Here is a 72089-nt window from a genome sequence, read left to right as displayed (position 1 = left end):
TTCCAGCTTGAAAAATCTGGCTTGACATTGAAATATGTCACTGTTCAACTGAAAATTTCTGTCACAAAGGCCCATTTAAAACAAAATCCCTTCTTGTTTGCACGGAACCAGATCTAAAGAAGATTGAAATGCTTGCCCAAGCCAATAGAACCAACGGGTGTAATTAAGGCATCATTGTGGGCTTATTGGCAAGGGCAAGGGTACTGGTGTTGGCTTGCATGTCCTCCCAATGGATTTAGAGAATTCAGAGACAATGTTCACGGTAACACCCTCCCCCCCGCCCCCACCCAGTGCTTTAAGGTATCTGATGAAGTACTGTCAAGTCCCAGAAGCAACAAAGAGAACAGTGATAAGCTTTCCTGCTTCCTCTTCCAACTTCCGCTGCCTTTCTGGCTCCTGCTGATACTGTTTCTGGTCGAGTGGAGATAAACTGGGATGATGAAATAAAATTAAAAGATCTGAAATAAAAACACTCAGCAGGTCAGGCGGCATCTGTGAGTAGAGACACCGAGTACATGATTCAGGTCCAAGACCCTTATAGGATGTGGGAAAGAGAGAAGACATTTAAGGTGCAGAAATGGTGGAGGAGACGGATAAGATCTGTTTAATGAGGAGAGATTAGTGTAGTAGATTATTATTCCCTGACTGTATTATCTGTTTCTACTGGCAAGTTGAGAACATCTCCAGAAAGTCAGGCTGTAGTATATATGTGGAACTGTAACCACTCGATCCATATCTTTGAAAAAAAAAGTCAAATTTTACCTCAGCACAAATCCTAACTAGAATTACAGGTGCACACTCAGCCTAGCAGAATGCGTAGAGCTCAGTAGTGACTTAATCCCTTACAAAATTCAGTGAAAGATTCTTCTCAAATGCTCAGTGGAAGGACTGGAACAAGCAACCTTCTTAGCTTGCAGTGCATGGATCGCATGGAGCTTCAGACAACGTAATCTCCCCAGGCTGACCTCCAATCAGCATTAGACGAGGATTAATATCACCCGTTTCCTCCTCTGGGATTTGAGAACTCTGTGATTCAATTGCATAACCGGCGTGATTCCTTTTATAACGTTGCAATCACAAAATGCAATCACATTTCTGATTAATCCAAGCGTTGAGACAAATGAAGCTGTGCAAGGTCTGGCCCATCTTCTTCAGTCAATGAAAGCGTTCTCCTTCTTGTGAATTCTGCTATTCTGTTCTCCCCATTTATAATTCCCCTGAAACAGCTTTTGTTTCATTCCTTTTCCCCTCTAATAGTTGACTTAGCCTTTCCCTATCATCACCTTTGTCATTGATCACCGGCATCCCTCTGCAATATTTTGTTGCTCTCAATTCTCCCTACCTCTGCAATTGTACAAAGACTGCTCCTCTCTTTACATTCCAGTTTTAGTTCATGGTTTCTCCACTGAACTGCTGAGTACAAAGTAATGAAGTGGCCTTTCAGCCCACCACATGCAAGCCTATATTTTTGCTGATTAATTCTACTAGCAACTTCAGGTCCATTTCCCTCTGTGCCATGCCTACAGAAGTATCTGTCCACATACCCTCCTGAACATACAGTGGTGATTGTATCCAGTTCCACCACCTCCACTGATAGCGAGTTTCAGATATAAAACCACTGTCAAAACAAAATTATACTCCTCGGATCCCCCTTAAAATTTCTACCCCTCTTCTCGTATGTTTGATTCTGACCATCCACCCTATCTGTGCTCCTCACAATCTATATAGAGTGGGTTCCAGTTAATTGGGACATCAGTTAGGCGAGGCAGCCACTTGTTAGGGACAACTAAAGAACAAAACTAATTGAGAAAATAGCTGAGATTCCCTTCATTCATTAGATTATGAAGACACGCAGTCCTCTTTTATTGTCATTTAGTAATGCATGCATTAAAAAATGATACAATTTTTCCTCCGGTGTGATATTACAAAACACAGGACAGACCAAGACTGAAAAAAAACTAACAAAACCACATAATTATAACATATAGTTACAACAGTGCAACAATACCATAACTTGATGAAGAAGTCCATGAGCACAGTAAAAGTTCAAAGCCTCTCAAATCTCCCACATCTCACGCAGATGGGAAAAGGAAGAAAAACTCTCCCTGCCGTACCCGACCACAGTCCGACTCTGAGTCATCTGAAAACTTCGAGCTCTGATCAGCTCTCCGACACCGAGTACTGAGCGCCATCTCTATCCGAACGATTCAACCTCCATCTCGGTCGCCAACAGCAGGCAAAGCCGGGGATTTTGAGGCCTTCCCTCCGAAAGATTCCCGACCGCGCAGTAATGACAGAAGCAAACGAGTGTTTCAGAAATTTTTCCAGATGTTCCTCTGTGCTTACACGTCCATCTCCATCAAATCAGAATTGTCCATGGCCCCTATTTAACAGATACAATATCATTTTTCACCGGAGCGCAGCGCACGCAAAGCGCGCTGTTTATTGTGCTGTTTAACCAGGGCAGGAGGCTATTGTCGAACAGTTTATAAGTAGAAATAAGAGAAAATCTGCAAATGCTAGAAATCTGAGCAACACACACAAAATGCTGGAAGAACTCATCAGGGAGGCAGCATCTACGGAAAAGAGTACAGTCAACGTTTCAGGCTGAAACCCTTCGGCAGGACGGGTTATAAGTAGCATCAGTTGCAAGCACTTGTGTGGACACTACGCCGTGTTCAGAGCTAACGGTTTTCAAATCGAGTCAGTTGTATGTGTTTGTGTTCAAAAACAGTGATTTTTGCCATTTCATAGTTGGTGAGAATTAAGCAGCAAGACAGCTTGGAGCTGAGGTTTCAAGCATTCAGGCTTGGAAATGCCAGAAATGTCCAGGAGTGAAAATGAAATGTCTCATGACTTCAGCAAATTCGGGACTACAAAGAATTGGAGGTATCAACAAACATCTTGAATGTTAGAACAAAAATGAAGATTTAGAGGGTGCAATTGTCAATAACATTGTTTGAAGGCAGTCCATTACCTGCACAAGGTGTCAGTGCTAATCTAGTTCTTTGCATACACTGGATGAATTCCTCTGCCGATAACTATTAGGAACTAATTAATACTCATTTTTATAGTATTATACTAGTATTGGTAGTATTCTAATCTGTTCTGTATTACATTTAAATACATATTTTTTAAATCAGTTTGTCTTTCTTTGTATCTTCTTTAATATTTCCATAAAACTTCAACTAATTGGGACAGCCACTTAATTGGGCCAAAAATGTCCTGGTGCTGATGTGTCCCAGTTAATCAGAATCTACCACTGTGCTTCTGTCAGGTCTCCTTTCCAGCCTCTTTTGCTCCAGCGAAACATTTCCAATCTCCCCAGTCTCTGCCCATTGCTAAAGAGCTCCAGTACAGGCAACAACTTAGTGAATTTTTCTGCACGCTTTGCTGCACAATCACATTCTTCCCACATTGTGACGACCAGAACTCCAGCATTTTGTGTTTCTGTTTCAGGTTTATAAGATCTGCCTTTTCTGAGATCGAGTTGGGATGTTTAAGAGTTGGAATTTTTAGACTACAAAAACATGCAGAATGCTGTGAGGAAGATATGGGTATGCAGGCAATAGAGCGAGGATTCAAAGTGAAGACCGCCCACATTGCAAAATGTTTAGTAACAGCCAGCCACCTTCACTTTTCAACAGTTCACTCTGAGTAAATATTCACAGAAGAACTGAATCACTTCGCTTTTGAAGTATAAGTAGATTCAGTGGAGGAATTTTATAAAATAAATATTACAGAAGTTATGAACTAATGAGAGACAACTGAGAGTGCTAATGCTGGAATCTGAATCTACAGTCTGCTGGAGCAACTCATCTGGTTGAAAAGCATCAGTGGGGGGGAACTGTTGCTGTTTTGGGCTGAAAACCTTCTGCGACTTTCTGTTATTCCAACACACACCCCCACCATCACCCATTTTCATCCCCCTCGGCTTCCGAGTTCCATCCATGGGCTACCTAGGGATTTCACCCACAGGTTCCTCCTTCTCCCCTATCCGGTTGTGGTCCCCATTCTCACCTCCTGTACTTCTCAGATTGCATCACTAAGAGCCCTTTGTGTTCCTGCTTTCCTCCATCGAGCAGCTGTCTCATATCTTCCCACTCCTCTCTCCCACCCGACTCCGTCTGCCTTATTTTGACTGCTTCCACCTATCATCCACCCTTGTCTCACAGCTCCCTCCTTCACCCTCCCCTATCTGCCCATCATCATGGGCCCCTCCTCAGTGCACCAATCACCTCTGGACTCTGACCACTCCATTGTGAAAAGAAGACCTTCTACGTGAAGATTATCCCGGCATCTTTCCCCCACCAACAAAAACCTTAAATAGCACTCATGGAAAAAAGTTAGGTCAGGTTTCTGAAGTAAAACCCGAGCACCAGACTTCTCAGTGGAATCCAATAAGAAATTGTCTCTGCGCTCTGAGTACAATTTAATCAAAAAGCTTTATTAGAAGAGAATCACGAGACATTAATTCTCATGGGGAGGATAGAAGTGATCTCAGAAATAATAAAAATAATCCCATTATACCAAAATATTAATTTCAGTATGAAGCTTGGAGTTTATCCGTATTCAAGACAATAAAGTTCATTTCCAAAACAATAAACAAAAGCTCTAGAAATCAAAAACAAAATATATATATATTGAGGATACTGAGCAGGTCAGGCAGTATCTGTGGAGAAGGACTCAGAGTTAATGTTTCAAGTTAAGGTTCAGATAAAAAGGCACAAAGTTGAAGAAAGATCTCTCTCCACAGATGGTTCCTGTTACTTGCAGCACACTTTTTTAAATTTTATATTAAGTTGTTACTAAGTAATCAGAGCATGCAGAGTTTTATTGATGTCACTCTGGTCGTGTTTCGAGTCCCTCTCCGCTTTGAACACAGGTTTTCATGGGTCAGTAGATCAGGATAATGTAGATTAATTCCTGCTTATTAGGCAGTCTTCGTGATCCCTTTATTATAAAATAGCTGCCTTATGACTAAGTTATTTGAAGCATGGCTCCTACAATACTGAACTTATCAAAATCACAGATCACCATCCTCAAGGACAACTTCTATCCCAATGTAATACAACTATTCAATTGTCCCCCCAGTACAATAAGATGGGCTTCTGACCTCACAGTCAACCTTGTTATGACTTTACACCAATGTCTTCCTGTAGAGCATTTTCTCTGTAAAGGAAGCACTTTATAAGTCTTTAAGACCATAAAACGTCGGAGCAGAATTAGGCCATTTGGCCCATCGAGTCTGCTCTGACATTTTATCATGGCTGATCTAATTTTCCTCTCAACCCCAATCTCCTGCCTTCTCCCCATATCCCTTCATACCCTGACTGATCAAGAATCTATCAACCTCTGCCTTAAATACACACCTGCCTGTAGCAACAAATTCCACAAGTTCACCGCTCTCTGGCAAAAGAAATTCCTCATCATCTCTGTTCTAACAGGACGCCCCTCTATTCTGAGGCTGTGACCTTCGGTTTTAGACTCTCTCACCATAGGAATGGCCTCTCCATATCAACTCCATTCGATAGCTTTCAATGAGGTCACCCCTCATTCTTCTGAATTCTAGTGAATACAGGCCCACAGCCATCAAATACTTTCCATATGACAAGCCTTTCAATCCTGAAATCACTTTTATGCACCTCGTTTAAACCCTCTCCAGTTTCAGCACACACTTTCTAAGATAAGGGGCCTGAAACTGCTCACAATACTTCAAGTGAGGCTTCACCAGTGCTTTATAAAGTCTCAACATTACATCCTTGTTTTCATACTCTAGTCCTACTGAAATGAATGCTAACATTGCATTTGCCTTCCTCACCACAGACTCAACCTGTAAATTAACTGCAAGGGAATCCTGCATAGGGATTCCTAAAAGCTAAGTACCTTAGTTTTTTTTAATGTTTTCTCTCCATTTAGAAAATACCTTTCATTTGTTCTACCAAAGTGCATGACCATATTCCATCTGCCATTTCTTTGCCCATTCTCCAAATCTGTCTAAGTCCTTCTGTAGCCTCTCTACCTCCTCAAAACTACCTGCCCCTCCACCTATCTTCATATCGTCTGCACAAACTTTGCAACAAAATCATCAATTCCATCATCCAAATCATTGACATATAATGTAAAAAGAATTGGTCCCAACATAGACCCCTGTGGAACACCAACTAGTCACTTAGCAACCAGCCAGAAAATGCCCCTTTTATTCCTTTTCTTTGCCTCCTGCCAATCAGACACTGCTTTATCCATGCTAGAATCTTTACTGTAACACCATGGGCTTGTTGCTTGTTAAGGAGCCTCGTGAGTGGCACCTTGTCAAAGGCCTTCTGAAAATCCAAATACACAATATCAACTGACCCTCCACTGTCAACGCTGCTCGTTATTTCTTCAAAGAATTCCAACAGATTTGTCAGGCAATGTTTTCCCTTGAGGAAACCATGCTGATTATAGCCTATTTTATCATGCGCCTCCAAGTACCCTGAGACCTCATCCTTAATAACCGACTCCAACATCTTCCCAACCACTGATGTCAGACTAACTGGCCTTTCGTTTCCTTCCTTCTGCCATCTCTCCCCCTCTTGAAGAGTGGAGTGACATTTGCAATTTTCCACTCTTCTGGAACCATTCCAGAATCTAGTGACTTGAAAAATCATTACTGATGTCTCTACGATCTCTTCAGCCACCTCTTTCAGAACTCTGGGGTGTACACCACCTGGTCCAGGTGACTTATCTACATTCAGACCTTTCCAGTTTCCCAAGAATCTTCTCTTTAGTTATGGTAATTTCACACACTTCATGACCCCTGACACCTGGAACTTCTTCCATACTGCTAGTGTCCTTCTCAGTGAGGAATGGTGCAAAATACTTATCAAATTTGTCCACCATTTCATTATCCCCGCATTACAACCTCTGAAATCTTATCAAAATGGCAGGCAGGTAAGCAGAGGGTTGGACTGGCTCTGCTGGGGAAAAAAATGAAATAAAATCCTTAGAGGTGATATAAGATTGGAAGATATAGAATCCTTCTGGGTAGAGTTAAGAAATTACCAGGGTAAAATGTCCCTTATAGGAGCTACATACAGGTCCCTGAATAGTAGACAAGATGTGGGATATAAATTTCAATGGGAAATAGAAAAAAACATGTAATAAGAGCAATTTTATGATAGTCATGGTGGATTTCAATATGCAGATAAATTGGGAAAATCAGGTTTGTACTGAATCCTGAGAGGGAATTTGTAGAATGCCTATGAGACAGCTTCTTAGAGCAGCTTGTGGCTGAGCCCATTAGGGGAAAGGCAATCCTGGATTGGGTGTTGTGTGATGAATCAGATTTAATTAAGGGTCTGAATGTAAAGGAACCCTTAGGAGATAGCGATCATAATATGATAAAAATCACCCTGCAATTTGAGAGGGAGAGGTAGAAGTCAGACGTATCAGTATTACGACGGAGAAAAGGGAATTGCAATGGCATAAGAGAGGAGAAGACGAAGTTGATTGGAAGGACACACTAGCAGGGATGACGGCAGAACACTGGTTGGAGTTTCTGAGGGGAATTCAGAAGGTGCAGGCTAGAAACATGTCAAAGACGAAGAAGTATTCTAAAGAGAGGATGAGGCAACTACAATTGACAGGGGAAGTCAAAGACAGCATAAAAGGAAAAGAGAGGAAATATAATACAGCAAAAATTAGTGGGGTTAGAGGATTGGGAAGGTTTTAAAAAGCAACAGAAGGCAACTAAAAAAACAAAAGGAGAGGAACAATGAAATATGAAGGTAAGGTTGCCAATAATATCAAAGAGGATACCAAAAGTTTTTTCAGATATATAAAGAGTACAAGAGAGGTAAGAGTGGATTTTGGCATGGTGGAAATGATGCTGGGGAGGTAGTAATGAGAGTCAAAGTCAAATTTGCGGACGAACATAGTAAGTATTTTGTGTCAGTCTTCATGGTTGATGACACTAGCAGATGCCAGAAGTTCGAATGTCAGGGGGCAGAAATGAGTGCAGTTGCTATTACTAGGGAGAAGGTACTTGGGAAGCTGAAAGATCTGAAGGTCGGTAAGTCACTTGGACCAGATGGAGTACACTCCAGAATTCTGAAAGAGGTGGCTGAGGAGATTGTGGACAAGTTAGCAATGATCTTTCAAGAATCACTAGATTCTGGAATGGTTCCAGAGGACTGGAAAATTGCAAATGTCACTGTATTCTTTAATAAGGGAGAGAGACAAAAGAAAGGACATTTTTGGCCAGTTAGATTGACTTCAGTGGTTGGGAAGATGTTAGAGTCCATTATTAAGGATGAGGGTTTAGGGTACTTAGAGGTGATAATAAAGTAGGCCAATATTATTATGATTTCCTTAAGGGTAAGTCTTGTCTGACAAATCTGTTGGAATTCCTCGAGGGTATAACTGGCAGAATAGACAAAGAACAGTCAGTGGATATTGTTTACTTGGATTTTCAGAATGCTTTTATAAGGTACTGCACGTGAAGCTGCTTAACAAAGTACAAGCCCATGGTATTACAGGAAAGATTCTAGCTTGGATCGGTTTGGCTAATTGGCAGGAGAAAAAGAGTGGGAATAAAGGGGACCTGTCTGGTTGGCTGGAAGTATGTCTCAAGTCAAGTCAAGTCACTTTTATTGTCATTTCAACCATAACTGCTGGTACAGAACATGGTAAAAATGAGACAACGTTTTCCAGGACCGTGTTGCTACATGAAACCATACAAAAACTACACTGAACTACATAAGAAAAAACACAAAAACTACACTAGGCTGCAGACCTATCCTGTCTGTGAGGCTGGTGTTCTGTACTGGGTGTCAGATGTGGGATGTCTGGGAGACTCCCAGCCTCCTGGACGGCCACATCTGCGCCAGGTGCGTCGAGCTGCAGCTCCTCAGGGACTGTGTTAGGGAACTGGAGATACAGCTCGATGAGCTTCGTCTGGTCAGGGAAAGTGAGGAGGTGATAGAGAGGAGCTACAGGCAAGTAGTCACACCGGGGTCTGGGGAGACAGATAAGTGGCTAACGATTAGGAGAGGGAAGGGCAGGAGTCAGATACTAGAGAGTGCCCCAATGGCTGTCCCCCTTAACAATAAATACTCCTGTTTACGTACTGTTGGGGGGGGGGGGAAGACCTACCCGGGGAAAACAACAGTGGCCGCGCCTCTGGTACAGAGTCTGGCCCTGGGGCTCAGAAGGGTAGGGAAAGGAAGAGGATGGCAGCAGTGATAGGGGACTCTATAGTTAGGGGGTCAGACAGGCAATTCTGCAGACACAGGATAGAAACACGGATGTTAGTTTGCCCACCAGGTGCCAGGGTCCGGGATGTTTCTGATTGTGTCCATGATATCCTGAAGAGGGAAGGTGAACAGCCAGAGGTCGTGGTACATATTGGTACCAACGACATAGGTAGGAAAAGGGAGGAGGTCCTGAAAACAGACTACAGGGAGTTAAAAAAGAAGCTTAGAAGCAGGGCCTCAAAGGTAGTAATCTCGGGATTGCTGCCTATGCCACGCGACAGTGAGTATAGGGATAGAGTGAGGTGGAGGATAAATACATGGCTGAGGGATTGGAGCAGGGGGCAGGGATACAGATTTCTGGATCATTGAGACCTCTTCTGGGGCAGGTGTGACCTGTACAAAAAGGACGGGTTGCACTTGAATCCGAAGGGGACCAATATCCTGGCAGAGAGATTTGCTGAGGCTATTGGGGAGAGTTTAAACTGGAATTGCTGGGGAGTGGGAACCAAACTGAAGAGATAGAGGAAGGGGCAGTAAGCTCACAAATAGAGAAAGCCTGTAGGCAATATGAGAGGGAGGATAGGCAGGTGATATAAAAAGGATGCTCTCAGACTGATGGTTTGAGATGTGTCTGCTTTAATGCAAGAAGCATCATGAACAAAGCAGATGAGCTTAAATGGTAGATCAGTACTTGGAGCTATGATGTTGTGGCCATTACAGAGACTTGGATGGCTCAATGGGCAGGAATGGCTACTTAGAGTGCCAGGCTTTAGGCGTTTCAGAAGGGACAGGGAGGGATGCAAAAGAGGTGGGGCCGTGACACTGTTGATCAGAGATAGTGTCACGGCTGCAAAAAAGGAGGAAGTCATGGAGGGATTGTCCACTGAGTCTCTGAGGGTGGAAGTTAAAAACAGGAAGGGGTCAAGAACTCTACCATGTGTTTTTTATAGACCACCCAATAGTAACAAGAATATCGAGGAGCAGATAGGGAGACAGATTCTGGAAAGATGCATCTCCCTAGAGCAAGAGGCTTAGATGGGGTGGGGTTTGTTAGGTGTGTTCAGGAAGGTTTCCTGACACAGTACAGGGTATGTAGATAAGCCGACAAGAGGAGAGACTATACTTGATTTGGTATTGGGAAATGAACCTGGTCAGGTGTCAGATCTCTCGGTGGGAGAACATTTTGGAGATAGTGATCATAATTCTATCTCCTTTACCATAGCATTGCAGAGAGATAGGAACAGACATGTTAGGAAAGTGTTTAATTGAAGTAGAGGGAAATATGAGGCTATCAGGCAAGAACCTGGGAGCATAAATTGGGAACAGATGTTCTCAGGGAAACGTAGAGCAGAAATGTGGCAAATGTTCAGGGGATATTTGTGAGGAGTCTGCACAGGTATGTTCCAATGAGACAGGGAAAGGATGGTAGGGTACAGCAACTGAGGTGTACAAAGGCAGTTGAAAATCTAGTTAAGAAGAAAAGAAAAGCTTACAAAAGGTTTAAAAAAACAAGGTAATGATACAGATCTAGAAAATTATAAGGCTAGCAGGAGGGAGCTTAAGAATGCAATTAGGAGAGCTAGAATGGGCCATGAGAAGGCCTTGGTGAGCAGCATTAAGGAAAGCCCCAAGGCATTCTACAAGTATGTGAAGAGCAAGAGGATAAGACATGAGAGAATAGGACCAATCAAGTGTGACAGTGGAAACGTGTGTATGGAACAGGAGGAGGTAGCGGAGGTACTTAATGAATACTTTGCTTCAGTATTCACTACGAAAAAGGACCTTGGCAATTGTAGGAATGACTTACAGCAGACTGAAAATCTTGAGGATATAGATATTAAGATAGAGGATGTGCTGGAACTTTTGGAAAGCATCAATTTGGATAAGTCACCGGGACCGGACGAGATGTACCCCAGGCTACTGTGGGAGGCGAGGGAGGAGATTGCTGAGCCTCTGGCGATGATCTTTACATCATCAATGGGGACGTGAGAGGTTCCGGAGGATTGGAGGGTTGCAGATGTTGTTCCTTTATTCAAGAAAGGGAGTAGAGATAGTCCAGGAAATTATAGGCCAGTGAGTCTTAGTTCAGTGATTGGTAAGTTGATGGAGAAGATCCTGAGAGGCAGGATTTATGAATATTTGGAGAGGCATAATATGATTAGGAATAGTCAGCACGGCTTTGTCAAATGCAGGTCGTGCCTTACGAGCCTGATTGAATTTTTGAGGACGTGACTAAACATATTGATGAAGGTAGATCAGTAGATGTAGTGTATAATGATTTCAGCAAGGCATTTGACAAGGTACCCCATGCAAGGGTTATTGAGTAAGTAAGGAGACATGGGATCCAAGGGAGCATTGCTCTGTGGATCCAGAACTGGCTTGCACGCGGAAGACGGGTCATATTCTGCAGGGAGGTTGGTGACCAGTGGTGTGCCTCAGGGATCTATTCTGGAACCCCTCCTCTTCATGATTTTTATAAATGACCTGGATGAGGAAGTGGAGGGATGGGTTAGTAAATTTTCTGATGACACAAAGGTTGGGGGTGTTGTGGATAGTGTGGAGGGCTGTCAGAGGTTACAGCAGGACATCGATAGGATGAAAACAGGGCTGAAAAATGGCGGATGGAGTTCAACCCAGATAAGTGTGAGGTGGTTTATTTTGGTAGGTCAACTATGACGGCAGAATATAGTATTAATGGTAAGACTCTTGGAAGTGTGGAGGATCAGAGGGATCTTGGGGTCCGAGTCCATAGGACACTCAAAGCTGCTGTGCAGCTTGACTGTGTGGTTAAGAAGGCCTACCATGTATTGGCCTTCATCAACCACGGGATTGAGTTCATAAGCCGAAAGGAAATGTTACAGCTATATAGGACCCTGGTCAAACCCCACTTGGAGTACTGTGCTTAGTTCTGGTCACCTCACTACAGAAAGGATGTGGAAACCATAGAAAGGGTGCAAAGGTGATTTACAAGAATGTTGCCTGGATTGGGGAGCATGCCTTATGAGAATAGGTTGAGTCAACTTGGCCTTTTCTTCTTGGAGCGACGGAGGATGAGAGGTGACCTAATAGAGGTGTATAAGATGATGAGAGGCATTGATCGTATGGATAGTCAGAGGCTTTTTCCCAGGGTTGAAATGGCTAACACAAGAGGGCACAGATTTAAGGTGCTTAGAAGGAAGCACAGAGGAGATGTCAGGGGTAAGTATTTTTTACGCAGAGAGTGGTGAGTGTGTGGAATGGGCTGCCGGCAACGGTGGTGGAAGCAAATATGATAGGGTCTTTTAGGAGGCTCCTGGACAGGTACATGGAGCTCAGAAAAATAGAGGGCTGTGGGTAACCCTAGGTAATTTCTAAGATAAGTATACATGTTTGGCAGAGCATTGTGGGCCAAAGGGCCTGTATTGTGCTGTAGGTTTTCTGTGTTCTGTTCTTTAAGGGAAGCTAGAGCAAGGTATTGGCATTGATACTGAAGATTCTTTTGATGAACATAGCTATCATCACATCAGAAATTACTCAATGTGGCAATAATATAGGTGGCCAACTATTCAAAATCATGTGCATCTCTCTGCAAAGTCCAAGTGTCCAGTGCAGTATACCCAGTTGGTATCCATTTTATTTCAATATTCTCAGGAATGTGGAACAGTCCTCTGATCACTTGTCTCCATGTTATTCTAAGCATTCCCAAAATATCTGTGTGATCCTTGGAGGTGACACCTCTCCTGCATATCTGTTGGGGTCATCTCTTGTACCTGGTGCTCCTGGTGCAGTGAGATCCACTGCAGGTTGGGGGACCGCTTTGTCAAGCACTTTTCGTCTGTCCATCGTAAACAGTAGGATCTCCCAGTGCCCACCCATTTCAATTCAACTTTCCATTCCCACTCTGACGTGTCTGCCCATGGCCTTCTCTACTGTCAAGATGAGGACATACTCTGAGTGGAAGAACGAAACCTCATAATCCGCCTGAGTAGTCTCCAACCCACTGGCATGTACATTGATTTCTCCAACTTCCAGTAATCTACCCCCTTCCTCCTTCTCTCTTTTTCCATTCCCCATTCTGGCTACCCTCTCAGCCCTTCACTTCTCACCTGAACATCGCCTCCCTCTGATTCTCCTCCTCCTTCCCTTTCTTCAGTTGTCCATTGTCCTCTCCTACCTGACTCCTTCTTCTTCAGCCCTTTATCTCTTTTACATATCCCCTCCCAGCTTCTTACTTCAGCTCCCCCTCCACCATCACCTTCCCCCTCAAATGGTCTCACCTATTTCAGCCAGCTTGTACCTCCCCCTCCTCCCTTCCGTGCAGAGGGAATGTTAAACTGTATCCAATACACACTGGGCCACTCCTGGCTATGTTTCATGGAACAACATGAATGAAGTCTGAATCTCTATTCTCTCACCATGGAAAACTACAACACAGAAATATGCCCTTCGGCCCATCTAGTCCATGCCAAACCATTTAAACTGGCTAGACCCATCAACCTGCACCGGGACCACAGCCCTCTATACACCTCCCATCCATGTACCTACCAAACTTGCAATCTATGTACAGTTGGCCCTCCGTGCATCCGCGGATCCAATCAACCACGGATCGAAAATATTGGGAAAAAAATTCCAGGAAATCCCAAAAAGCAAAACTTGAATTTGCCACGCGCTGAGCACTACACTTAGGGAGAGGGAGAACGTCGACTCAGACCATGAGAGGCCCTGCGTCGAGCATTTTCATGCCTTACAAGGCGCAGATTGGAAGTCTGTGTGGGGCGCCACTCCTCGCACAGACACTAGAGCAATGTGTAGTTAAGAGCCTTGCTCAAGGACACAAACATGCTGCCACAGCTGAGGCTCAAACTGGCGACCTTCAGATCACTAGACGAACGCCTTAACCACTTGACCAAGAGCCTAACACGTTAAGCTTAATCCACGCTTAATTTCCTAAACAATATAGTATACAACAATTTACATAGCATTTACATTGTATTAGGTATTATAAGCAATCTAGAGATGATTTAAAGTATACGGGAGGATGTGTGTAGGTTATATGCAAATACTACGCCATTTTATATAAGGGATCTGAGCATCCGTGGATTTTGGTATCCGTGGGGGGTCCTGGAACCAATCTTCCATGGATACCGAGGGACGACTGTACATCCCATCCAAGCTTCTCTTAAACATTGAAATCAAAACCACATTCACCACTTGCGCTGGCAGCTCGTTCCACACTCTCACCACCCTCTCTGAGCGAAGAAGTTTGCTTTACTATTCCTCTTAAACATCTCACCATCCACCCTTAACCCTCTAGTCATAGTCTCACCCAACCTCAGCAGGAAAAGCCTGCTTGAATTTGTCCTGTCTATACCCCTCATAATTTTGTGTACCTGTATCAAATCTCCCCTCAATTTTCTACGTTCTAGGGAATAAAGTTCTAACCTATTCCATCTTTCCTTAAAACTCAGGCCCTCCTGTACCAGCAATATCCTTGTAAATTTTCTCTATACTTTCAGAAGAAGGTCATTCAGATCATCAAGCCTATTCCAGCTCACAGAAAAATCCAGTTTTACAGAACTAATTACGCTGGCAATTATTCACCTAATTAAGCTAATCCCTTCTACCCATACAAGGTCCATATATCTCTCCATTTCTGCGCATTCATTTTCCTGTCTAAGAGCCCCTGAAGTACCGCTATCATATTTGCCTCTACTATCCTGGCAACGCATTCCAGCTGCCCATCTTCCTCTGGGTAAAAAGAAAGTACTCCGCATATCCCTTTTGAACTTACCCCTCCTCTCACCATAAATGAATGCCCACGAGTATTAAACATTTTGACCCGGAACGGGAAAAAACATATTGGCTGTCTACCCTATCTCGCAAGACCATAGATCTGCACCTGGAAAGTCTTCACTCTCCAGGGTGCAGGCCTGGGCAAGATTGCATGGAAGACCGGTAGTTGCCCATGCTGCAAGTCTCCCCTCTCCACGACACCGATGTTGTCCAAGGGAAGGGCATTAGGACCCATACAGCTTGGCACCGGTGTCGTTGCAGAGTAATGTGTGATTAAGTGCCTTGCTCAAGGACACAACACGTTGCCTCGGCTGGGGCTCAAACTCACGACCTTCAGATCGCTAGTCGAATGCCTTAACCGCTTGGCCACGTGCCCACCTACCCTATCTATGCTTCTCGTAACTTTATAGATTTCTTCCAGCTCGCTCTTCAGCATTCATCACTCCAGTGTGAAGAGCTCAAGTTTATCCAACCTCTCCATGTCCTCTAATCCAGGGAGCATTCTGGTAAACCTTTTCAGCGCCCTCTGCAAAGCCTCCACATCCTTCCTATGACAGGCTGACCAGAACTGAATACAATACTCTAGATGCTGCCTATCCAGAGTTTTATAAAGCTGCAGCATAACCTCCCGACAATTCAACTCAAAGCCTCCACCAATAAAAGTAAGCATGCCCTATGCCTTTTCTAGTGGCTGCATATTAACTTCTGCAAATGCTTTGGGCTTGGAATCTAAAGTCCCTCTGTAACAATGTTTTCAAGGGTTCTGCTATTAACTGTGTACTTACCCCATACATTTGATTTCCCTGTAATCTATTCTCAAACTATAGGATGAGTAACGTACAATCACCAGTTAATGTAACAATGCTTGGCAAAAGCCCACACAGTCACAGGGAGAATGCCAGTATCACACACCTTGTACCTGAGGACTGAATGGAACTCTGTTCATTGAGAGCTGTGCCACACTGTTTAACTATGCCAGTATTGTTCTGGAAATGTTTGATGGGACACTATAGAAAAAAACTTTACTGCTAATCTAATATATGTTGTCCCTGTCACTGGAGTATTCAATAGAACAATGTAGAAGAAGCTTCTGTCTTATTGTAACCAATGCACTGGGAAAGTTCAGATCTGCATTGCATTTTTGAATGAAATGGCGCTTCCAATCAACGTCAATTAATTGTGCTCGCCAGACGGCTGTGGTGGTTCCTCCAATAATCCCTTCTGATGGCCAATGCTTTTACAGAGAATTGCTTGGTTTCTAAACACATTGAAGAATTTGGTATCCCAGCACTTCCTGGAAACCGTTCCTACAAACTGCCACTCGCCACTAATGAAAGGGGGACCAGGAAAGACATCAGAGATGTAAAGACATTCCATTGTATAACACAGGGATGGAGAAACTGAATGGTTTGAACCTCCTATATGGGAGGTGGAAGGAAGAACTTGTGACTGGTAACTCTGAGATTGGTATCCCCTGCTGGGAATTTTACATCACTGAAGCAAAGATAACTTGCTACAATATCCACTGAAGAACCCCACCAGTGATTTAGCCTTGCCATGTGACACTGTAAACCCCTCATATATCCTGCATTGTGACATATATCCTTGATGTTGAATTACCTCCTGGCCCTTTGTGGTGTCATCTGGACAGAGTTTTAAAATGCTGATTACCCACCATGGCTGTAGTTATTGTGGGAGGTCCCTGTAGTGTGTGCGACCTTCGGGAAGATCAGAACAATTTAATATCACAGTAAGTAAATACCTTTAATTCAAATCTATTCAAATTACTATAATCATTGTCCCTAAAATAGACCCACAATATTTCAGTTGCTGAATCTGGAATTAATGTAAATTACTTTTAGATTAAAAGATCCTTGAAATAATCAGTGTCTGAGGAAAGTGAAGTCAAATTATCACATTAAATTGGACCGCAGATTCATGGAACTATTGTGTGCAGTGTTGAAGATAGGATTAAACTGAGCTTCAAAGATTATGACCATGTGGAACTTAATGTGGGCTGTCAAAGGCAAACATCTTCAGCAATCAGTATGTGGGATAAGGCAAGAATAAGATCCAAACTATTCAAAGTATGTTTGTTATCAAAGTAGCTCCATTCAACCTTGAGATTTATCTTCCCTGCAGTCAGCCAAAAAACTAAGAAAAACCATGGAATCCATTCACAGAAAAACATCAAACCCATCCCCCACGTGCAATAAAAAAAAGAGCAAAAAAACACCAAATATAAAACACAAAGTTGAAAGTGCCCAGGCATTTTCAGTTCAGCTCAACGTTCATTATCTTACACTTATTGGGAAACTATTCATTTCAATGGGCATATGCTGGCTTCCAGGTGAGAATCCCATCAATCCCATTCCAGCTCCCCTCATTTCTTACTTTCCAGCAGAGCCTGATCTACTGGACATATCCTCAGCTGGCCATTGGAAGCACTTTACACTGACAGGGATTCATAATCTACACACCAATCCATTTGTTCCTTTGTCTTTTCCCCATCCGTCAAAACTTATTGTCTCTCACACATGGCCATCCACTCCCCTTTGTTCCTTTTCCCCATTACCTTAGGAGTAATATATACTCAGAGGCCACTTTATTCGGTACACCTGTACGCCTGCTCATTAGAAACATAGAAACATAGAAAATAGGTGCAGGAGTAGGCCATTCGGCCCTTTAAGCCTGCACCGCCATTCAGTATGATCATGGCTGATCATCCAACACAGAACCCTGTACCTGCCTTCTCTTCATACCCCCTGATCCCTTTAGCCACAAGGGCCATATCTAACTCCCTCTTAAATGTAGCCAATGAACTGGCCTCAACTGTTTCCAGTGGCAGAGAATTCCACAGATTCACCACTATCTGTGTGAAGAAGTTTATCCTCATTTCGGTCCTAAAAGGCTTCCCCTTTATCCTCACACTGTGATTCCTCGTTCTGGAGGTTAATGCAAGTATCTAATCAGCCAATCATGTGGCAGCAACTCAATGCATTAAAGCATGCAAACATGGTCAAGAGGTTTAGTTGTTGTTCAGACCAAACATCAGAATGGGGAGGAAATGTGATCTAAGTGACTTTGACCGTGGAATGATTGTTGGTGCTAGATGGGGTGGTTTGAGTATCTCAGAAAACTGATCATCTTCGGGGATTTTCACACACAACAGTCTCTGAAGTTTACAGAGAATGGTGCAAAAAAAAAAATCACATCCTGTGTGTGGCAGTTCCATGGGCAAAAGTGTCTTGTTAATAAGAGAGGTCTGAGGTGACTAGCCAGACTGGTTCAAGCTGACAGTAACTCAGATAGCCACGAGTTACAACAGTGATGTGCAGGAGAGCATCTCTGAATGCACAACACATCGAACCTTGAAGTGGATGGGTTACAGCAACAAAAGTTCATCAACATACATTCAGAGGCTACTTTATTCAGTAATGTGGCAACTGAGTGTACAGTAGCCAGCCAGCCTGCACGCCTTTGGGATGTGGGAGGAAGCCAGAGCACTCAGGTTTCTCCTGCGAACTGCACACAAGACCAATATCGAGCAAAATAAAGCACATTGCTGGGAAAGGTCTGTAAGTCAAACTGCAATAAGGTCCTAACCAAAATGTCGAAGACTGACACCCATGGGTGCTGCTTTAGCCCCAGAATTCTCCAGCAGTTTGTTGTTTAGTCCACATTCCACTATCTTCAGTATCTTGTATCTCCTGAGGTCAGTATTGCATCTGTATCACTGGAGTTCTGAGACAACAGCACCAATTGCTCCAGTACCTTGGCTTAGTCCTCGTTAAAGAATAACTTCATAAGCAGCAAGTGGAGGGCAACTAGTGATGGGACCACTAGAGCACAGATTGTCGGCCGTGTAATGGACAACAATTCATAGAGCTTCGCCAACATTGTCTCGTCAAAGATGCCCAGCTCGTGACTCTGCAAGAGACTGTAGATGCTGAAGTCCGTAGGACAGACAATCTGCTGGAGGAACTCAGCAGGTCGGGCAGCAGCTGGGGGAGGAAAGGAAATGAAAATTTCAAATGGTCCTAAAATTCCTTTCTCCCCGCTGATTCTGCATAGCACAGCGAGTTCTTCCAGCAGATTGCCTGTTGCTCAGATCTCTAAAGATTATAGAAAGATTACAAAGAGCAAAACTTTATCCATTCTGTCCCACACGGGCCAGGGACAGCGTGAGTTAGTGACCATGTTAAAGCTCTGTCTACACATTTACAGCAACCGTGCACTGGGAGTTTCGTCAACAGCTACACAAAGACTCATCATTGATTTGAAAATTTGACAGGGGTTTATCTCATGTGGAAGCTCATCACTAATCTGGCTGTGTCAGCTTGACTCTTATGTGTAGGAGGATTTTGATTCTGCATTCATCCAGTATAGGACCCATGGTGCAGTGAATCCTTTAATCGGGTCAGTTGAGCTGTGTGCTGCATTTAACACATGTTTGTATCACAATTGGAAATAAAACAAATACCCAGCAGGTCAGGAAGCATCCGCAGAGAGAGAAACAGATAGTATATCAAGTTCTAACACTGCTTCTCTCTACATGTATTCTGCCTGGCCCACTGGGCATTTGCAGGATCCACTGCTTTTATTTCTGGTTTTCACCTTCCACTGTACTTGATCTGGGTACGTTTGATAACTCTACTTGGAAAGAGCGTTAATGTTGTAACTAACTTATGCTGTCCCTGCTCTGTGCACTGTTATTGGGACAAAGAAGTTTTGTCCCATAGAATCATGACTTTGGAATTATGGATGCAACCATGCTGAAGAAGCATCATACTTCGTTACCCAGCATTTTTTTCTCCAATTAATTAATGCTCTCTTGACCCCACTACTCTGATTTTACTAAATCTCTATACCCAATGCTGATGGTATTCCTTTCTTTTATGAAGAGTAATCAGGATTCAGGGCACAGAGGGCGTCATATCACTGCCCCAACCAACGCAGAAATCCTTGACCAATCAGGTGGAACATAAGAAAAGAAATGAAACATTCTTCAATTACTTTGAGGAAGTTTCTCTTTCTGCTGCTTGACTGGCAGAGTTCTTTCAGCAATTCTATCCCTGCAAGAGAACTGAGACCACTTGCACAATACGAATGGGAAGAGAATTCTGGAGTTTCGTATCTTGAGGACAGAAGAAGAACGAGACTACATAACAGTAGCATACAGTGGCCGCATGATCGGGAAACTCCTCCAGAGGAAGGGCATTAACAGTTTTGTGACATTGATTCTGGCTCAGGCGATAATGGGAAGAGCTGGAGGTTAAGTTGAGGGCTCTGCCCGGGCCAAGTGTCTGCCCCTCGTCTGGAGGTACTTTCGTGGCCAGCTGCCCTTGGAGAAGGAGCACACGGTCACCACGAGAACAGTGAGATTTCCGGGAGTGCTGGGAACCCCAGGGAAGTGACTACTTTATAGTCAGTAATAATCAGATTTTAATTTGAATTTCTTCACTATCTCATAAATTCTTGATGTTTGTACTTTATGTATTTTTGTGAACAAACTTTTGTAGTTTGGGAAAATGGAAAGAGCTGGAGGAACAGTTAGCTGGGACAAACATACAAAAAGGGAAGGTTGAGGCGAAGTTAATGTTAATGCAAGAAAATGTCTCTAATTCAAATTGAATATAATCACAGTCATGAAAATAGCTCCATTATATTCCTGTTATATATACTTGAATTAAAATGAATTGCCTTTTTATTAAAAGACCCTTGAAGTAATCAGTGTCTCAGGATGGTGGGGAGATAGAAATCAAATCAGCACTCTGTTAAGTGCATCAGCAAATAGGTCACAGGATTCACACCATTAAACCAAGCCCAGATGGGAAATAGCATGTCTGACGGATAATCTAAGGGCAGAGAGCTGCCGATCATGGAAATCTGAAATAAAATCAGAAATACTCAGTTGGTCGGGCAGCGTTTGTGGAGAGAGGAAGACAAAGTTTCAGGTCGATGACCATCCACCAATTCTGCTGATGGTTAATCAACCTGGAACTGTACGTCTGGTTCTTTGACACAGATACTGCCTGATCTCCTGCAAGTGTTTGAAATTTCATTTCAGCAACACTTTGTTATTGCAAAGAAGTCACCAGAAGAGGAGCTTGGTCGTGTGACTGTGCAGTACGTTGGCTGGGAAGGGCATGGCGTAATTGTCGATCCAGGGTACTGCGTCGGCAAGGGACATAAAATGCTGGAGGAACTCAGCAGGTCAGGCAGCATCTGTGGAAAAGAATAGTCAGCATTTTGGGCTGAGAGCCTCCTTCAGGACTGAGAAGGAAGGAGGAAGATGTCAGAAGGAAAAGCTAGGTGAGGGGAAGGAGGCCAGCCAGAAGGTGATAGGTGAATGTGAAAGGCAAAGGACTGGAGAAAAAGGAATCTGATAGGAGAGGAAACCATAAGAGAAGGGGAACAAGGATAGGACCCAGTGGGATGAAACTGGAGAAAGAGAAGGAGAAGGGGACCCAGGGGGAAGCAACACTGTGCTGGCACATGGAAATGATATGTTCTGGTTACACAACATGGGATAGAGTTCAGTGGTATGAGCTGATGTGGGAGTGACCTTGGTCCATAAGTAAGGGAAAAGGAGCAATTTAATATTGAAATACTTCAACAAAATATTTTTAATTGGAAGTTGACTCATAATCACAAGAACAAACTGCTTTTCCATTGTAGATTCCAGAATAATTAATCACTTTATATTAAAGATTTATGAAGTGCAGAGAGAAATAGAATCATTATCATATTGGCTGGGACTGGAGAAGGTCTTTAGATTCACACAGCATGCTGGATTGAATGAGACCTGTAATTGGAGCCAGATGAAACAGCTTCAATGAATGCAGGATTTTTGCAGGTTACTGGGTAAGGGCTGGATCAGTTTCCTTTTCTCATCTCCCCCTGGTGGCTGTCATCTTCCCTTTCTCTCCTGGTCCACGCTCCTCTCCTATCAGATTCCTTCTTCTTAATCCCTTTGCCTTTTCCATCAATGGCTTCCCAGCTTCTCACTTCTTCCCCTCTCCCCCAACCACCCACCTTTCCCTAACCTGGCTTCTCCTATCCCCTGTCAACCTGAACTCCTTCCCCGCTCCCCCAAACACCCATTCCTCCTTATTCTAGCTTCTATCCCTCTTCCTTTCCAGTCCTGATGAAGGGTCTCAGCCCAAAGCATCAGCTGTTTATTCCCCTCCATAAATACTGCCTGACCAATTGGGTTTCTCCAGCATTTTGTGTGGGTTGCTCTTGATTTCTAACACCCTCAGAATCTCTTGTGTTTATATTCGGCTTCCATTAGCTCTGAAATTAGAATCCATCCCCAATGGATGTTTTTGTGTAATTCAAGTTCCCGTTGGTGTGCAGAGATTTTGGATTTTATTCTGTGTTATTACCATACTAGACCTGGGCTGTTGAACTTCACCGATAGGTTCACAATGTTTAACAATTCTTACCTCAGTGGCTGGTGCTTGGAGGGACTTTTACCCATTTTGAAGGTGCCGATGGGACAGTCAAAAGGGAGGTGTCACAATTAGTCCACAATGCATCAGTCTCGTGTGTGCATGTGGAAAGTGTAGATGGAGAATTATCTGGACCTGAAGGTGTGTTCTGTCTGCAGAGCAAATGTCTAATAGAACAGCGCAGGCAACCTTTAAAGATTCAAAATGTTCACTTTATTGTCAAAGTATGCTTGTACAATACATCTCTGGTATTTGTCTTCTCCAGATAGCCATGAAATACAGAAAAAAAAACTTGGGATTTGTTGAAAGAAAATACATCAATCACCCCCCCCCCACATGAAAAAGAAAAAGAAACAAAACTTGTAAACCATAAACCACCCCCACCCTCTCCCTCACACAAAAGCAAACAGATCGCCCACATGGGAAAAAGCAGCCGCAATACCAGACCCCAAACCACCAACCCTCTTCCTTGCAAAAAAAGAACATAACGACAGCATCCAGCCCTGACCCATTCTCTCACTCAAAAACTAACAGGATGCCCACACAGAAAAACACCAACAAGGACATCAGACCTCAAATCCCCAATCCCTCCCTCGCGCAACAAGTAACATGTCGCCCACTCGCCTATCGGCAACAAGAAAGAAATCACAGAAAACTGAAGGAGACCAATGTAAACTACAGTCCGATATTCACATAAATCTCAGAATTCTGAAAGCATTCCCTCATCAGCATCGAGGAGAGCAGCCGCACGAACTCAGTCCCTCTGAGAAGAGCCACCTCCATACCGAGTCTGAACTCTGCCAACCCAGCCACCAACCACAGTGAACCACGTGCCCTCCATAGAGAGTGACCGCTGATCTCCATAGAGAGTGACCGCTGATCTCCTCCACATTTGCCTCAATGCTCGATGCTTCAATCTTCCTCGACGCTTCAAAATGGAGTCAATCTCAGCACCGCGCCCTGTTCCTGGCGCTCTCCTCAAGACAGCTCCCACTCTCGATCTTCTCCAGGGACAGAAGAGCACTCGATCATCTTATCGAACTCCAAACTGCACGTCACAGGCTCCAACAGTTCCAGAAACACAGTCAAGACAAGAAGAACATGCAGAAGACGTAGAGAATGGGAAATAATTGAAGAGATTGGTATCTGAAAGATGTCATCCGAAGAATCGTTGCTCGTTGGCGCCATCTTGACCAGAACCTTTGACCTTCTCCCTGCAGACACAGTTTGAGTGGACCATTTAACTGATATACTTGACAATCCATCCACTTACTGATCATGAAATCTATTTTCTTAAAGAGAGTATTCTACAAGCAACTCTGCAGTTGCTGGACATCTTGAGAAACACTCAAAATGCTTGAAGAACTCAGTCTGTCAGGCGGAGTTATGGAGGGGAATCAACAGTTGATATTTTGGGCTGAGCAGGCATTCAGCCTGAGATGTGATTGTTTACTCCCCTTCACAGATGCTGCCTGACCAGCTGAATTCCCCTAGCATCTTCTGCCTATACTAGCTTCTGATCACGTCTGGGTTATAACTGTCTGAAAACCATTCTGGAAGGGGGATATAGACTACCTGGGTTACAGGTAAACATTACATGGTTGGAAGCTTGGAGGAAGAATTGGGAATCTATGTCAGGAATTTTCCACCTTGCAGCAAATTCAGAATCTGGAGTGATCGTACATCTTGGGATTTTGTGCTGTGGGACTCACACAGGAACAGAGACTGACCACGTGATAATGTAACTCCTCAAGTGGGTGGGATTTGAGCTGATCTGTGACATAGATTTTAGATATTGTGTGATTTGCTCTTGGCTCTTTTATGATGTCACCTGGACACAGATTTAAGCCCAAGTTATCTATAGTGTGATGAGAGAAATTACTGTGGAGGAGCTGACAGTGTGTGTAGCCTTGGTCCAAATAAATCAGAAATATTCAACGTTACAGTGGTAATAGACATAGAAAATAGGTACAGGAGTAGGCCATTCGGCCCTTCGAGCCTGCATCGCCATTTATTATGATCATGGCTGATCATCCAACTCAGAACCCCGCTCCAGCCTTCCCTCCATACCCCCTGACCCCCGTAGCCACAAGGGCCATATCTAACTCCCTCTTAAATATAGCCAATGAACTGACCTCAACTGTTTCCTGTGGCAGAGAATTCCACAGATTCACCACTCTCTGTGTGAAGAAGTTTTTCCTAATCTCAGTCCTAAAAGGCTTCCCCTTTATCCTCAAACTGTGACCCCTCGTTCATGCCATTAATAATCAATATATTCACTTGATCCATAATTATGATCACTAACTAGTGCCACTGTCAGTCATTACATTTTTGAGAAATATTAAATTATTTCATATCAAAAAGTTTTGCTCTAAAGAGGTGGAAACAGAGAGAGAGAAAAAAGTCATGTTATTGACTGAGACGGAAGGAAGGCCACTATCTGCAAAAAGAACACCTGTTAGGATCCATAAGCCCATAAGATATAGAAACAGAGTCAGGCCATTCAGCCCATCAAGTCTGCTCCGCCATTCAATCACTGCTGACGTTCTTTCTCAACCCCATTCTCCCACCTTCTTCCTGTAACCCTTAACCCCATTAAATCAAGAACCCTTCAACCTCTGCCTTAAATACATTTAATGGCTTGGCCTCCACAGCTCTCTGTGGAAAAGGGTTCTACAAATTCAGTGGTTCAGTGGGTCAATTTAATATCACAAGTGTATACAATATTTGTTGCCACGGGCGGCAGTGGAGGCCAAGTCATTGGGTGTATTTAAGGTAGAGATTGATAGGTATCTGAGTAGCCAGGGCATCAAAGGTTATGGTGAGAAGGCGGGGGAGTGGGACTAAACGGGAGAATGGATCAGCTCATGATAAAATGGTGGAGCAGACTCGATGGGCCGAACGGCCAACTTCTGCTTCTTTGTCTTATGGTCTATGGTCTATACAACCTGAAATTCTTACTCTTCACAGATATCCACAAAACAGAAAAAAAAAACAAAGAATGAATTACAGAAAATGTTAGAACCCCAAAGCCCCCCCTCCACTCCCATGCTCAAGCAGCAGCAAAAGCATCAACTCTCCCCCTCCCCCTCCCTTCCCCCTCCCCCAACTGGAAAAAGAATCAGCCCCCACGACCCATGCCACCAATAGCAAGGCACCCAGACACCATGATCTAGCGTCCATCAAAGAAAAAAACTATGGTCTATCCCAACACTTCGACATCTCACAGGCTCTGGCTGAAGAAATTCCTTCTCAACTCAGTTTAAAAGGATGCCCCTTTGTTCTGAGACTGTGTCCACCCTACTGATGGAAGCATGTTTTCTCCATGTCTCTAGCCAGGTCTTGGTAGGTTTCAGATAGTCCATCTCCTTCTGAACTCATTGACTAGAGGCCTAGAGACAACAAATACTGCTCAGGACACTTCTTACATTTGGGGTAAAGGTAGAAGCCTTAGCAAAAATTGTAAAGATAAGGAACTGGCCTGTGCTTTTTGCCAGTTAAGGGTGGTATCAGGTGGCATTAAGCTTCAGGATGACAAGTTTGAAGGGATACTGCAGAGCTTCAATCTTTAGCTAAAAATGAGAAATGGTAGAAGATGCAAGGAAAGCAACCCAATGAAAGGCGAAGCAAAAATAAGGAATGAAACAAAACCTGAAATAAAAAATTAGCAACCAGAAAAATGAAGAAAGAAATAGGCAAAGTAAGAAAGGACGATGTTGAAGACAGTGATATGCTTCCATAATGCTGTTGGGATTTCCAGGATTTTGAATTAATAACAATGAAAGAACAAATTAAGAAGGTGTATGACTAGGAGGTAGGAGTGAAGATGTGTGTTACCATTTGCTTCGAAACCTTTCACTGTCTCACTGGGACAGGACAGAATATAGTGTGAAAATCCAGTCAGTAAAGTTTTTTTATAACTTTGCCATTGGTGCTCCGAGCATGGTGACATGTTACTCGCAGAGGCCAGGGTGAGAGGCATCCTGAATTAGTATATGAGCACTCACAATCTACAAAAGTATTAGAGGGCAAGGTATAGGATCCTGTTTCTATGGTTGTTGAAAAGTTAGAGTCAGGAAGATACAGCACAAAAATAGTTTGTTTGGCCCCACCCCCTGAATTTGCACTGTCAAGCAACTACCTATTTACATTAATCCTGTTTTATTTTAATCTTATGTTTACTATCATCAATATCCCTATTCCACCACTCACTACACACTGGGAGTAATTTCAAAGTTCGAAGTAAATTTTATTATCGGAGTACATATACGTCACCACATACATCCCTGAGATTAATTTCCTGCAGGCATACTCAGCAAATCTAAAAATAGTAACTATAACATGATCAATAAAAGTTCAACCAGAGGATGGAATTTAGAGCAGGTAATTAACTTAATAACCTGCACGTCTCTAGGATGTAGTAACAAACTGGAGTAGCCGGGGCAATTCACAAAGTGACTGGGAGAACGTGCGGACTCTACGCAGTCAGCATCAGAGCTCAGGATCAAGCCTGGATCCCTGGTGCTGTGAGACAGTGGATCTTACTAGCTCCACTGTGCTGCCCTCATATTAATAGGATCACCGATGTTGGACAAGTAGGGCAGAAGATCGATTTTTGACCTACTGAGAGTTGAGAGCTAAATTTAATTAAATTGGTCTCTTTCAGTTCTATCTTTTTAATGTTCTGTGTTTTCGCCTGCTGGTTCTTGTTGCTGCTTGGTACAGTTGGTTAGTTTTCTTCATGCAGGGGTCATTGGAGGTTTAGTGTTTTATGTTCTTGATGCCTTTTGCACAATTTTTATTCACATAAGGTGCGGGGTGGGGGTGTTGATGATTATATTGCCATTTGCACATTTTCTTCATGTGGTTGTGTTGATCCTGTCGTCATTTGTGAGATTTGTTTTTTTTTTGTGTGGGGGTGGGGTTGATGTTTTTCTTTGAATAACCTCCATGATTTTCATTGTTTTGCTGCTAACTGGAGAAGACGAATCTCACCGTCGTATACTGCGTACATACTTTGATAATAAACGAACCTTTAAGAAAAAAAGAACACTTTCATTACAATCGAGATTGTGTATGTGCAAATATACACCCAATGGCCACTTTACTAGTTACGGCAATGGAATTTGGTGTGGTCTTCCACAGTTGTAGCTCATCCACTTCAACGTGTTAGACCGCAAGACCATAGGTCATAAGACATAGGAACAGAATTAGGCCATTCAGTCCATTGAGTTTGTTCCGCTATTTTATCATGGCTGATCCCGGATCCCACTCAACCCCATACACCTGCTTTCTCCTCACATCCTTTGATTTCCTGACCAATCAGGAAACTATCAGCTTCTGCTTTAAATTTACCCACGGACTTGGCCTCCACCGCAGTCTGTGGCAGAGCATTCCACAGATTCATCACTCTCTGGCTAAAAAGATTCCTCTTTATCCCTGTTCTAAAAGGTCGCCCCTCAATTTTGAGGCTGTGCTATCTACTTCTGGTTACCCCACTAAACATCCTCTTCACATCCACCGTATCTAGTCCTTTCAACATTCGGTAGGTTTCAATGAGATTCCCCTCCCCCCACCCCAATATTCTTCTAAATTCCAGTGTGTACAGGCCCAAAGCTGCCAAATGCACCTCATACGTTAACCCCTTCATTACCGGAATCATCCTCATGAACCTCCTCTGGACTCTCTCCAATGACAACACATCCTTTCTGAGATAAGGGGCCCAAAACTGTTGACAATACTCCAGCAATGGCCTGACTAGTGTTTTACAAAGCCTCAGCATTATCTCCTTGCTTTTATATTCTATTCCCCTTAAAATAAATGCCAACATTGCATTTGCCTTCCTTACCACAGACTTAACCTGTAAATTAACCTTCTGGGTGTCTTTCACGAGGACTCCTAAATCCTTCTGCACCTCTGATGTTTGAATTCCCCCCCCCCCAAATAGATAATAGCCTGCACTATGGTTCCTTTTACCAAAATACATTATCATACATTTCCCAACACTGTATTCTATCTGAAAGTTTCTTCCATTTTGTCTACGTCCTCCTGCAATAGCATTGCTTCCTCAGCACTAACTACCCCTCCGCCTTTCTTCGTATCATCCGCAGACTTTGCCACAAAGCCATCAATGCCACTATCTCAATCATTGACAAAGAATGTGAAAAGTAGTGGTCCCAGTACTGACCCTTGACGAACACCACCGGTCACGGGCAGCCAGCTCACTGCCTTCTCCCTGTCAGTCATTCTGCTATCCATGGCAGTATCTTTCCCGTAATGCAGAGCATTCACAGATGCTTCTCTGCACACCACTGTGGTAATGCATGGCTATTTCAGCTACTGTTGCCCTCCTGTCAGCATGAACTAGTCTGGCCATTCTCCTCTGACTTCTTTCCTTAACAAGACATTGTCACCCACAGAACTGCCACTCACTGTATGCTTTTTTTTTTGGTTTACACACCATTCTCTGTATACTGCAGAAAAAGTTGTGCATGAAAATCCCAGGAGATCAGCAATTTTGTGGATACTCATACCACCCTGTCTAGCACCAACAATCATTCCACAGTTAAAGTCACTTAGATCATATTTCTTCCTCATTCTGATATTTGGTCTGAATAACAACTGAACTTCTTGACCACGTCTGCGTGCAGTTAGGCATTGAGTTGCTGCCACTTGATTGGCTGCTCAGATATCTATATTAACTAGCCTCGGAGTGCATTGAGCATATTGGGGAATTGAACAGATGTAGAGAAGTATGGGAATGAGCGCTTCCATATAATGGGACACTGAGCAGGATGGGGCAGGAAGGAGCTTCATTATTGGAACAGCACTTATCCCTGTAAGCGTAAGTGCTACACCTGTCCCTACACCTCCTCTCTTGCCACTGTTCAGGGCCCCAAACAGTCCTTCCAGGTGAGGCAACACCTCACTTGTGAGTCTGTTGGGGTCATCTATTGCATCCGGTGCTCCCGGTGCGGCCTCCTCTACATCGGTGAAACCCGACGCAGATTGGGGGGCCGCTTCGTCGAGCACCTCCACAACAGACAAGATCTCCCGTTTGCCACCCACTTCAACTCTGCTTCACATTCCCATTCGGATATGTCCATACATGGCCTCGTCTACTGCCATGATGAGGCTAAACTCAGGTTGGAGGAGAAACACCTCATATACCGTCTAGGTAGTCTCCAGCCCCTTGGTATGAACATAGAATTCTCCAACTTCCAGTAATTCCCTCCCCCCTCCCTTCCCCTATCTCTATGTCACTCTGCCCCCTCCCCCAGCTGCCTATCACCTCCCTGATGGTTCCACCTCCTTCCATTACCCATTGTGTTTTCCCCTATTCCTTCTTCACTTTTCCTGCCTATCCCCTCCCTGCTTCCCATCCCCCACCCCTTTATCTTTCCCCTTACTGGTTTTTCACCTGGAACCTACCAGCCTTCTCCTTCCCACCCCCCCCCCACCTTCTTTATAGGGCCTCTGCCCCTTCCCTCTTCAGTCCTGATGAAGGGTTTCGGCCTGAAACGTTGACTGTTCTTTTCCACGGATGCTGCCCGACCTGCTGAGTTCCTCCAGCGGCTGTGAGTGTTGCTTTGACCCCAGCATCTGCAGAATATTTTGTGTTTATTGGAATGGGTACTATTTGAACCAGGCTGAACTCTTCAGGGCTCTCATGCTGGTAAGTAACAATTAGAAATTACGTCTTGGTGATCTAGTAAAAACCAACACAATCAAGAGAAACATATAGATGCCATCTTATGGTATAAGTTCAGATTACAATGCATGATCCATAAAAAGCAAACCCTTGGTTTAAAATTTCCATCCCACAACCCCCTCCCCATTCCCCACTCTTGACATTTTATTTCTTCTCACCTGCCTATCACTTCCACCAGGGTCCCCTCCTCCTCCCTTTCCTCCTATAGTCCACTCCTCACTTATCAGATTCCTCCTTCTCCAGCCCCTGACCATTCCCATCCACCTGGCTTCACCTAGCACCTTCCAGCTAGCCTCTTGCCCCTCTACCAAACTTTTTTTATTCTGGTGTCTTCTCACTTCCTTCCCAGTCCAAAAGAAAGATCTCAGCCCAAAACATCAGCTTCCACAGATGCTGCCTGACCTGCTGAGTTCCTCCGGCATTTGTGTGTGCTGCTCTGGTCTATAAATATTACTTCCGGAGCAACATTAGAGCTGCCAATCGGCTTCAGTACTGACCTCAGAATATTCCCTGAGGCCACAAGAATCTCCACCCAGATGCTCCAGTTCTTTGCACCAAATTTCCATAAACAAGAAAGTCGGTACGTTAATTAGCCACTGTCAATTGCCCCTAGTGCACAGGGAGTGATGGGCGAGCTGATGGGAACATGATGAGAACAAACTGGGATCAGTTTTAATATCAACTGAATATGTCATGAAATTTGTTAACTTTACTGCAGCAGTACATAATAATAGAGAAAAATCATGAATTACGTAAGTATATCTATATAGTTAAATTAAATAAGCAGTGCAAAAATAAAACTAAAAAAAAGTAGAGGTAGTATTCATGGGTTCAAAATCCATTCAGAAAGCAGGTGGCAGAGGGGAAGAAACTTACTGAATCGCTCAGTGTGTGCCTTCAGGCTTCTGCACCTCCTTCCTTATGGTAGCAATGAGAAGAAGGCATGACCTGGGTGATGGGGGTCCCCAATAACGGATGCTGCCTTTCTGAGGCATCGCTCCTTGAAGATGTCCAGGATTCTGCGGAGGCTAGTGTTCATGAGGCAGCTAACTAAATTTACAAGTCTCTGCAGCTTATTTTAATCCTGTGCAGTAGTATCCCCCCACCCCCTATACCAGATGGTGATGCAGCCACTGTACATCTGTAGAGATTTGTGAGTGTCTTTGGTGACATACCGAATTTCCTCAAACTTCGCTCCTGTACGCCCTCTCGTCACCATCTGAGTTTCTACCAACAATGGTTGTCTTGTCAGCAAATTTATTGATGGAATTTGAGCTGTGCCTAGCCACACAGTTATGGGTGTAGAGAGAGTAGAGCAGTGGGCTAAGCACACATCCCTGAGGTGTGTCAGTGTTGAATTGTATTGACTATATTTCTTACATCCTTCACATACATGAGGAGTGAAAATCTTTACGTTATGTCTGCATCTAAATGTGCAATGTGCAATCATAGTGATTTATAATAATTTATAATAAATAGAACAGTGAATGTAATATAGAGTACACTCAAATCAGCGTGAGTTCACCAGTCTGATGGCCTGGTGGAAGAAGCTGTCCTGGAGCCTGTTGGTCCTGGCTTTTATGCTGCGGTACCGTTTCCTGGATGGTAGCAGCTGGAATAGATTGTGGTTGGGATGACTTGGGTTGCCAATGATCCTACAGGCCCTTCTTAGATGCCTGTTCTTGTAAATGTCCTGAATCATGGGAAGTTCACAACTACAGATGTGCTGGGCTGTCCGCACCACTCTCTGCATTAAGGGAGGTACAGTTCCCATACCAGGCAGTGATGCAGCCAGTCAGGATGCTCTCAATTGTGTCCCTGTAGAAAGCTCTTAGGATTTGGGGACCCATACCTAACTTCCTCAACCTTCTGAGGTAAGAAAGGCACGTTATGCCTTTTTCATCTTACAGTTGGTGTGTACAGACCACGTGAGGTCCTCGGTGATGTGGATGCCGAGGAACTTGAAGCTGTTTATCCTCTCAACCCCACATCCACTGATATCAATAGGGGTGAGCCTGTCTCCATTCCTCCTGTAATCCACAACCAGCTCCTTTGATTTTGCGACATTGAGGGAGAGGTTGTTTTCTTGACACCACTGTGTCAGAGAGATGACTTCCTCCCTGTAGGCCACCCCATTATTGTTTGAAATAAGGCCAATCAATGCAGTCATCAGCAAATTTAATTAGCAGATTGGAGCTGTGGGTGGCGATACAGTCATGGATATACAGGGAGTAAAGGAGGGGACTCAGTACGCAGCCCTGAGGGGCTCCTGTATTGAGAGTCAGAGGGCTGAAGGTGAGGGAGCCCACTCTTACAACCTGCTGGCGTTCTGACAGGAAGTCCACGATCCAGCTGCACAAGACAGGGTCAAGGCCTGGTCTCTGATCTTCTTGTCGAGCCTGGATAGAACTATGGTGTTGAATGCTAAAGAGTAGTCCAAGAACAGCATTCTCACATAAGCATCCTTCTCCAGATGTGTAAGGATGGTGTGCAGAGCAGTGGCTGTTGCATCACTGCTTGCCAGTGATTGTCAGCAAGGAGGAGATGTATTTCCAATCCACACAGATTGTGGTCTTCCAGTTAGGAAGCCAAGGATCCAGTTGCATTGGGAAGTAGAGAGGCCCCGGTTCTGGAGTTTTTCAATCAGAACTATAGAAATGATTGTGTTGAATCCTGAGCTGCAGTCAATAAAGTGAGTGCTACTGGGCGATAGTCAATAAGGCAGCTCACCCTGCTCTTCTTGGGCACTGGTATAATTGTTACCTTTTTAAAGCAGGTGGGAACTTCTAACTGTAGCAATAAGAGACTGAAAATGTTATTTAATACCCCCACTAGTTGGTTGGCACAGGTTTTCAGAGTCTTACCAGGTATTCCATCAGTCCTATCAGCTCGTAAGGGTCCACCCTCTGGAAAAACAGCCTGACATCGGCCTTCAAGACAGAGGTCACAGGGTCACAGGGTCACGGAGTGCTGCAATGATCTTCATAGCTGTAGTTTTATTCACCCTTTCAAAGCATGCATAAAAGGCATTGAGCTCCTCTGGGAGTGAAGCATCATCACCATTCACCATGTTAGGTTTGGCTTTGTAGGAAGCAATGGCCCCAGACGGTCCTTCCAGGTGAGGCGACACTTCACCTGTGAGTCTGCTGGAGTCATATACTGTGTCCAATGCTCCTGGTGTGGCCTCCTGTATATTGATGAGCCCCAACATAGATTGGGAGACCACTTCGCCGAGCACCTACGTTCCACCCGCCAGAAGAAGCGATATCTCCCAGTGGCCACCCATTTTAATTCCACCCCTCATTCCTGTTCCATTATGCCAATCCATGGCCTCCTCCACTGTCGCAATGAGGCCACATTCAGGTTGGAAGATGGCAAGGTTATATTCCACCTGGGTAGCCTCCAACCTGATAGCATGAACGTTGATTTCTCGAACTTCCAGTAATGCACCGCCTTCACATTCCCTATTCCCCTTTTCCCTCTCTCACCTTATCTTCTTGCCAAACCATCACCTCCCTCTGGTCTTCCTCCCCCCTTTTCTTCCTTCCATGGACTTCTGACCTCTACTATAAGATTCCCCCTGTTCCAGCCCTGTACCTCTTTCACCAATCAACTTCCCAGCTCTTTACTTCACCATTCCCCTTCCCAGTTTCACTTATCACCTCCCCTCCTCCCACCTTTTAAATCTACTCATCTTTTTTTTCTCCAGTCCGGCTGAAGGGCCTTGGCCCGGATCGTTGACTGTACTCTTTTCCATAGATGCTGCCTGGCCTGCTGAGTTCCTCCATCATTTTGTGTGTGTTGCTTGTGAACCCTGCCAGAGTTAATGTAAATCTGATTTCACCTCCAACCACATTCAGAACTGTTCCCTAGCTCTTGACATAGCCCTCCACAAGTCATACCTGGTTTACTCGTACAGACCTGGGTCAGCAGATTTGAATACCACAAATGTAGCCCTCAGCAGACTCTGAACCTCCTGGCTCATCTGAGGTTTTTGATATGGGTATGTACAGTAAACTCTCGTGGGCACACACTCATCCACATTGGTTTTAATGAAGTCAGTGACAGTTGTGGTGTGCTCATTCAGATTCAAAGGTGAATCCCTGAATACAGTCCTGTGCACCAATTCAAAGCAGTCCTGTAAGCACTCCCGTGCCTCCCTTGTCCATACGTCCTTGGTCCCCACTACTGGTGCTGTGGTCTTCTATCTCTGCCTATACTCAGCGAGTAGAAGTACAGCCGGGTGATCAGACTTTCTGAAGTGTGGGAATGGAATAGCATGGCAAGCATTCTTGATGGATGTGTAACAGTGTGTTGGTTCCTCTGGTATTACAAGTGATTAATTTGTAATTATTATTTAGAGGCTTTTTCAAGCTGCCCTTTTAAAATCGCCCAAAATATTGGTGAATGCGTCAGGATGTGCAGTTTCATACCTGTTGATTACATCGCTCAGCTCGTCCAGAGCCTGCTTTACCCTGGTAAGGTGGGATGTACTCTGCTACCAAGATGATGGCTGAAATCCCCCCGTGGCAGATAAAATGGACGACTCTTGACCGTGAGGTGCTCCTGGTCTGGTAAGCAGGACCGGAACAGAACTGCCACGCTTGTACTCCACGAGGAGTTGATCATGAAGCAAACTCCACCTCCTCTGCCTTTGAAAGACTCAGCAGTCCTATCTTGACAGTGTATTGTGAACCCATCAGACCGTATTGCCGCACCTAGAATGGAGGGGGTTAACCAAGATTCCATGAAACAAAAAACTCAACAGCTTTTAACGTCATGGTCGGTATTGCGAGCCGAAAGCCGTGTTTCCTCAGACGAACTTTTAAACCAATGCAGCAACTTTTCCATTTGCTATTAATGTAAACGGTTGCGTGATAGCACAGCCTCGGTGGGCTGAGTGGCCTTTTTATTGCTGTATAATTCACACAGTTCTCGAAACACAAAGAATAAATCGTGGCTGCAAATTAACTCGTGAGCCAGTAACTAAGGCCTGATTGGAAATTGCTGAGGGGCATTCAACTGTTTTCGCAAGTATAAGGTGCAACGGAAAAACCCAGAATTCAGAATTTAATCCAAACTAGTGCATGGCAATAGATTTATGTAAGCCAGATAGAAGGGAGAACGTATAGAGTAAATGGTAGGGCACACAGGAATGTTGATGAGTGGAGAGAGACCTTGAGGTCCAAATCCGTAGGTCCCAGAAAGTGGTCACACTGGTCGATAGGATGGTGAGGAAAGCACATGCCATGCCTGCCTCCATTGGTCAGGACAATGAATATACAAGACAGAGCCTTTTATTTCAGATTTTCAGAGCCTGGTTAAGATGCACTTGGGGTACTCTGTAGCGTTCTGGTCATCGCACAATAGGAAGGAGATGATTGCACAGGAGAGGGTGAAGAGGAAGTTCACCAGGATACTGTCATAAATGGAAGAGATTAGATAGCGTGTTTTACATCATTATATGATTGCTGCGATAGCAAAGTGGTTAGCACGACGCTATTACAGCTCGAGACGTCAGAGTTCAATCCAATGTCCTCTGTAAGGAGTCTCTGTACGTCCTCCCATTGGAATACACGGGTTTTCCCCGGGTGCTCTGGTTTCCTCCCACAGTCCAAAGATGTGCCGGGTAGGTTCATTGGTCACCAGACTCTGCAGATTTCCTCTTGTTTTTGTGGTTCGGTTAATGGTAAATTGACCAGTGATTAGGTTGGAGTTAAACCAGGGTTTTCGAGGGTCGCTGGGGCGACGCAGCTCGAAGGACCAGAGTCTCCTACCCTGCACTCGATCACTAAATAAGATAAATAAAATCAAGTGGGGTGACCTGAGAGAAGACCGAGAAGCACAGACTGGGTAGATGGTCAGAGGCTTCATCCCGTGGTAGAGGTATTAAGCACGAGAGGGTATGGGTTTTAGATGAGAGGGAAAAGGTTTAAAAGGGATCTCAGGGGGTAAATTTGAGTGGGTGACCACTGGTATGGGATGGTGGAATCAGATAAAATCAGTAAATTAAAGAGCCATTTAGACAGACACTTTATAAAAGGATGTGGGCACGTGGCCAAGTGGTTAAGGCATTGGACTAGCAATCTGAAGGTTGTGAGTTCGAGCCCCAGCCGAGGCAGCGCGTTGTGTCCTTGAGCAAGGCACTTAACCACACAGTGCTCTGCGACAACACCGGTGCCAAGCTGTATGGGTCCTAATGCCCTTCCCTTGGACAACATCAGTGTCGTGGAGAGGGGAGACTTGCAGCATGGGCAACTGCTGGTCTTCCACACAACCTTGCCCAGGCCTGCGCCCTGGAGAGTGAAGACTTTCCAGGCGCAGATCCATGGTCTCGCAAGACTAACGGATGCCTTACTTATAGAAGGATATGGTCCTCACGTGGGATAACAGTAATGGCGTGAGTGAGCGAGGAGGTCAGCATGGCCATATGGGCCGAAGAGTCTGCCTCTGTGGTCCTGAGAGGATGTGTGGGGTGAATCAGGTGCTGGAAACGTCATCCTTCAAATTAAGACAATGGAGGAGGATTTAAGGTTGTTGTGGGGATTCTGACAGCAGCCGCGAAGCAGGAACATGCATAAATGCAGCAAATAGATGAGTAGAAAAAAAAACAGAGCATGGTCTTGCAGGGGAATTATTTAAAAATTAGTATAACTGTATAACCCAGGGTATTTGTTGCCTGAGTTCAGGCTCATTTTCTGCAACAAAGGTCCCAGAACCAACAAAGGTCGGGTCATATTATACTCAGTAATGAACACTGAGCCAGATTTAGTGAACAGCCAATGGTGCATGAACACTTATTTAATAGGAATCATCATCAAGGTCAATATAGCATTTGAAAGGGAGAAATATGCGAGACCTGCTCAGAATACAGATTCGGGTCAGGCTGATTTCAGCACGGTGATGGGGAGACTCTCCACAGTAAATTGGGTGCTTCTGTTGGTGGGTCAGTGTCAGGGTAAGGTGACAAAGAGCCAGCCTGTAGCCCTTAGTTGGAAGTGGTCTATCATTATGCTGGGGCTGGAATTACTGACGAGGAAGGAGAAATTTTTTAAAAAGCCTATAAGGAACATCAATTCACCATTTTGAGGAAGTTTGAGAATCATCTCTGGCATCTAGGCCAATTATCCCTTAATTATTGCTACTACACCAGGTTACCTAATCGCTGTCATGTCGCTGTTTCTAGATGTCACTGCACACCAAGAAGCAGGTATATTTCCTATACTACAAGATCCATGCATCAGGAGTATACAGAGGCCCTGCGTAGGCAGCAGAAGGAATGCATCTCCGCATCAACTAACCTCCTGTCCACCACTCACCTCCCGCCCTATCTTGTGGAAGAGCACACCACACCGCACCCCCCCACCCCACATTTCCCACACCGGCCTCATCAGACACAAAACCAGAGCAGGAACAAAGTCATCCTCAATCCTGACAGACTTGCGACAAGAAAGATCACAGCTGAGTCAAGAATTCCCACCATTGTCTTTAAGAAGTTTGTACGTTCTCTCTGTGACCGTGTGGGTTTCCTCTGGGTGCTCTGGTTTCCTCCCACAATCCAAAGAGGTACCAGTTGGTTGGTTAATTGATCATTGTAAATTGTCCCTTGATTAGGTTAGGGTTAAACTGGGGGTTTCTGGGTGATGCGGCTCGAAGGGCGGGAATGGGCTACTCCACCCTGTACCTCAATAAATAAATTAATTCCAACATATTTGATTGGCGAGGGATTTGAAAATGTTATGTGATGCCTTCAGTTGGCAAAAAGGCATTCTCTTTCTAACTAAATTACATTTTAAAAAATTAATAGATTAAGTAAATAGCAAAGCAGGGCAAATAGAGTCAGGATTTATGTTTGTGTCTTAAATGAACTGAAATTGGAAAACTAGGAACAGTGGAGACCCTGAAGGAAATGACGAGTCTTTACATTTTAATCATCTAAATATCATGGACAAGTGTAGAAACCACTCCAAAAGCACTAAATAAGTACAGGAATTTTAGGAGTAGTACTTCACAGGTAGAAGTTATGCTGCACCTGTACTATGTTCAGACTCTGGCCTACTGGGACACTTCCAGCAGTTAGTCACAGAGACTAAAGATACAGGCCTTTACACCACATGAACCATCAACCACCGCCTTTAATTCCATTTTTTTACTTCTCCCTGCGGATGACCCAATACCTCGCAGGTGTCGCCGACTGAAGTGATGCGGGAGAGTGTAACACCAAGACAGCAGGGTACGCTGCCGTTGAAAGGAGGCCCTCGAGTCGTGGGAACTCGAATACGAGATGCTGCAGGTCGTAACGCTATGGCAGGAATGGTATCTCTCTCTCTCCTTTGTTAGTGAGCCTGTCTGAGATGTCAGACTGTTGGGATTGACTAGTTGTTGATGGACTTTAGATCCTGGTCTCTGGGGGCTTTGCTATAGCTTGCATAGGGTGGGAGGTGTGGGGGGGGGGTTGATGTTTTTGCTGGAGCAAGTAGGGGTAAGGGGAGGGGGAGAGGAGTGTTGAAGCTTTTGCTGCTGTTTGAGCATGGCGGGGGAAAGGGGGATTTGGGGTTCTAATATTTTCTGCCATTCATTCTTTGGGGTATTTTTTTCTGTTTTGTGGATGTCTGTGAAGAGTAAGAATTTCTGGTTGTATACTGTAAACGTTCTCTGACATTAAGTTGAACCATTGAACTATTGAAATCTCTCCCCACCTCACTCCACTAAGATTTCACCTCTCGCCTCTACAGTCATTTGCAACAGACAATTAACCTACCAACCCGCAAATCCTCGAGCGCGTGTGGAAACCCATGTGCTCACAGTGCCAACTCCACACATCAGCATTGAATGCATGTCTCTAGTGCTGTGGGGCAGCAAACCCATGTGCTGAATTGGACATAATTCTAAAAGAACACCAAGGGTGAAACTATTCACCAAAATGATCTTGGGCTTCAAGGGTTAAATGCTGAGGTGATATCACACAGGCTGGGGTGTCACGTTTCCTGAAATTTAGCAAAGCCAGACAGTTTCCTCAACTCTGCTCTAAATGGTCTACCCCTTATTCTTAAACTGTGTGCTTGGGTTCTGGACTCCCCCAACATCGGGAACATGTTTCCTGCCTCTAGCGTGTCCAATCCCTCAATAATCTTATATGTTTCAATCAGATCCCCTCTCATCCTTCTAAACTCCAGTGTATACAAGCCCAGTCGCTCCAATCTTTCAACATCTGACAGTCCCGCCATCCCAGGAATTAACCTCGTGAACCTACGTTGCACTCCCTCAATAGCTAGAATATCCTTCCTCAATCATTTTGCCATACACGCTTGAGGTCACTGCTACAACACTGGAATGAACAGACCAGTGGAACAGGTCCTTGCAGGAAATAAACAGACCCTCTAAAGCGACCTTGCCAGAAACCATGCTGGGAAGCTCAGCAAAGCCAGACAGTTTCCTGGTGTACTCATGCACCCAACTCCTCAGTTTCCAGAAGGTGAACTCTTCGACTTTCCCTGGGAGTTAGCTACTGTAACTTCACCATCCTTGTACCAGGCATCTCTCTCCAATGCTCCTCTGACCAGAGCGCCTGTTCGTCTGTCTCTCCCAGAATTATTATTTGCTTGTTCAAGTCCAGCTCTGTATTCCATCGTCCTCTTACTTCTGAGGAATCACGGTTGTGTTCTCTTCCCGATACCATCTTACTGTGCTTGGCTGTGTGAGACAGATTCCTGACTTGTATCTGGCAAGTCATTGATGAGATCACACTTGGAGTATAGCACATGTTTCTGGGCATGCAGTTATGGGAAGAATACCATTAACTATATTATCATTCAAGATGAGGTAGTGAATTGGATTAGACTTTTGTTTTGTGAGAGAAGGCAGAGAGTGGTAGTAGATGGTTCTCTGTTTTACTGGAGGCCTGTGACTAATGGTGTGCCACAGAGATCAGAACTGGGTCCATTGTTGTTTGTCACCTATACCAATGATCTGGATGATAATGCGCTTAACTGGATCAGCAAATTTGTGGATGACACCAAGACTGGGAGTGTAGTGGACAGCGAGGAAGGCTATCATGGCTTGCAGAAGGATCTGCAAAAGCTGGAAAAATAGGCAGGAAAATGGCAGATGGAATTTAATGTAGATAAATGCAAGGTGTTGCACTGCGGTAGGGCCAACCAGGGTTGGTCTTACACAGTGAACGGTAGGGCACTGAGGAATGTGGTAGAAAAAAGGGGTCTGGGAATTACAGGTCCATAATTCAATGAAAATGGTGTCACAGGTAGATAGGGTCGTAAAGAAAGCTTTTTGTGTGTTAGCCTTCATAAATCAAAGTATTGAGTACAGGAGATTGTATGTTATGTTGAAGTTGTATAAGACATTGGTGAGGCTTAATTGGGAGTATTGTGTGTAGTTCTGGTCACTGACCTACAGAAAGATGTAAAATAGATTGAAAAAGTACTGAGAAAATTTACAAGGAGGTTGTCAGGTCAGGAGATCTGAGCTGTAAGGAAACATTGAATAGGTTAGCACTTTATTCCTTGGAACGTAGAAGATTGAGAGAAGGTTTGATAGAAGTATACAAAAGTATGAAGGGTATAGATAGGGAAAATGCAAGCAGGCTTTTTCCACTAAGGTTGGGTGGGACTTCAACTAGAGATCAAGGGTGAAAGGTGAAAAGTTTAAGGGGAACATGAGGGGAAACTTCTTCACTCAGAGGGTCATGAGAGTGCGGAACAAGCTGCCAGCACAAGTGGTGCATGGGAGCTCGATTTCAACGTTTAAGTGAGCTTTGGACAGGGTTTGTACATGGATAGTAGAGGTATGGAGGGCTATGGTCCTCATACATGTCAATGGGGATAGGCAGTTTAAATGGTTCCAGCATGAACTAGATGGGCCAAAGGACTAGTTTCTGTGCTGTACTTGTCTATGAGCCTAAAGAAAGTGAATAGACTGGGATATTTTCCCCTAGAGTATAGAACGCTGAGGGGTAACCTGTTAGATGTTTATAAAATCATGAGGGCATAGATAAAGTGGCTACAGTCTTTTTCTCTGAGCAGGACAGTTTAAACATTGATGGCAGAGCTTTATGGTGGAAGGGGAAAGATTAATAGAGGATCTGAGAGGCAACATTATCAATTGAGGGTGTAAGGTATATGGGACGAGCTGCCAGAAAAAGTGGTAGAGGTGAGTAAAAGATATTCAGAGTTCACCTAGATAGGAATGGTTCAGAGGGCACGGGACAAATGCAAGCAGACGGGACTAGCTCAGATAGACATCTAGGTCAGCACAGATGATGTGGGGCAAGAGGTCTGTCTTCATGCTGTACAACTGTATGACTCTATGACCTTTAATCTAAAAATTAGATGACTGGCCTTTCAGAATTCAATACGAAAAAGATTGATAGCTGCTGTTGAAAGAAGGCCCTTCTCTCTCTCTCTCTCTCTCTCTCTCTCTCTCTCTCTCTCTCTCTCTCTCCCTCCCTCCCTCCCTCCCTCCCTCCCTCCCTCTCTCCCTCCCTCCCTCCCTCCCTCGATGGTGAGCGAGAGTCTGCTGCTCTTCGAGTCAGGGAACTCGGATGTGATGCGGCAGTTTGTAACATCAAAACAGTGAGCTGCTGGTCTACCCTCTTGTTGCGGGAGTGATATCTCTCCGTCTCTCCCTCGCTAGTGAGAAAGATGGCGAAGTGTTGGGATGGACAGTAGTTTTGATGGGCTCTAGATCCCAGTCTCCAGGAGGCTTTGCTATTCTTTGCATGGAGGGTGGTGAGAGTTGGTGGTTTTGCTGGAGTAAGTGAGGGGAAGGTCTCACTCCATCCTCCCACTACCCCACCAGGGATAGGGTTCCTCCTGTCCTCACCTACCACCCCACCAAATTCTGCATCTGGCACGCAATCCTCCACAACATCCCCTATCGCCAATGAGATCCCACCACCAAGAATATCCTTCTCTCCACCCCCCCCCCACCATTTTCTGTTTTCCACAGGGATCGCTCCCTACGCAACTCCCTTGTCCATTCATCCCTCCCCACTGGTCTCCCTCCTGGCACTCTACCTTGCAAGCGGAACAAGTGCTACATCTCCTCCCTCACTACCATTCATAGCCCCAAACAGTCCTTCCAGGTGAAGCGACACTTTACCCATGAGTCATATACTGTGTCCAACGTTCTTGCTGTGGCCTCCTGTACATTGTTGAGACCTAATGGAGATTGGGAGACCACTTCGCCGAGCACCTACGCTCCATCCGCCAGAAAAAGCAGGAACTCTCAGTGCCAACCATTTTATTTCCACTTCCCATTCTCATTCCGATATGCTTATCCATGGCCTCCTCTACTGTTGTGATGAGGCCACACTCAGGTTGGAGAAACAACACCTGATATCTCATTTGGGTAGCCTCCAACCTGATGGCATGAACATCAATTTCTCAAACTTCTGGTAATGCCCCCACCCCTACCCCATCCCCTTTTCCCTCTCACCTTATCTTCTTGCCAGCTCATCGCCTCCCTCTGGTGCTCCTCCCCCCTTTTCTTTACTCCATGATCTTCAGTCCTCTCCTATTCAATATCCCCTTCTCCAGCCCTGTATCTCTTTCACCAATTTCCCGGCTCTTTATTTCACCCCTCTCCCTCATGGTTTCACTTATCACCTTGCGTATCTCTCTCCCCTCCCCCCCCTTTTAAATCTACTCATCTTTTTTTTCTCCATTCCTACTGAAGGGTCTCGGCCCAAAACGCCATCTGTACTCTTTTCCATAGACGCTGCCTGGCCTGCTGAGTTCCTCCAGCATCTTGTGTGTGTTGGTCGGGGGGAGGTTGATGCTTTTGCTACTTGTGCAGGGATGGGAGCTTTGAGGATCTAACATCGCCTGGCATTCATTCTTTGGGGTTTGTTCTGTTTTCTGGATGTCTGTGAAGAGTAAGAATTTCAGGTTGTAAACTGTATACATTCTCTGATATTAAATTGAACCATCGAAATTGTTAACTATAAATTGCTAATTTTGAAGTAAAATGTTAAATGATGATTAAACATTGAAAAGTGGTCAGTAATAGTGAGAAGAAGGTGGCTTGGACCAAAACATTGCCCTAAGATAACTGAGTGATGCAGTAATGTGTGACTCTGTGACAAGGGATCTCTTTGACCACGACCATCTCCCTCTGTTCTGACAGTGACTCCAGCCTATGAAGTCCTTTACCCCAATCCCTGATGCCTTCATTTTACTTGGAGAACACAAACTGAACACAGCTGTACATTTTTTCAAACTAACAGTGATTGTGTAAGTTCACAGCAATAACTGGTTTGGCATAGACAGCTGATTGGATTGTATTGGCATAAGATCGAAATTGCTGCGTCGGCCAAGCCCCTGTACAGAGTTAATGAACTCCAACCACCTCAAACAAGAGAAAACCTGCAGATGCTATAAATCAAAGCAACACACACAAAATGCTGGAGGAACTCAGCAGGCCAGGCAGCATCTATGGAAAAGAGTAAACAGTTGATGCTTCAGTCCGAGGCCCTTCATCCGGACCCTTACGATGCTGCCTGGCCTGCTGAGTTCCTCGAGCATTTTGTGTGTATTCCAACCATACAATCATCTTCAGAGGACAATGAAGATAGGAGTTCATCGATGGTTCGTGTTCCACCGGGATCTAAGGGCCCAAGTAAGTAAGATTGAGATCAGTAAGGGTGGGGCTTCTGGAGGATCCAATGTTAAACCAGTGCTGTGGACTAGGAATGCAGAGACTTGAGTTCAAATCTATTTGATCTTATCCTCACCAATTTACTCGCCACTTGCTCCATGATAACTAAATGGAAATGACCTTTGCATAGTCATTATGGGAGAAATTTGACCACCTTTCCTGCCTGGTTGTATGAGTCCTACCCCACCAAAAGGGATTGACTCTTACATGTCCTCTAAAAAGGTGAACGCACTTAGTTCTGATGTCATTAGGAATGGACACCAAATGCTTCCCCGTGACACCCAGATCCTGGAACATAATAAACAAGCACTGGGTTCTTGACATTTTCTGATGGCTGTGAAGCCTCTTCCCTTGTTAACTGGTTAACAGGTGATGTGGCTGTGGAAAGCTTGATATGGTCTGTTTGTCATAAGATCACATACCACTGCCTGTAGCAGCTGCTTAGGATAGATGTGGCCCTAAGGTCATTAACGTTCCAGATAGACGAGAAAATCTGCAGACTCTGGAAATCCAAAGCAACACACACTAAATGCCGGAGGAACTCAGCAGGCCAGGCAGCATCTATGGAAAACAGTAAACAGTCCTGCTGAAGGGTCTCAGCCCGAAGCGTCGACTATTTACTCTTTTCCATAGGTGTTGCCTGGCCTGCTGAGTTCCTTCAGCATTTTGTGTGTGTGACTTTCTAGATATGCCTGGTCTTGCTCCTGTTATGACCTTCTCTACTCACTTGTTGTGTCGAGGGGTATTCGGCATGGTAACGTTACTGGTTATGTTGGAAAAAGCCCCCGCTCCTGTGCAACGACAGTGCGTCATGGATGCCCAGTTTTAACTGTTGGAATCTCATTTAGCAGTGATAAATGTCCATGCGTGAAGATGGAAGTTCCCTCCACGATGGTTAAACTATCAGTAGCAGGTAGATCGGTGAATCTGAGACCAAGTAGCCTGTCTCCCAGTCTCTTAGCTAAGCTGTGCAGTGATTAATAACCATACTGACAAGTCCCTTCTCTGGTGGTAGAGCAGAGAAAGTTCAGCGGTTGTGCAGGCTCAATGTATTGGTGGTAGAGCAAGTAAAAGATTTTAAATGAAATGATTTTAAGTAAAGGCAGACTGTCTGGGCTTGAATGGAGTCAATTTCTGTGGGTGTCATTGGAGTTGGAACCATCCAGACTTATACTAGCAGGGCCCTTTACGTTCTCAAGGGTTCCTCCCATCGGTCCCACAGTCTCTTTGATCCCCTACTAATGAGCAGGAGATATCCTAGCATGGGGCAAGAACTGTTAGGATGGAAAACAGCCAGGCTATGAGACTACAGAAGCCCCTGCCCTCATCCACTTCTCATCACTTATGAAACGCCTGTGCCTTTATATTGTTTACTTTTTAAACCGGTGTCATAAATGCACCCTATGCTAAATGGAATATATTTTATTATGGAATAAATCTTATGGAATATGTTTCATTATTCATTAATTTATTTATGGTAATGTTACTTTACGTGCTGTGTGTGTTATATGTACCGTGTTGTGCACTCTGGTCTGGAGGAACAATATTTCATTTGATGGTATACCTATATGCAGTTGAGTGACAATAAACTTGAATTTGAACTTGAAAGGTTTGGGCAACATGAAACCAAGTTACTTATTGCAGAATGCCAGTGTCTGACTAGCTCTTGTAGCTACATCATTTATATGCCAGACCCTGTTGTGTTCTGCTCAATGGAACAGAAATTTAATTGGACCTGCCAACTAAATGGCATGGAAGATTGAATGATGGTAATGGCCTTGAATGACAGAGTAGGTAGTTAGCTTCTCTCTTGTTGTAAAGGTCACTGCCTGGCACTTCAGTAGTACAGATGTTTCTGCCCATTTGTTATGTTGAGTCTGAATGTTGTCTGGCTCTTGCTGTAAGTGAAAATGGATTGCTTCATTATCTGTGGAACTGGGAACAGAATGGACTGTACAATCAGTAGCAATGATCCCCAGGTCTTGTTAGGGCGTATTCTGGAGTTCAGTTATGTAGCAAGTATTAATGTCCAACATCAGCCATTCTTCAGATTTGAATGTGGATTGCAGATTGAATTTGAAAACCCAGCTCAGAACAAGGGGCTTCTTGGAGCTGCAGGTTGGAGTCAATTGCAGATAAAGGAACACTCCACTTGGACGTCATGAATGCAGCCAGAGTCAGTGGGGATTAACACTCATTTCGGGTGTCCGGAGTATGGATGCGAAGGAGGAGGTGTTTGAGAATTATATGTAATCAAAGGAAGCATTGTAGGTACAGTGTAACTATAGAACTGTGCTGCTGTTACCTTTGATCTTTAGCAGATAAAAATGTCATGTAATGTTGGGTTGAGGAGACCCCTTCTTCCAAGAGTGTCTCAATATGATGCCTGCAGCTCGTTTTTGCTGAGTAAAACACTTATGTATCCATCAACTCCAGTGTCTCTCCAGTGACTTTGTTCATGTCACAGCAGTCTGACTACATGCAGGTGCACCACCATTAACAGTTCAGCAGAAAGTGGGTGAGTCTAGAGCACTTCCAGGTGGTGAAAGACATCCAGGAACTTCCACCTGCTTCTTTAGGATTTGCTACGACTTTACTCGGCTCAGATCTTTTCCCATTTCCCCTGGCTTGTGTAAATAATAGCCCCTTGGGGCCACATTTAGACAAATACTACACTGGTGTCATGAACAACTGTACTCTCCTCCAAACCCCACCCCATCCCCCCCCCCCCCCTCGCCACCTCTGGAATTCAGAAGCAATGATAGAATTATGGGACCATGCTGTCATGACAGAACCAAGTTCGGGTTCTTGGTTCCTCAGAGGAACATATCACATGATATTTTCTTCTGCCACGCAGATACTCGTAGGTGAACCAGTAGGTGGTAACTGATCAGCTTGCTCATATTTGCCCCGCTTGTTTTAGGCCTGGTAACGTACTGTTTTCAGGAGGACGGCAATGCATCAACTACCTGTGCTCACTGAGGGGTCAGTGGTGGAAAGAGTGAGCAGATACAACTTCCTTGGTGTAAACATCTCAAAGGAATTATCCTGGGCCCAACTCGTTGGTTCAGCCATGAAGAAGGCACGCCAGTGGCTCTACTTCATTCAGAGTTTGAGGAGATTTGGTAAAATAAGTCCCAAAGTCTCACGCAAATTTCTACAGATGGACAGTGCAGAGCATTTTGACTGGTTTGCATAATAGCCTGCTATGGTACCTCCAATGCACAGGATCACAAGAGAATGAAGATGTGTTGGACTCACAGCCACCTTCATCTTGAGCAACAACTCTCCCCATCATTTATGTGGGGCCTCAAAGAGGGAGGAATCCATCATTAAAGACCCTCACCATCCAACACATGCCCTCTTCATATTGCTAGCATCGGGGAGGAAGTGCAGGAGTCTGAGGAGTCACACTCAACACTTTAGGAACAGCTTCTTCCCCTCCACCATCAGATTGCCGAATGGTCCATGAACACTAGCTCATTACTGATCTTTTGCACAACTCATTTGTTTCTCTAACAGTAATTTTCATGCCTTCCACTGCAACACCACAAAGCAACACATTTCACAGCATATGTCAGTGATAAAAAACCTGATTCTGAAACACTTATTCCAGTCCAGATTCACATCGAGGGCAGGGCTGGATCATGTAAGCCTTGTTGGAGCATTTATGCCCAGATAGTTCTTGAGAGTATAAATTCTTAAGGAAAATATCTGTTATAGTGGGATTGATAACGGGAAAAGGATGAGTTGGTTTAATCACTGTCAACTGTACAGCTGTGGCTGAAGCTGGTTGGAAATGTTTCAGTTTGATCTGCTCTATGCTCGAGTTTGCCTTCTTAAAGATTGTGATTGATCATGGGACTTGCACCGACTGATGAGAGACGAGGTGGCCACCACTGGAAATCTGATTGAATTTAAAACGCAGCTCAGAACAATGGGTTTCCTGCAGCTGCAGGTTGGGGTCAATGGCAAGCAAAGAATAATTCCACTTAGACCTCAGATGCCTGCTACAGCGCTGTTGTTTGTAGGATCACTTTGCTCTGTCAATAACACTCAAGTTACACCATTCAGTACGTTTATGGGCAGTGCTGTACTTTACACAGCTCCTGCCGGGATGTCTGTTCCTCACTGTATTGGACTGGTGGAATTAGCAGATGACAATAGAACGGAGTGTGACCTTAAGGTTCTCTCCACTGCGTGATTTGTTCCCCTGTTACAAATCAGTACCACGAAATGACAGACGGTACACCATATGCATTACTATTGGGGACGTCTAGGGGCTTCTGGACTCACTGATGATCCCAGCTTCCTTCAACTTATACAAATGCTGTCAAACGTCTTTCACCTCTGCAGGGGCCCGTCGCGGTGACCCTCCTCTGAACGGAGTGTCCTCGGTCACCTGGATAGAGTGACGCGTGCTCTTGGAACAACCCACATCAAACTAGTCAGTAGAAAAGACACCTCCCAGTTTTAACATCTTCTCTATCAACCTCCTCTTCCAACCCGCAGGTACTGATGAGTCCCCAAAGTTGCCTGACTCAGCGGTCAACTTTTCCCTTTTTCAGATAGTTTCTCCCTGGCTTGTCTCACAGGGACACTAGACATTACCCGTCACCGGGAAGAGACGCGCTGGTGCTCCCCCGCTTGAAGGTGACCTCCAGTGTCGTAGCGTTCCTGACAATCACTGCTATCCTGTTCGCCTGTACAACCGAAGGCTTCTGCAGTTCGGGCCTCACGAGTACCCCAGCAGGCACGCCCGACTCCTCTTCGTGGTCTTCCGGAGCATCCACCAACAGGGCCTCAGCCTCGGGCATTCCAGGAAATGTTGTGTTTCCCATCACTCTCGCCACTTCCCCAGGCTGTAACACAATTGGCTTGGACTGGTTGAACCACACAGTACCTTGTCTAGACTCGTTATCCAGCCCGATGCAGCCATGCGCTTCCTCAAAAGCAGCTCGAAACACCGGGTGAACAGACAATGCCTTCAGAAAGCTCCCTCCAGCTTTCCATGAGCCTCCTTGCAGGCTCCCATGAGCCTCCTCACAATAGGAGTGTTGGTCCCCACGAGAATTGAAACTCCGCCCTTCTCAACGGGGTCGGGACAAACCAGCGCTAATGTATCAAGGACCTCAACCACATCTGCCTCCGAAACTCCAGCTTCACTGACAAATAACCATCATACGGATAATCACCGGCACTAAGATCTCTCGTGCACTGATTGGCGTCAATGGTAAATGCATCAAATACTGGTTGTAAAGTGACCTGTGACCCCGTGTCAAGTGTGGCTCTAGCATAAATACCCTCTATCTGTAGCAATACACTGAAGCTTGGCCCCACTAAGCCCTCAGGAATAAGGGTTTTTGCTTTAGGGTGTTCCTCAATATATTGCTGGGAATGTGTCCCCCAAGACACCAGGCTGTCCCCTCACTGGGTGTGTTTTAAGCTTTCCCAACATCTCACTCTGCTTAGCAACCCGGGGGCTCACTCTCCGAGGGGTTTCCCGTCGTTCACACTCCTGTCTGAAGTGTCCCTCTTCACCACAGTTATTACAGACAATACCGGCCGCTCCCCCTCTCGCGGGACCCCAGTTGCCAGCAGCCCTCTGCTTAGTCCGTCCCATTAGAGAATCCGCCTCCCTATCATCATATGGGGGGGGGGGGTCACACCCGCTGATAACAACCGGGACATCTCAGTTCTCAACTCTGCCACGATCTCCTCTACCACTCCCCGGTGTGGGCTATCCGTGGTCACTTCAACACAGGGGCCCACTACTGAGGACTGCACCCTGCTGACGGATGCATTCTCTCCTCTTCTTGTACTTCTCTGATCAGCTCAACAAACGAGGGAGGGGGGCACGTCTTACCAGACAGTCAGAGACCGCAGGCGATCAGGTTCTGGGACTGGGCGCCTTTCGCTATTTGGTCCGTCCTTAACTGATTCACCTCAGCCATCTGAATGGCCCCTCTACACCACAAACAATTTAGCTGCCTCTCCAGCCGAAAGATGAAGGCGGAAAGCTTCTCCCCCTCCTCCTGACGCACGATCTGAAACCCCGTCATGAGCTCGATTGGGCTTCCCGTCACACCAAACACCTTTCCTAGCGCTTGCATGTCGGCTGCAGAAGTTCTCACTACGTCATCAGCCCGCCCACTCAAACTTTCAACCAATCGCTGTTGTCTAACGTTATCCGAGCACTGTCACTCATCTCACAAGTGGGAGGTCTGCTCCACCCAAATCTCATCCTCCTCTTCCCCTTTAGGGGTGGGCTTCCTTCCTGAGAACAGGCAGAGCCTACGATAGCAGGGACTTTGAACCTGGGTAATTTTCCATTTATTCGCCAGAGAGGTAAGGGCAGATACTAGCTCAGAATTTTCACTCATCACTGGGGGACGGGGACTCATTGGACATTCCAAATCAGACCACTCCTTCCTGTCGTTAAGCAGAAACGAGAGAACCGTGTCTTTGAAGTCTCTGCCCCCAGCCACGGGAGACTTGACCTGCGATTCGGCCCACTCCCGTACACTCTCCTCCCACGGAAAGTATGGACGGTCCATGGACCCCTCGCCTGCGGCCCCAATAGTAGCAGGCAGTTCCACTGCCATTACATCAGCGCTAGTCCGGACTAAAACAAAGTCTGTGCCCGCCATTTTATCAAATCTCCATCCCACAATTATAACTTTGCCTACAGCTTTAACAGAACTTAAAAGTCGAATTAACAATTCATCAGGAGTATGAATATCTACCCCACCCAACACGCACGCATTCGTTACCAGTAACCCTGTGGATGCACACCACCGCTCAACCCCGGCAGCATCCATACCCATTGTAATCATTTTACCGTGCAATAGTTTAGCACAGACTTAAACACACAACCCAGTAGTTCAATTCTCAGGGCAATCACAGCATCCAACGAAATCAATCCTGAACTTTAACCCCACAATTATGACCCTTAGGTTCTGTCGTCTGCGTAAGTCTTGGGAAGACAATCTCTGACCAGCCAAACGTGAGATTGAGATGTGAAACCCTCTGTGTGGATGCTGCGTGATTTGTTACTCTTTCACAAATCACTACAATGAAATAACGGACAGAACACCATTGTAATAGACGATATAGCTTTATAATTCTTAACTTGACTAAAGGGTTAATAAAGAAAAAACAAAAAGGAAAGGGCACATTTTAATGTAAGTCTAAGTGCATGTTGGAACTCATTTTCCCTTTTGCTGATCCTCCATCGATTGCCCCAGGCTTTGTAGACTCCCGGTCCACTCCAAGTCTACTCCTTTCTGGCGTCTTCTGTCTCCATCTCCCGCCGAACAAAGGACCCAGATCACCTCAGTCTCAGGCACACAGCACGAAAAGACACTCCCTTCATCGGACAGCCCACATTCCAAAGCACCCATTATCTCTAGCCATAACCCAAACACTGCTGCTACAGAAAGACCATTACATTAGCAGTGAAATCTTTCCCAGGGTGTGACAGGCAGAAGACATGAAGCAACAGGGAAATGCAGTTCTTAGCAGAGTGAGTTCTCTGCTGTTGACAGTTTGCAGTGCCCATTCATCAGCCTCAAACAATATGGCATTTAGAATGAAAGTCCACAGACATGAAGCCCGGAGAAGACCACAGCCACAGCCTCAGTTCAGTGCAGAGCCAAGTAAACATCACGCAGCCTAGATCAGGCCATAACCACAGCCTCAGTTCAGCGCAGAGCCGAGTGTACATCACGCGGCCTAGAGCAGGCCACAGCCTAAGCCTCAGTTCAGCACAGAGCCGAGTGTACATCACGCGGCCTAGAGCAGGCCACAGCCTAAGCCACAGTTCAGCGCAGAGCCGAGTGTACCTCACGCGGCCTAGAGCAAGCCATAGCCACAGCCTCAGTTCAGCATAGAGACGAGTAAACATCACGAAGCCCAGAGCAGGCCACAGCCTCAGTTCAGCGCAGAGCCAAGTAAACATCGTGGAGCATTGAACAGAACTGGCCCGACCCTCATCTCAGGACCAGTCACGCTGCCCCCAGTCTATCTTTTGGTCCTGGACAGAAGCCAACCTGGTCTATGTGTCACAAGGGATAGTAAGGAAGTATCTTGCTTCACATTGGCTCTCTCTGCTTTGTGCATAGTTTGCCAACTACTTCCCTGAGGACTTACCCGGTAAGATAACAGCACAGGTGATACCACTGAGTCCACTTTGAATGCAGTTCACCCCCAGACCACCACCTTCAGTGTTCACTGTGTGCCTTTGGACTGTGGCACAGAGTAACTAAATGCCACAGTGATGGAGGTGTACAAGATGATAAGAGGCACAGATCAAGTGGATAACTAGAGATTTTTTTCCCCCAGGTATAAATAGTTAATACCAGAGAGCATAAGTTTAAGGTGATTGAAGGAAAGTATAGGGGGGATGTCAGAAATAGGTTCTTTCACATAGAGTGGCAAGAGTGCAAAATGCCCTACCAGGGGTAATGGTAGAGGCAGATAAATTAGGGGCATTTAAGAACCTCTTAGGTGGGCTCATGAATGATAGAAAAATGGAGATCTATGTGGGAGGGAGGGGTTAGGTTGACCTTAGAGTAGGTTAAAAACTTGGCACAACATTATAGGTCGAAGGGCCTGTCCTATGCTGTAGTGTTCTACATTCTATTATGCTATTTCTACAAAGTGCTTAGTACAAAGTAAAACTTTGTGCCTAGAGGAACGGAGGAATGGCCACTCCTTTCTGATACAACCATTAGTGGATTGGTGAATATGACATGTCGATCTTCTCATCACCTGCCTGTACGGCAGCTCCATCCTTCAGGGACCACCAGGGGTGGTACAAATGAGCTATTTCTGATCTCAAATTGAATTCCCTCCCATCTGCCACAATTAGCAGATGGTGGGAGACATGAATGTTTAATGAGGGACGGTGTGCTGAGCAAGCAAACTGTCTTTTCCCCAGATGGTGTCAACAGTTTTTTTTCTGAACATTGTTAGATTTGCAATCATCCCAGCGATTGGAAACTATTCCGTAACCTTTCTAAAGTGGTGGAGCAGCCTGTGGAATGACGAGGTGACTAAATTGCCACAGATATATCAGCTTCGGAACAGTTGTCGTAGTCGCAGAGTCTGTGTCAAGTCCAATTAAATTCCTAGTTATTCGGGGCCCACAGGATATGAATGAAGGGGGTATTCAATAATGGTAATGTGAATGGATGACAGGGGAGATTGTTAGACTGTTTGTTGTAGATAATCATCGCCTGGCATTGGTGAGGCACAGATGTTGCTTGTCTCTCATCCGCCCAAGCCTGGTCTTGCTGCATTGTTGGCACCAACAGTTCTCCTCATCATCTGTGCAACTGTAAATCAAACAGAAACACTGGGCAAGCATTGGTGAATATTCCCTCTTGGTGGAGGAGCAAAGGCTACCATAGCTGAATAGCATGCAGCCTTGGACTCAGCCTGGGAGGGGGAGGTGATGACTGGATTCCTACAACCACTACATCGTTCTAGATATAATTAACCCGTGGACAGCTATACCAGGATACGTTAGCGCTCTGTTCAGCCCAGTGAGGTTTTGATGCCATTGCACCTCATCCGTGGGCTCCAGTACTGAGCCGATGTCTTTGCAGAACCCAGGGGTTTATTTGTGAGCAGGGCAGTAGTGAATATGTGAGCTGTCCTAAAAATTGCCACGACAAGACCTGGGAACTCAGTTGTATTGAATCCGTTAACTGTAGAGCTGATGGGTTGGGACAAGGAGAACCCTACCTTGGCTTTGGTTGACAAGAGGTGAGGGCATGACTACTTAAATTACATTAAAAACTGGCATTACATCCTCTTAGAAACTGCTAGTTTCACCATCACCATTGAATCTGCTCACTGGTACCTCTAGGATGTCTTCTTCTCTCATTAACCATGGCTTCCCTACACCATTGCTGGTGCTGGCTCTTAACGGCATCCCCTCTGTTTTATGTACATCTGCTCCAGCACCATTCTGTCCCTGCCCTCTGCTTCCACCTCACTACATCAACATAATCTGCACCACCATCAATGGGACTCCATCGGTAGACACATCTTCCCCATCCCTTCAGTCTTCCTGCTCCACTCTTCTACCTCCACCACAAGAGATATATCTAATGTCCTTCTATCTCTACTCTTCAGACCGTTCAGGAATGAAACAGTCTTTCCATTGTTCACATGCACTTTCACAGTCTAGAGTTGTCAGTGCTTGCAGCGCAGTCTCTCTTACACCAGAGAGACCAAATACAAACTGAGTAACCTCCATTCCATCTGCAAGGACAGTCATGGGCTTCCACTTCAATTCTCCACCTGACTCACATTCTACAATCTCCGTCACTGAACTCTGATATTCCTCTAACAATCTCCAGTGTAAGCTCAGGTGACAATATATAGGTGAGAGATTGAAAATCTGGCTGAATGGTGCCACAGCAAAACCAAAGAGCTGATTATTTAAACAGGAAGAAGAAACCAGGGGTCCATGTGCAAGTCCTCATTATGGGATCAGAGACGAGGAGGCTTGGTAACTTTAAATTCCTTGGCATTATCATGTCAGAGAAGTGTCCTGCTACCAGCACATAGGTGCCACCACAAAGGAGGCACAACAGTGCCTCTACTATCTTAAAGGTTTGCACAGTTTTGATATGTCATCTAAAACTTCAACAAATTTCTATGTATGCACACTGCACAGCAAAAAAGTAAATTTAAAAAAAAAACCTGGTCCTGTGCTGGACTGTTCTATGAAATGTACTTCACTGGTTACGAGAGAAAAATACTCAACCATGCAAATACTCGAGCCTGTTTTGTCATTTGTTAAGATCATCGTATATCTTCCTGGAGCAAATCCCAGATCTAATGTTCACTTTGAGAGGGAGTTTATTTGTTTTCTACCCCCTCTAAGAGGATTTCCTAGCTCCCTGCCAACATCTTTTGTGCTGTTGTCTTGTCCAAGAATTCGTGTTTTCACTCTGTGATATATTATTTCCTCAAAGAGTGTGGGAAGTTTAAAATTTGTTTTTAATTAGAGTGAGAAAGAAAGGTATAAGTTATAGAGGATAGAAACCAAAAAAAAACTTCATTTCTCTGAGGCCAACAGCAAAAAGAGTTTCTTTTAAACTGCTTCACCAGCAGAAAATGATTTTCTTTATCTATGTATTTTTTTCATTCATCTTGCCCTAAAAACTGAAATCAACCTTTAACTTTCTATCTTCCAGGAAATAAATTTCCAGGAATTGCTCCTGGTACTTTATCCGGAGTTCTGACAACATCTGATGGCACAGTGGTGCAGTGATTAGCAAGACCCTGTTGCAGCTCAGGGTGTTGGAGTCTGGATTTCAATTCTGGCACTGTCTGTAAGGAGCTTGTATGTTCTTCCCGTGACTGTGTCAGTTTCCTCCGGGTGGCCCAGTTTACTCCTACAGTCCAAAGACGTACCAGGTAGTAGGTTAATTGCTCATTGTAAATTCTCCTGTGATTAGGCTCACGTCAAATAGGTGGGTTTCTTGGTGGCACAGTTCATTGACTTGGAAGGGTCTGCTCCATGCTATATCTCTAAAGAAACAAACAGATAAATAGATAAACAATTAATTGATTAATTAGTTATAGAGAGATCGAGCATTGTCCAAGACCAATGTTTCCTTTCTAACACTGCACACAGTGCCCAATTTACTGGCTTCACTACAACTTTTGATTAGCAGCCTTTTGTTTCCATGAACCTCTTGCCCTGTGACAAATCCACGGCCTCCTCTACTGTAAAGATGAAGCCACACTCAGGTTGGAGGATCAACACCTTATATTCCGTCTGGGTAGCCTCCAACCTGATGGCATGAACATCGACTTCTCTAACTTCCACTAGGCCCCACTTCCCCCTCATACCCCATCTGTTACTTATTTTTATGCACACATTCTTTCTCTCACTCTCCTTTTTCTCCCTCTGTCCCTCTGAATATACCTCTTGCCCATCCTCTGGGTCCCCCCCCGGCTTGTCTTTCTTCCCGGACCTCCTATCCCATGATCCTCTCGTATCCCCTTTTGCCAATCACCTGTCCAGCTCTTGGCTCCATCCCTGCCCCTCCTGTCTTCTCCTATCATTTTGGATCTCCCCCTCCCGCTCCAACTTTCAAATCCCTTACTCACTCTTCCTTCAGTTAGTCCTGACGAAGGGTCTCGGCCTAAAACGTCGACTGTACCTCTTCCTAGAGATGCTGCCTGGCCTGCTGCGTTCACCAGCAACTTTGATGTGTGTTGCTTGAATTTCCAGCATCTGCAGAATTCCTGTTGTTTGTCATTAACTTTAATTGTTTCTTGAAATATAAGTACATCATTTTTTTGCTCTCTTACGTAATCTCCTGTTGAGATTTACAGACTTGCTGATTTGAACCGCGCGACTGGTGTTGTCTTGGGAAACAGCAACCTAATCTCCCTAGATCTCAATAGAGTGCATTGTATTTCACAGTAAAGTGTTATGAAGCATTAGCAGGGGGGCTGAGGAAATAGTTCAAGCACGTGCTCAAGACCTCTTTACAAGAGTGTAAAATACCTGCTGACTGATGAGAATCTTGGCCCATGAGCTTTGAAGGACAACTCAGGCACTGAGTTAAGCAGTGGTTAACTACGGGTTAATTACTGAGTGAAACACTGAGCCAAGAGACACAAAGACTTCACACTTGTCCCTAAACTTTAATTCATCCAAAGCCGATGCCCTATTCACTTTAACAAAGCCACTGATTTTTAGTGAAACCTAACTGAAGGCAAGTAATTTGTTATTTGTTTACCTAATTAATATTAATACAATTAAAACATTGACCATGTTATTAATATTGAATATGGCTTTGAATGAATTATTAATTTTTTTATTTATAACAAAGTTGTTTTACATTCCTGTCCACGCTTACTAGCAATGATTAGCATTCCAAAGCACTCAAAATCTAATTACAAACACCAAGGTGAAAATTTATTGTGATTATCTTTTTTCCCCATTTCCTTTATGGAAATGAACAGTTGTCCCAGTTTAGTGTTCGCCCATGAACCGACCAATGATCAGCTATTGGTGAATGGGGCGCCCAGGTTTCTACAGGGAATGCTGGGAACACACAACAAGCCAGGCAGCATCTATGAGGAGAGAAAGAGAGGTCAATTAGAAGTGGAAAAGTGAGAGAATAAAAAGGTGTGAAGAGGCATGGGCAAGCAAAGGTGAATGATTGTGAGTGGGCTGTCACCAAAGTTGTTAAGGCAATAGTTATTTTAAAAACTGGCAGCGAGATATAGCAGAGGGAATTAAAAACAAGAAACAAATTGAAACAGAAAGATATGACCACATCTGTGGAGAGAAAGAGATGAAATAAAAGGGATATTAACTGAAACTGATAAATTTAAAATTGCATGCCAAGATCAGCGCCTATCCAGACAGAGGGAAATACTCCATTTCAAACTTCAAAGTAAATTTATTATCCAAAGTATATATATATATCACCAAATACTACCCTGAGATTCATTTTCTTGCAGGTATTCACAGTAGAACAGAGAAATACAATAGAATTAATGAAAAACTACATATAACCAAATACTGACAAAAAATGTGCGAAAGAAAAATGGTACAACTAACTAATTAACTACTAAATAAATAAATAACACTGAGAATGCAAGTTGTAGAGTCCTTTAAAGTGAGTCCATAGCCTGTGGAATCAGTTCAGAGTTGAATTGAGTAAAGTTATCCACACTGGTTCAGGAGCCTGCTCCTTAACCTGGTGGTGTGGGACCTAAGGCTCTTGTACTCCTTCTCGAAGGCAAAAGGGAGACGAGGGCATGGGCTGGGATGGTGAGGTTCCTGGATGATGCGTGCTGCGTTCTTCTGGCAGTTCTCCTTGTGGATGGGCTCATTGGTGGGGAGGGCTTGTCCAGAGATGGACTGGGCTTTACCCCAAAGAAACCCAATAACTAATCCCTCCTACAATGTCCATACCCCTGAATCTCGCTCATATTTATGTGCTTAAAACATTTCTGAAAAGTCTCTAATGTATTTGCCTTTACTACCTTACCAGGCTGCATGTTCCAGGCATCCACCACTCTGAGTAAAAATGTATCCCTCACATCCCCCTCTCACCTTCAATGCATGCCCTCTGGTATTAGACATTTCTACCCTGGGAAACAGGTATTCCCTGTCTACTCTGTCTGTGCCCCTCAATCTTATAAACCCCTGTCAGTTCTCCCCTCACCCTCCGCCGCTCCAGAGAAAACAACCCAAGTTTGTCCAGCCTCTCGTATACCCAAAAGGAAGATTGGAAAGAGAATCTGCATGATGGACAAGTGTGCTGCTTGGTGGTGGGTCAGATGGGTATCTTCTGGAGATCATAGCTGCACCGTCTGGCCCTGCACAGTCATGTGAGAAGCTGTTCTTGGCCAGTATGGAACAAGACATACTGGCTGGTAGGCTAATTGGTCCAGTGATTAGGCTAGGATTAAATCAGGGGATTGCTGGGCGGCGTTGCTCGAAAGGGCGGAAGGGTCTGCTCTGAGCTGTATCTCTAAATAAAAATGAAATAAAATCAAGGACAAGGCTGTGGAGAAAGGATACAAGGAATATAAGGTGACCAAAGAACTGTGATAACAACTGAGAGGATCACAGGGGTCTCCCTACCCATCCACTGGGGACATTTATCAGGAGAACTGCATATGCAGGGCCCTTGGTATTACTGAGGATCCCACCCATCCACCCAGCATCCTCTGACTTTCTACCATCAAGCAGGAGACTACAATGCATAAAAACAGGAACAGTCAGGATGAGAAAGAGTTTCTTCCCTCAGCCCACTCTGAATTCCCTGCCTCATCGTATATAAAGTGTCACTGGTCAGTCTGTTCCATACCTTACAATATTTAATGCAAATGCACTTTAGTTTGTTAATTATATGATTCATCTGTAGACGTTATCCTTACCTTCCCAAGTTATCAGGTGTTATGTGTACTACTGTGCTTTACACCCTGGTTTGGAGAAACGTTATCACGTTGCTATATACATTACGTGGTTATATATACGTTATATATGTAACCCTCTCACTGGGCTTGTATGCAAACTTGGCTCATTAGCCGACTCTGCTAACGGCCACATGACTCAGAAGCCCACCGTTCACAAGCAAAGTACATCTAGGGTTGGTATGATTTGGGGTTCAACCAAACGAGAACGTCGCGATGTTCCGATTAAAGAAACCTCAATTTGAGCAAGTGCTGTGTAAATACTGCCCATACACAATTGTCAGTCAGCAAGAGCAGATCTTCCCAGCGACCAAACATTTTAATTCTGATCCCGATTCCCATTCCTGTTCCGGGATGTCTGTTCGTGGCCTCCCTTTGAGCCAAGATGAGGCCGTCCTCAGGAGCAGTACATTATATGCTGTCTGGGTAACCTCCAATTTGATGGCATGAATATCAATTTTGCCTTCTGGTTTAAAAAATATTCCCTCCCTCTCCCCTCTTCTATTTTTCAGTCTGGCCTCTTTCCTCTTCTCACCTGCATTTCACTATCCCCTGGGTCCCTCCTCCTCTTTCTCCTATCCTCTCCTCTCCGATGAGATTCCTTCATCTCCAGACCTTTACCTCTCTTACCCACCTGGCCTCACCTATCACCATCTAGCTCTCCTCCTTCCCCTTCCCTCTCCCCACCTTCATATTCTGGCATCTTCCCCTCTTCCTCCTTCCTCTCCAGTCCTGAAGAGTCTCAGCCCGAAACATTGACTGTTCATTGGCTTCCGTGGATGCTGCCTAGCTTGCTGATTTCTTCTAGCAACTTGTGTGTGGTGCGGATGGTAGATATTGTCTTTGTGGACTTTAGTCAGGCATTTGGCAAGGTTCTGTGTGGTAGGTTAGCCAGAAGGTCTAGGCACATGAGATCCAACGTGAGCTACATGACTGGATCAAATTTGGCTCAGTAATATGAGGCAGAGGCTAGTGGTGGAATGATTTTTTTCTTATTGGAACTCTGTGACAAGTGGTGAACCACAGGGATCAATACCAAAGCCATTAATGCTTGTGATTATATATATATTAATGACTTGGATGTGAATGTTGGAAGTATAATGCAGATGATGCAAAAAAATTAGTCCTGTTGTGTACAACAGGGTATACCTGGAAAATACAGCAGTACAGTGATGCATTTCGAGCAGTCGCATCTGATGAGGACGTGCGGTGACTGAGGACTGTTAATCAAAGGGATCTTTGGGATTTAAGTCCATAGTTTTTCTGAAAGTGGCAATACAGGGACATAAGGTGGTGGAGGAAGCATATGCCATGACTTTTTTCATTGGTCAGAATATTGACTATAAAAGTTAGTATTGTAGGCGTAAGTTTTACAAAACACTGGTTGGGCTGCACACGGAGTATTCTGCCTACCACACTACAGGAAGGATACAATCATGCAGGAGAAAGTGCAGAGGAGATTCATCAGGATGGTGCCAGGACTGGAGGACTTTCATTATAAGGAGAGATTGTATTGGGCAAGGTTTAATTGACACAGCTTGGATTCTGTAGTTCAGATTATCATACGCTTCCAGTAACTTCTTTCTTTGTTGTTTTGGGTGATTTTGAATTGGGGCAGCCTACAGATAACAAACTGAGATGTACAAAATATGCCGTGACTCTTTCAATTATGTGTTTTATAGTCTGTGTTTTTCCACTTTTATTTTCACTGCCATTTGCATGGTTTGGGGGTTTTTTTGTGCGCATGGGGGTTGATGTTTTCTGTGGAGAGGACACACTTCAGGATTGCTACTGCATAGATATTTTAATAATAAATGTACTTTGAATCTTTACAGGTTGTTTAGTGATGGAAGCAGAGGGGGTGAGCTGCTGGAAGAATATAAAATTATACAAACGGACAGATATACAGCCTGAACCTTATTCCCACAGAGGCCAGTGGAATCAGATACAATCATTCTACAACTGACCAAGATATTGAATGGAACAAACTTGACTGGCAGTGGAAGTTTAGTTTCTGACATTAAGCAATGCACCGCCCTTACATGGAAATACATCACAATTCATTCACCAGCACAGAAACTAAATCAGGCACACTGGGAATATTTGACTACATGAACTGTAGCTGTTCATCACTGCACTGTAATGTTCTAGTTAGCACAACACTATTACAGCTCAGGGCGCTGTTGCTCAGAGTTCAATCCCAGCATCCTCCGTAAGGAATTTGCACATCCTCCCTGTGAATGCGTGTTTCTTCCAGGTGCTGCGGTTTTCTCCCACAGTCCAAAGATGTACCGGTTAGTAGGTTAATTGGTCACTGTAAATCAAAGTTCAAAGTACATTTTCTACACATGTATAAATTACACGACCTTCATTTAATTGCTTATAGGCAGTAACAGAGAAAGAAACATGAAAGCACCCAATTTTTAAAAAAAAAAAGACCAACACCCAATGTGTAAAGAAGAAAAAGAAAACAAATCATGCAACAATAAAGGCAAGCAACAGCACTCAGAACCCGATTGAGTCCACAGACCCAGAGCAGGTCCGTAGCCTTGGTCTCAGTTCACTCAGTGAGGCAAATCACCATGAGACTCGTTGATATGAAGCCTGGAGCAGTCAGACCTGTCCCACAGCCTCAGCGCCACCAAGATTACATTAGGGTTAAATTAGGTTTGTCAGGGGTTGCTGGGTGGCAGAGCTCAAAGAGCCAAAAGGGAATATTCCGTGTTGTACCCCTAAATAAATAAATTTAGACAGACACTCGAAAAGGCAAGGAGTAGGGTGATGTGAACACAATGCAAATGAAGTGGGTTAGTGAGGACGGGCGAAAGAAAAAGAAAAAATAAAAGGTCAGCACACGGATGTGATGGGCCAAAAGTCCTGTTTTGGTGATGTACGACTCTTCAACACTATTATTCTATTATGTTGATCCAAGGCTAAGCAGATAGGTCCTTGGCCTTCAAAGGAAGTCGGAGAGTTGGGAAACAGCAGTAAAGAGATCTCCTTCAACAGTGAAGCGACTTGAAGGGTTCTTCATGTCCACCAGAACAGTCGACATGAGATCTGAGGCAAGGTGGTTCAGGAACGAGTACAAGAACTGAAAGCTACATGGTCAATGTCAGCCTATTAGAATAATCCTGAGGGAGCAGTCACCATTTATTTCCCCAGGTATGTTCCAGAATGCATGCGCTCGGAGATAAGCCCATGCTCAGGAAAAAAAACAGGATGCTGGGATTGATTTACCCACGGAAAGAGGTCAAAGATATTCGAGTAAGAGGATTAGAGAAGGCTCAGATGGAGCAGGCAGTATTCCTAGGGGGCTCCTGCTATTTTATTCCATTTGGCCCATCAAGTCTGCTCCATCATTTCACCATTTTAATTTGCTTCCAAAACCTCACTTCACTCTTTGACCCTGCTGTATTCTCTATTTCAGCATTGGCTGTTAACTTAATTAAATATACAGATAAGACCCTATGTTCAAAGAGGTTTTTTTTAAAAAAACATTTGGAATACCCAATCACTTCATTGACATTTTTGCAAAGTGCAAGTTCTCTGTTGGAAATTGGGGCAATCAAAATGCCAAATACAAGGCCCCACAATGAAAGAAATGTCATAGTATCCAATTTGAGGTTGGGATTAAACATTCTCACCAGAGAACTCAATGAAATACTAACACCGCCACTCTGGCTCTGCCAATGTTACTGCGCAGTGCATATATAATTATTCCCATTCAACAAGTTGTTCTCCAATGCCTATATATTCACACACTAACAGGTTTCTGTTGGTAGGACTCATGACAGATTCAAAATGTTGCCCTACAGACTTTACCGCACTTCTAGTCCAACACTCCCACAAGGTGTGAGGAAGTGCTGACCTGCCTCAGCTGCCATCTTTCAGATAAGATTGGAGTTCAAAACCATGCTTGCTCTCTCTCAGGCTATAAGATATAGGAGCACAGTTAGGCCATTTGGCCCATCAAGTCTGCTCCATCATTTCACCATTTTCCCTCTCAGCCCCAATCTCCCACCTTCTCCCCATATCCCTTCATGCCCTGACCAATCAATCTATCAACCCTTGTTATAAATACACCCAATGACCTGGCCTCCACAGTCACCTGTGGCAATGAATTCAATGGAGTCACCACTCTCTGGCTAAAGAAATCCCTCCTCATTGCCATTCTAAATGGACATGCTTCTATTCTGAGGCTATATCCCTGGTATTAGACTCCCCCACCATAGGAAATATACTGTCCACATCCACTCTTTCAAGGCCTCTCAACATTCAATAGGTTTCAACGAGATCCACCAGATGAAGTTTGGTACTGCCCTTGTAACTCTTTATCCTTCATACAAATACTTTTACAGTCATATTGCTGTTGAAGGGACCTTATGTGCAGTAACATAACTTCAGAGGTGTCTACTGATTGTAACCTGGTTAGGGATGCACTCACTGGTGTAAGATTGTAAAGTGACACGTCTGTCCATCTTACCCAGAACATCAGCTCTATCCATCCACCATACAATTGGATATGGAAATTACCAGGTTTTTTCAGCACAGGCTTCCCCAATGGCCAGTTCAGTTCCATCCTTTCTCAGTGTCCACCCAGGCACATTCTAGCTGGTCAGGAAACTCAGCTGGAATTCCTTCCCCTTCCTAGACAATGGTAACAGAGTCTTTTACTGTCTTTAATTTCTCTTCCTTCTTTTTAAATGCTGCTTTTTAAAAATCATTTTTACCTTGCAATCTTTGGCCTGAACCGATCAGTATCACAATGGTTACTCAACAGGACTGAACTCCCCCATGAAGAGATGCAAACAAGAGGTTGAACATAGGAATACCAACAGAGCATCAGAGGCTCAACCCAGTGACACCACAGGACAAATCATTCTCCACAACAACAAGTCCACTTTAAATAATCATAGAATGTGGGCACCTTTATGCTCATCACAGTTAACTCAACAAGGTAAAACAGAAAGCACCAGGGTTTAATGGCTCTAGTTATAAGATAACAATTATTCAATACAGCTGCTTGAGAAACCTGGCAGCCCGGTGCTCTGAGGCCAGACACATAAGCCCAAAGGGTTCATGACAGTCCAATGCATTCTGTCTGTTCTTTCCACGCCTTCCCTAGATTAATTCAAAATTTGTTTCTTTCATTTTACCACTAGATATCGGAGAGAACCTTCTTGTAAATGCCTACAAAGAAGTATTACATAGTTTGTCGTACTTACAAATACCATGCAAATATGAATTGAATACTGCTGGCATTTAATGGCCCTCTAATTCAAATGTTTGGAGCTCCTCTCTCTCTCTCTCTCCCTCCCCAAAGTCAGTTGAGTTCATTCTCATATGTCCAAGTGCATGTATCAGCTATACTGGATTGGGTGTTATGTAATGAACCAGAGGAGATTAGGGAGCTTACAGTAAAAGAGCCCCGAGGAACCAGTGATCACAAAATGGTTGAGTTCAACTTGAAATTTGATAGGGAGAAAGCAAAGTCTGACTTAGAAGTATTTCAGTGGAGTAAAAGTGACCCCTGTTTCCATCCAGGGGGTCAGTGTGGACATGGTGGAGGATTACAAATACCTGGGGATACGAATTGACAATAAACTGGACTGGTCAAAGAACACTGAGGCTGACTACAAGAAGAGTCAGAGCCGTCTCTATTCCCTGAGGAGACTGAGGTCTTTTTAACATCTGTCGGATGGTGCTGACGATGTTCTACAAGTCTGTGGTGGCCAGTGTTATCATGTTTGCTGTTGTGTGCTGGGGCAGCAGGCTGAGGGTGGCAGACACCAACAGAATCAACAAACTCATTCGTAAGGCCAGTGATGTTGTGGGGATGGAACTGGACTCTCTGATGGTGGTGTCTGAAAAGAGGATGCTGTCTAAGTTGCATGCCATCTTGGACAATGTCTCCCATCCACTACATAATGTACTGGTTGGGCACAGGAGTACATTCAGCCAGAGACTCATTCCACCGAGATGCAACACAGAGCGTCATAGGAAGTCATTCCCGCCTGTGGCCATCAAACTTTACAACTCCTCCCTTGGAAGGTCAGACACCCTGAGCCAATAAGCTAGTCCTGGACGTATTTCCTGGCATAATTTACATATTATTATTTAATTATTTATGGCTTTATATTGCTATATTTATACTCTGTTCTTGGTGCAACTGTAACAAAACCAAATTTCCCTCAGGATCAATAAAGTATGACTATGACTATGACTACAGAGGTCTGAGAGAGGAGTTGGCCAAAATAAATTGGAAGGCACTGCTGACAGGGATGACAGCAGAGCAGCAATGGCGTGAGTGTCTGGGGGAAAATGAGGAATGTGCAGGACAGATGTATTCCAAAGAAATACTCAAATAGCAAAATAGTACAACTATGACTGACAAGGGAAGTCAAAGCTAATGTAAAAACAAAAGAGAGGACATACAACAAAGCAAAAACAGCAGAAAGTTTTTCATTGCACCTGTGCATACCTAAGACATAAGACCTTAAGGCACAGGAGCAGAATTGGACCATTTGGCCCATTGAGTCTGCTCCACCATTCAATCATGGCTGATCCTTTTTACCCCTCCTTAACCCCATTCCCCAGCCCTCTCCCATAACCATAAGATCATAAGACCATAAGACATAGGAGCAGAATTAGGCCATTCAGCCCATTGAGTCTGCTCCGCCATTCCATCATGGCTGATCCCAGATCCCACTCAACCCCATACATCTGCCTTCTCACCATATCCTTTGATGCCCTGAAGGATCAGGAAATGATCAACTTCCGCCATAAATATATGCACGGACTTGGTATCCACCACAGTGTGAGTCAGAACATTCCACAGATTTACTACTCTCTGGCTAAAAAAATTCCTCCTTTCCTCTGTTCTAAAGGGTTGCCCTCAATTCTGAAACTGTGCCTTCTAGTTCTGGATACCCCCACCAGAGGAAACATCCTCTTCACATCCACCCTATCTAGTCCTTTCAACATTCAGTAGGTTTGAATGAGATCCCCCAGCATTTTTCTAAATTCCAGTGAGTACAGGCCCAAAGCTGCCAAAAGCTCCTCAGATGTTAACCTCTTCAGTCCCAGAATCATCCTTGTGAACCTCTCTCCAATGACACCACATCCTTTCTGAGATTATGGGGCCCAAATCTGTTGACAATATTCCAAATGCAGCCTGGGGGAGTCTCACTTTCCTTAAATTCCTTCGGAAGTGGAGGTGTTGCTGTGCCTTCCTGCTCATGGAGGTGATATTAAGGGACCAGGTGAGGCCATCCATGGTGTGAACTTCCAGGAACTTGGTGCACTTAACTCTCTCTACGGAGGAGACACGTGTTTGCAGAGGGGGATGGTTCACCTGCACCTTCCTGAAGGCCACAGATCTACCCAATATACCAAATAGCTGCACAGCTGTCTGTGGCAATGAAGGCAACACATTCACCGCCACCTGGTGAAAGAAATTTTTCCGCATCTTTGCTCTAAATGGATGCCTCTCAATTCTGAGCTGTACTCTCTGGTCCTAGACTCTCCCACTCATCCACCCTATCCCAGCCTCTCAATATTTAAAAGGTCTGAATGAGATCCTCCCTCATTCAGTGAGTAGAGGGCCAGAGCCATCAAACACTCTTTATATGTTAACCCTTTCATTCCTGGTATCATTTATCATGAATATCCTCTGGATCCTCTCCAATGCCAACATATTTTTCTTAGATAAAGGGGCAAAACTGCTCACAATACTCCATATGCAGTCTGACCAATGCCTTATAAAGCCTGAGCGTTACATCCTTGCATTTATATTCTAGTCCTCTCAACATTGCATTTGCTTTCCTTACCACGACTCAACCTGCAAGTTAACCTTTAGGAAATCCTGCACAAGGACTCCGAGGTCCCTTTGCAATTCTGATTTTTGAATTTTCTCCCCTTTTAGAGAATAGACCACACCTTTATTCCTTCTGCAAAAGTGCATGACCATGCATTTTCCTGCACTGTATTCCATCTGCAACTTCTTTGCCCTTTCCCCCAAACTATCTAAATCCTTCTGTGGACTCCCTGATTCCTTAACGCTACCTGTCCCTCTACCTATCTCCGTATTATCTGCAACGGCGGAAGGAGAGAGTGCAGTGCGCTGCGCGTGCGCAGCTCTCTGGTGAAAAATGATATTGTATCCATTAAATAGGGGCCGTAGACAATTCTGATTTGATGGAGACAGACAGACATGAAAACACAGAGGAACATCTGGAAACGCCCGTTCGCTGCTGTTGTTACTGCACGATCGAGAATCTTCCGGAGGGAAGGCCTCAAAATCCCCGGCTTTTCCTGCTGTTGGCGACTGAGATTGAAGTCGAATCGCTCGGATAGAGATGGTGCTCAGTACTCGGTGTCAGAGAGCTGATCGGAGGCTCGAAGTTTTCGGACGACTCACAGTCGGACTGTGGTTGGGCATGGCAGGGAGAGTTTTCTTCCTTCTCCCGTCTGCGTGAGATGTGGGACATTTGAGAGACTTTGAACTTTTTACTGTGCTCATGGACTGTTCTTCATCAAGTTATGGCATTGTTGCACTGTTGTAACTATATGTTATAATTATATGGTTTTGTTAGTTTTTTCAGTCTTGGTCTGTCCTGTGTTTTGTGATATCACAGCGGAGGAAATATTGTATAATTTCTTAATGCATACATTACTAAATGACAATAAAAGAGGACTGCGTGTCTTCATAATCTAAAATGTTGGCCACAAAGCCATCAATTCCATCATCTAAATCATTGATATATAATGTGAAAAGAAGCATTCCCAACACTGACCCCTGCGGAACAATACCAGTCACTGGCAATCAACCAGAAAAAGCCCCTTTTATTCCAACTCTTTGCCTCCTGCCAGTCAGCCAATCTTCTATACATGCTGGCATCTTTCCTGTTATACCATGGGCTCTTAACTTGTTAAGCAACCTCATATGTGACACTTCCTGAAAATACAAATAAGCAACATCCACTGACTCTCCTTTGTCTATCCTAACTATTATTTCCTCAAAGAACTCCAACAGATCTGTCAAGAAAGATTTCCCCTTTAGAAAACCATGCTGACTTTGGCTTATTTTATCATGCACCTCCAACTATTCAGAAGACTGTTCCAACCACTGAGGTCAGGCTAACGGGCCTGTAATTCCCTTTCTTCTATCTCAAACCCTTCTTAAAGAATGGAGTGACATTTCCAATTTTCCAGACCTCAGGAACCATTCCAGAATCTAGTAATTCTTAAAAGATCATTACTAATGCCTTCACAACCTCTTCAGCTATTGCTTTCAGAACCCTGGTGTGTAGTCCTTCTGACCCAGGTGACTTATTTACCTTCAAACCTTCCAGCTTCCCAAGCACCTTCTTCATAATAATAGCCTCCCTTGACACTCTCGTATTTCTGGCCTACTGCTAGTGTCTTCCACAGTGAAGACTGACACAAAATACTTGGTAAGTTTGTCCAACACACACAGAATGCTGGAGGAACTCAGCAGGCCAGGCAGCATCATTGGAAACGAGTACAGTCGACGTTTCAGGCTGAGACCCTTCATCAGGACTGGAGAAACAAATATGAGGAGACAGAGTTAGAAGGTGGGGGGGATTTGGTGAAGATACAGGGCTGGAGAAGGGGGAATCTGATAGAAGAGGTCAGAAAGCCAAGGAGGAAAGAAAAGGGGGAGGAGCACCAGAGGGAGGAGATGGGCAGGTAAGGAGATAAGGTGAGAGAGGGAAACAGGAATGGGCAATGGTGGAGGGCGGGGGGCAATTACCAGGTTTGAAAAATCGATGTTCATGCCATCAGGTTGGAGGCTACCCAGATGGAATATAAGGACTGTTTGAGGCCCTGAATGGTAGTGAAGGAGGAATATAGGGCAGAGGTGGTACTTGCTCTGATTGCAAGGGTGCCAGGAAAGCAGAAAATGGGGGGAGGGAAAGATGTACTTGGTGGTGGGATCCCACTGGAGATGGGAACTTCACCTTCTCCAATGGGATCCCTCGACCAAGCACATCTTTCTCTCCCCCCTACTTCCCACTTTCTGCAGGGATCGTTCCCTATACGACTCCCTTATCCAATCATCCCTCCCCACTGATTTCCCTCCTGGTACTTACCCTTGCACTACCATTCAGGGCCCCAAACAGTCCTTCCAGGTGAGGCAACATTTCACCAGTGAGTCTGTTGGAATCATCTACTATATATGGTCCTCCCAATGTGGCTTCCTGTATATCGGAGAGACCTGACGTAAATTGGGAGACCGCTTCGCCAAACACCTAGGCTCTGTCTGGCAGAAAAAGTGGGATCTCCTAGTGGCCACCCATTTTAATTTCATTTCCCATACCCATCGCAACATGTCAGTTTCATGGTCTCCTCTACTGTTGCGATGAGGCCACACTCAAGTTGGAGGAGTAACACCTTATCTTCCGTTTGGGTAGCCTCCAACCTGATGGCATGAACATCAATTTCTCAAACTTCCGGTAATTTTTTTACCAACAAAGCTACCCCACCTCCTCTGCCTACCTGCTTGTCATTTTAATACAATGCGTATCCTCCACCTATGACTGCACCATAATTCTGCCCATCTGTTCTATGCACTTAACTTTGATGAATCTGTGAATCGTCAACAAGAAAATATCACTCGATTTGACATTCAAAATATCAGCTGTTTTGATGGGGAAAATTTGATCAATGCTCCAAAAGGTTGGTGTAGGTGTATTGCTCTGGTGACCATAATGATCTTAACACCTCGAAAGACTGTCAGGACAGATCCAGGCTTGGTGAAGTCACGACTGTTACTTATGTGTGGATATATATCTCGCTGAGAGTCACACCACAGCTGTACACTGAAGTCTGTTAAATTCCAACAAACACATTGCTTGGTGTGATCCACTTTTTTAATATATCGCCTACGGTCACAATAACGTCCATCCCTTCTGAGTCTGGAGAGCGATGGTTCCTCCTGTGCAATTCACAGCCTGCTTTAAAAGTTCATTGCAAAGGCCCCCTGGTTGCTGGGAGATGAATGTTGGTCACTTTTGATGTGTAAGGAACAGAACAGTGCCTACCCAGCACAGCAAAATTCCAATAATTTGGTACCCTGAGGACTTTAGGTGGTGTCACAGTGGCAGCTTTTCCAGACTATTGGAGATTACATTTCCTAATTACCCGGCATTCTTTGAAATCACTTTTTCTTGCAATGTTGCACCTTGGTAGGGCAAATGCAAGAGACAGTACATCGTTAAGGGCAAGATCCTTAACAGCGTTGCTGAGTAGAAAGATCTTGGGATCCAAGTTCAAAATTCTTTGGAAGTAGCCACTCAGGTCGATAAGGTAATTAAGGCTTATGGACTGAACTCAGCTTCCTTCACTTTAAGCAGATGCTTCCAAACATCTTCAACCTCTGCTTGTGCTAACCAGCGAGCCCTCTCTTAGAAAGGGGGGGGGGGTCCTCTGTCACTCTAGCTACTCCTCCAGGACATAACATGACAGGTTTAGACTGGGTGTACCGCACAGTTTCTTATCTATGCTCATCATCCTGCTTAGGAGAAACTTACAATTCCTCAAAGGGTGAATGGACAAGGTCTTAAAAAAAATTCTCTCCATTTCCCTCCTTGCATGCTCCCAGAAGCCTTCTCACAATGGGGGTGTTTGTTCCCAGAAGAATGGAAGTTCTACCTTTTTCAACCGGATGCAGGCAGACTAACAGTCGTGTATCAATAGTCTCGGTTATTCCAACATCTGCTTCCAAGAGCTCCAGTTTCAATGACAAGTACAGGTAATCACCAGTACTAAGCTCCAAAATCTCAAAGGCACTGAGTGGAACCAATGGTAAATGAGTCAAAATGCCTTCAATCCGTATGGATACATCAGAGCTTGGTCCCACTAAACCCTCAGGAAGAGTGTTTTGCACTTTAGTATTTACCCGATACTCTGATTGGAATGTATCCTCTCTGAGATGCCAGGCCATTACTGGGTTCCTCCATAGCTTTGCTGTCTACTTGATCAACAACTGACTTAGTTTTCCAAGATTTTCTTGTCCCTCACAGTCTCACTTGAACTGTCTATCTTCTCCAGAGCTGTAACAGAAAATACCAGCTGCCTCTCTAGTCAAAAGACCCTTCTCAGCAACATTCTTCTTGTTAGTAAGACCTACAGGAGGGTTGGATTTCCTAACAGACATGTCACGTTTGGCTGAAAATTTGCAGACATCCACCGAATCAGCTCAACCCGAAGGTTTTTCACCTCATTCTTCAAAAGCTCTCTCTCTGTGGCATCAGGGGTCACTTTAGCAGCAGCGGATACCACTGAGGACACTACTCGGCTTTTGGAAAGATGTCGCTCCTCAATCATATTTTCCTCCTCTCTAACTTCTCCGAGTAACTCAGTAAAAGATGGAGAAGGGCACATCTTGTGGGTAATTCTAATACATAGAGCAATCATGTCATCAGGCAGCGCACCCTTCACAACTTGCTCCGCCCTCAGGTAATTTCTCTCAGACAGTTGAATGCCCCCTTTGTGGGACAAACAGTGCAGCAGCTTCTCCAAACTGAAAAGGTAGGCGGAAAGCTTCTCTCCTTCCTCCTGGAATGTGTGCCTAAGCTTCATTATAGGATCGTCTGAACTTTCAGTAGTGCCAAAAGCATTTTCCAAAGCTTGCATGTGGCTAGCTGACGTGACTAAAGGATTTTCAGCCTTACGAACCTCACTATGTCAGCTGCCAGACCCTTTAAACTCTCTACCAGTCTTTATTTTCTCATATTATCTGAGCACTGCTATTCTTCCAGTAGCTGAGATGTCTGCTTAGCCCAAGACTCACGTTTTTCTTCCCCATCGGGTGTGGGCTTGACTCCAGAGAACACTCCCAGACTATGACAATGTTGGCTCTTGACAGGCACACTTTGGCATTTATTGACCAGAGATGTAATAGCCAAAACCAGCTCAGAATTTAAATCAAGCACGGAAGGACCTATTAGATCTTTCACATCAGACAGCTCTTTTCCCTCACTCAGCAGAAAAGAGAACAACTTGTCTTTAAAATCTTCACCCTTAGTTATATTCCCCCCACCATCTCAAAAGATATGGACTGGTATGGCCATGCCTCGCCAGGTACCCCTAACCTATCGGGCAGTGTGTCTTCAGTCACATCATTGGTCCTCGTATCACACCCGACCTTAATAAAGTTCCCTAATTATGATGCACCTCACCTTCCACAAAGGTGACACACAATTAGCCACTTAATCAATCCTTATACAATATTCATACAGCATT

General features: G+C 44.6%; 1 long non-coding RNA gene across 1 annotated transcript; it reads left to right on the top strand.

Annotated features, from left to right (window-relative positions):
• The first annotated feature begins 50118 nt into the window (after positions 1-50118).
• On the top strand, positions 50119-62278 carry LOC140191114 (uncharacterized). Its single transcript, XR_011883750.1, has 3 exons — positions 50119-50198; positions 55064-55286; positions 60653-62278. It is a non-coding gene; the product is annotated as an uncharacterized lncRNA (long non-coding RNA).
• Positions 62279-72089: the final 9811 nt, after the last annotated feature.

The sequence above is a fragment of the Mobula birostris genome, chromosome 32 (assembly GCF_030028105.1).
Source record: "Mobula birostris isolate sMobBir1 chromosome 32, sMobBir1.hap1, whole genome shotgun sequence".
NCBI lineage: Eukaryota > Metazoa > Chordata > Chondrichthyes > Myliobatiformes > Myliobatidae > Mobula > Mobula birostris.
The sequence above is the reverse complement of the archived record's forward strand: the minus strand, read 5'-3'. Positions and strand labels throughout refer to the sequence as shown.